This window comes from Rutidosis leptorrhynchoides, chromosome 8 (assembly GCF_046630445.1).
Source record: "Rutidosis leptorrhynchoides isolate AG116_Rl617_1_P2 chromosome 8, CSIRO_AGI_Rlap_v1, whole genome shotgun sequence".
Taxonomy (NCBI): Eukaryota; Viridiplantae; Streptophyta; class Magnoliopsida; order Asterales; family Asteraceae; genus Rutidosis; species Rutidosis leptorrhynchoides.
The window spans coordinates 59,343,931-59,416,019 of NC_092340.1; the positions used below are offsets into that span (position 1 = coordinate 59,343,931).

At 32.9% G+C, this 72,089-nt stretch overlaps 4 protein-coding genes across 4 annotated transcripts; 1 reads left to right on the plus strand and 3 right to left on the minus strand.

Moving 5' to 3' along the window:
• Positions 1 to 7,179: 7,179 nt before the first annotated feature.
• Positions 7,180 to 8,352, plus strand: LOC139863444 (uncharacterized mitochondrial protein AtMg00810-like). The gene has a single exon (XM_071852080.1). It carries the CDS (start codon positions 7,180 to 7,182, stop codon positions 8,350 to 8,352), a length of 1,173 nt encoding a protein of 390 aa, XP_071708181.1.
• A 4,112-nt stretch (positions 8,353 to 12,464) lies between these two features.
• Positions 12,465 to 15,323, minus strand: LOC139862446 (ADP,ATP carrier protein 1, mitochondrial-like). Its single transcript, XM_071851052.1, has 4 exons — positions 15,199 to 15,323; positions 13,629 to 14,119; positions 13,142 to 13,513; positions 12,465 to 13,033 (listed from the first exon to the last, which is right to left on the minus strand). Exons 2-4 carry the CDS (start codon positions 14,100 to 14,102, stop codon positions 12,737 to 12,739), a joined length of 1,143 nt encoding a protein of 380 aa, XP_071707153.1. The 5' UTR covers positions 14,103 to 14,119; positions 15,199 to 15,323; the 3' UTR covers positions 12,465 to 12,736.
• Positions 15,324 to 17,781: 2,458 nt separating this feature from the next.
• On the minus strand, positions 17,782 to 19,645 carry LOC139862956 (membrin-11-like). Its single transcript, XM_071851588.1, has 4 exons — positions 19,367 to 19,645; positions 18,817 to 18,937; positions 18,256 to 18,405; positions 17,782 to 18,021 (listed from the first exon to the last, which is right to left on the minus strand). Exons 1-4 carry the CDS (start codon positions 19,597 to 19,599, stop codon positions 17,860 to 17,862), a joined length of 666 nt encoding a protein of 221 aa, XP_071707689.1. The 5' UTR covers positions 19,600 to 19,645; the 3' UTR covers positions 17,782 to 17,859.
• Positions 19,646 to 20,349: 704 nt separating this feature from the next.
• LOC139861110 (protein RRP6-like 2) lies at positions 20,350 to 25,781 on the minus strand. The gene is made up of 14 exons (XM_071849411.1): positions 24,904 to 25,781; positions 24,214 to 24,369; positions 23,950 to 24,108; positions 23,787 to 23,870; positions 23,608 to 23,687; positions 23,473 to 23,523; positions 23,269 to 23,377; positions 23,081 to 23,163; positions 22,942 to 22,987; positions 22,758 to 22,845; positions 22,496 to 22,665; positions 22,175 to 22,333; positions 21,258 to 21,359; positions 20,350 to 21,158 (listed from the first exon to the last, which is right to left on the minus strand). Exons 1-14 carry the CDS (start codon positions 25,633 to 25,635, stop codon positions 20,466 to 20,468), a joined length of 2,712 nt encoding a protein of 903 aa, XP_071705512.1. The 5' UTR covers positions 25,636 to 25,781; the 3' UTR covers positions 20,350 to 20,465.
• Positions 25,782 to 72,089: the final 46,308 nt, after the last annotated feature.

The following is a 72,089-nucleotide window of genomic DNA, read 5'->3' on the forward strand; positions in this document are numbered from 1 at the left end:
CGCGGGATGTTACATTATCCACGCCTCAAAAGAAATTTCGTCCCGAAATTTAGTTGGAAGTAGTAGTTGTTGAATCTTCCTCGAGATCTTGCGTTGCCAATTCTACGAGTGAGGGAGAAGTACGTCCTAGGGTATTTCAACGAACCTGAAGGTCGGGGTCGTATGTTGTTTTAAGGTTTGGTTCCTTGATTTTATGGTTTCCGGTCCTCCTAGGAAGTGAGGTTTATCGTCGATAGTGAGTTCATCAAAGAAGATAACAAGTTCTCGTTTCGCAAAACACGTCTTTGAGTTGATACATCGAATGTAGGATAACGGAGACCCAAAATGAGTCGGAAAAGTCCAAACGGCTAGCGACGGGTCCAAAACGCCCCAAGAATTTAAAGGATCGAAATATAGCGGATTTAGCTTCCTACGTTTCCCGAAACGGATTGCACCTTTCCAAGGTGCGACTCTTAACGTGACGCGGTTTCCCATGTGGAATTTGAAATGTTTACGTCTAACATCGGCATAGCTCTTGGTGATTACGAGTCGCGTAGGGTTTTACCTGAATACGAATAAATTTTCTCGGTTGCTCATGAATAACCTCGGCCCCGGTGAATTGATCATCGTTTACTTGGTTCGACAAAGGAGAATGACGTTTCCAGTCACATGTGGTTTCAAAAGGAGTGACGTTAAAACTCGAATGAAAATCATTGTAGTACGAGGATTCGGTTAAAGGAAAATACTTTTCTCAAGTAAATTTGAAGTTGGTAATACAAATTCGTATTATGGTTTTCAAGACTTAAATCGTATGTTTGTTCGGTCCGTCGGGTTGTGGATGGTACGCGGTACTCATGTCTAAACGCGGTCCCGAGGCTTTTTGTAAGGTACTCCAAAATCTAGAAATGAAACGAGGATCTCGATCCGAAACGGGGTACATTTCCCTAAGGCATATTGAACAAGTTTGCTAGGAATTGAAAACGTTAGCTAGGACAAGTTTCTCAAGAAAATTCGCGTCGCGGAAGATTTATCGGTTTCCAAAAACGTTCGTCGGGGCAAGTTCTTATCGGGTTTTAAAAGAAAAACGTTCGTCGGAACTATTCACCCTCGAGGTGAATACTAGTATCACGTGGAGAGTCGCTCTCCATTGAGAATTTAGAATAAGGACCTCCTGAACCGGAAGTACGAGGGTGATGCAAGAGAAGTTTCCGCCCCGATGTGAGCATAACGAGTAAATTGTAGTTAGTCAATAAGACTGCGCGAGGACGAGCTAGTATACCCGTGTGACATACGGTTGAAGTCGAATGGAATCGGTAATTCATTCGGAAGCATAAATATAATTTGACAATAATTGAAGGTGTGTCCCCGGTATGGTTGTTATAAATATTCTCGGAGTTTTCGGATGTCCAAACCTGAAAAGATGAAGTCATGTACATGGCACATGGTGGTGTTTAGGTTGATCGAGTCTAACCACCATCACGCGTCACTAGAACTTTGGTATGTCTTACCGTAATATAACCACGTTGATCGAGTGTCGTTATATTACGCTAACTCATACCTCCATTCCCACATCACTCTATGGATTCAAGTTCGTGTAATCGTGAAGTTTAAAATAAACAAAGTGTAACAATGCCTCTAACGTGACTCGTATTGAATCGAAAGAATTAGTGCAACTATAAAGAAGCGTTCCCCGAGGGAAGTGTATAAATGATTGTTCACGGCAATGTGGTTCGAGTCAGACAATAAGGTATTCAGGTATGAAAAGAGTAACGAGTCATGATAACGAGTAGCACGCAACCGTAGTGATAAATGTTGATGACGATACTCACCTAGAGTAGTGATGGTAGTAACACCAAAAAGTAGATAGTAAGAAACACCAGTGGGAAACCGAGAGTAAGTTGAAACGGTGGCAAATAACAATCCGGGAGACAGAGTTCCCGAACAAGTGTGACTAATGAAGTCGTCGTCATCCATACGTGTATGAATCATGAATTTACGTGTGTTACCAAAAAGTGGCGGAATACGAGTTCGTATGATGAAGGTTGGGTACCATTAAAAAGTTCGCCTAAGAATGATTCAAGTATAATGCACAAGTAGTCAAGTAAGTGCTATCTATAACAAATGTATGTCAGAATGCAAATGCTAACTATCCGGTTGTAGTCTAGACTCACTAATGCGTCCTAACGACTCTGTTAGACACACTAATGCACGTCCTAGTTCCCTACAACCAACGCTCTGATACCACTTGTAACGACCCGACCAAAACCGTTATTGACGGCATCGTTAACTTAGGTCCCGTTGCGTGGTCGTAGTCCCTATATGAGACTCGTTTGACCAAAATTATGTCGCGTTCATTTGAAAGGTACAAAGTTTAGTTTAACAAATGGATCGACAATAAGTTTAAGTTTACAAAGTTATAAAGTATGAATGAAATAACTTGCGACATAATTAGTTTGAAACCACAGTTGCTATAAATAGCGTAAGTAAGTAGACAAAAGTTTGAATCCAAAAGTGCTATCCCTAGCGTATGCATGCATGGTTGACTCCAATCAAGTAATCAAAGAGTGCGGAAGCATGTATCAAGTAGCCGAGTATGAACCTGAGAAACATATAGAAAACTGTCAACGAAAAACGTTGGTGAAATCATAGATGTATTTGTAAACGTTGTTTTTGAACCACAAGATTTAGTATTCCCATTGTTGATTATCAAAATCGTTTGCATTCCAAAAGTATTGTTCGCGAGCACCCAATTATCAAGACTTAACGTTTCCTTCCATAGAACCCCATCACAATAGTGTTAGAACATACACTGTTTCTCGAAAATATATTTCATCCGTAGACGGTAGCGAACCGTCCGTAATGAGGGTTTGTCAAACCCGTATGGCCACACAATATAAGTTCTCGCTTACATCCTGCAAGTGTAACTAATGATAATCGAATTGAGGATTTTTGTTCTAACTCGCTGTGGAATGTTTGTTTTCCTTGTACTTGTGTTCAAAGTATAAAAGTAAGTAGTACAAAATGTAACAAAGTATATGTTTCTCAGCCCACAATTTAAAAGTATAAAAAGTTGTTGAAAAGGGTGGGACTATGATCTCACCTCGAGTGCACGAGTATAAAAGTACTTCACAAAGTAACGTATGCATGAAAGTTGCTTAGCCTTGACCTAAACAAGTAAGTTGTGTCAATTAACCGGTTACGACACAAGGTCGGGTGAAATGTGTTCAATTAGTCCTATGGCTCGTTACGACTCGATTAAGTATAGCATGTGAATCACGTTGTCAAGTTTCATACAAGAAACAAGTATAAAAGCATGTTAGAATGATTGTATAAAAGTTTGGTTAAGTTTGACTAAAAGTCAAACTTGGTCAAAGTCAACGAAAAAGTCAACGCGTTCGGGTCGGGTCCCGAACTATTTTTCTATGCTAGTTATTCATATACAAGTATATTAAAACAAGTTTCATGTGAATCGGAGGTCGATAGCTAGTCAAACATTTCGCGTGAAATGCGCCAAACAAAGCAGAATCTGGCCAGGCCAATCCGCGCGCCGCGCGGGGATGGGGCGCGCCGCGCCACCATCTGGGCAGAGATTTCTGGTCAGTTTTTCAAAGTATGCACGAACCAAACATCAAACATTCACCATTTATGATCCGCAAACAACCAAAACATGTATCTTATATCCTCGGAAAGGTATTTTGACGAGCAATACAACTAACCACATGTCATCAAACAAAAACATTATTTACAATAACCGAAAACTCGTCAATTGATCAAGAAAGGTTTATATTCAAAGTTTCAAGTTCGTAAAACGTATTTTATGATTCGGGAATCCAATTTACACATACGATATGCCGTTTCGAAGGTAATGAAGCATACATTACTACTAAACACTAACAATTAACATTTCATGGCATTCAAGCATCAAAAGTTCATGTCAAGAACTATCAAACCCTAGTCAAACATCACAAAATCATTAATCGGGTTTTTGAAGTTTTCTTAATCAACCTACACATCAAAATGTGGCTAATGATACTAGTAACACAATTAAAACATGCACTTTAACAATCTAACAACATTAACTCATCCAAAATCAAGGATTAAGCAAACCCATTTCAAAAACTCAAACTAGTTACTCCAAACCACAAATCGAGCAAACAAAACATATATTCATGTTACACACGAGCCATAGACACTAACTAACATAATTTCAAGTATATAAAACGAATTTAGAGAAATTTAGTGATTTTAGAAAGTTACCCAAAATGGATGAAATTGGTACCAAATCGAAGAGGATGATGAGAGGATCACGAATATGTAATTTGTTTTGAAGTTTGCTTCCCGATCCGAATTTAGATGATGAATTATGTTTGTGTTCTTGAGAGAAAAAAAGAAAGAAAGAGAGAGAGATGGAGGTGATTGAATGGTGGTGATTGGGGTGGACTAGTTGACCTAGTCAACTAGTTTGCCCCGTGTCAATTTTAGTCCCTCGAGTTTAGAAGCGGGTGCGGGAATTAACCAAACGAATATTTTTAAAACGCTCGAGTAAACGGGTGATGTCAAAATTAAATAGCGGGAATATAATGAACGTTACTCACGGAAACTATTAATTTAAATACGAAAGATTATGTTTTAAAAAAAAAAGACGGTGTTAAAATTAAATTTAACGGAAAAACGCGGGATGTTACACCAGCACCCCTACGAACACCTCTCAACAATCGGTGGTCAATTCCCCTAATCGCAGCAACAATCTTTGTGGTAGGGGTAATTTTAGAGGCAATAGGGGAAGGAATACATCTGTTCGTGGTAGGAACAGTACGGGAAGAAATTACCAGGGCAACTCACAAAATCAATTTGGGCCTCAACCTAAACAATGGCCCTATGGACCCTGGGCTTGGCAAAATTCAAACTGGGCCACACCACCACCCTGCCCCTATCCCACAGTTTCCTGGACCAGGCCCAATCAATCATCTACCCAGCCTGGCCTATTGGGACCTTGACACACTCAGGCATATGCACAATCTGTAGCAGGCTCTAGTACCCCCGACACCAACAGATATTGAAGCTGCCTTGCATACGATGAGCTTACATCCACCCGATGATAATTGGTATCTCGACACCGGTGCAACATCACACATGACGGGTTCTCAAGGTAACCTTACTTCTTATTATCCTTCAAATGTTTCTAAGCGTATTATTGTTGGAAATGGTCACGGCATTCCAATTAATGGTGTTGGTCACACCTCACTTCCTATAAATCCTAATCGACCTCTTATGCTATCTAACGTACTTCATGCACCTCAGTTAATTAAAAATTTAATCTATGTTCGTCGTTTGTCCATTGATAATTGTATCTCTATTGAATTTGATCCTTTTGGTTTTACTTTGAAGGAATTTCCGACGGGGACCCAAATACTGCGGTGTAATAGCACCAGTGATCTCTACCCTATTCAGTCATCCAAGCTACAACAATTTAAATTTTCCTCAGCATTTTCTGTTTCAATAAATGATTTGTGGCATCAACGCCTAGGACATCCGGGAGTTAATGTTATAAAATCTCTTAGAAATAAAGATTACGTTCCATGTAATTCAACGAATAAATTTTCTTTTTGTCAATCTTGTGTGTTTGGTAAACATATTTTCTTACCTTTTTATGCTTCTACATCAGATACTTATACTCCTTTTGATATAATACATAGTGACTTGTGGACCTCGCCCGTCGTTAGTACTAACGGGCACCGTTACTATATTTTATTTCTTGATGATTTTCTGAATTTCCTATGGACCGTCCCTCTAAGCCATAAATCACAAGTTTACAATATTTTTCTTAAATTCCAAACTATGATTAAAATGCAATTCGGGAGACAAATAAAAGCTTTCCAATGTGATAACGGAACCGAATATAATAATAAATCATTCCATCAATTTTGCGATCAAAATGGCATGGTGTTCCGTTTTTCGTGTCCATACACCTCGTCTCAAAACGGGAAAGCGGAAAGAAAAATTCGCGCGATTAACAATATTATGCGCACCATCATGACTCACTCGTCTGTACCTTCATCTTTTTGGCCACACGCACTTGAAATGGCCACTTATCTCTTAAATATGCTCCCAAGTAAACTCACTAAAAATTATTCTCCCACTCAAATGCTCTATCATCGTACACCGGAATACCAACACCTAAAGGTTTTCGGTTGCTCGTGCTTCCCTCTCATACCCTCCCCAACAATTCACAAACTTCAAGCACGTTTCACACCATGTGTATTTCTTGGTTATCCTCACAACCATAGGGGCTATAAATGTTATGATTTATCTACTAAAAAGATCATCATTTCCCGTCACGTTATCTTTGATGAACACTCCTTTCCTTTCTCCCTACACACAAAATCTCAAGATAACAACTATAAATTCCTCCATGAAAATATCCATCCCTTGTTTCTAATACATCCACATTCGACCTCATCTCCTTCGGTACCTACGAATTACAATTTTGGGCCATCACAAGCTTCTGAGCCCAATATTCCATTGAGCCCCAATATGTCTTCTATACCTACTGTACAAAACTCACCCATGCAAAATAAATCGACTAACACACCTTCTGATCAAAACCCTTCCATGCAAAATAATTCTACTCCTAATATATTAAATACATCACCATCACTAACTACTAATACTACAAGCCAAAATGCAACCTCTCAGTCTTCCAATACTTCTTCCACAGTCAACTCACCACCTCCTACTCGCTCTATGACTACTCGTGTAATGTCCGGTATCTTCAAACCAAAAATACCATTTAATCTATCTACATCTACATCTCATATCTCTCCGTTACCAACCAACCCAAAACTCGCTCTAGCCGACCATAATTGGCATCGTGCCATGACCGACGAATACCAAGCTTTGATTGATAATAAGACGTGGGAACTTGTACCCCGCAAACCACATATGCATATTATTCGGTCCATATGGATTTTTCGCCACAAGACCAAATCCGATGGCACATTTGAGCGTTATAAAGCTCTCCTAGTTGGTGATGGGCGTGCTCAATAGTCAGGGGTTGATTTTCACGAAACATTTAGTCCGGTTGTTAAACCGGCTACTATTCGGACCGTTCTTAGTATAGCGGTTTCTAAGTCGTGGCCTATTCACCAATTAGATGTCAAAAATGCTTTTTTACATGGACATCTAAATGAGACTGTATACATGCATCAACCCATTGGGTTTAAAGACTCATCTCGCCCGAATCATGTGTGTTTGCTTAAGCGTTCTCTCTACGGTTTAAAGCAAGCCCCACGTGCATGGTACCAACGTTTTGCGGACTATGTGCACACACTTGGCTTTCTACATAGTAAATGCGACCACTCGCTATTTGTATATAAAAAGGGCACGAACACGGCTTATCTGCTCTTATATGTTGACGACATAATACTTGTTACTTCATCTAATGACTTGCATGATTTTCTTATGTCCAGATTAGCAACCGAGTTTGCAATGAAAGACTTGGGACCCTTGAGCTCATTTCTTGGAATTTCTGTGGATAGATGTACTAATGGTTTATTTCTTAATCAAACTGAATATGCTCGTGATATTATTGAACGTGCAGGTATGACTTCATGTAACTCGGTCTCTACTCCGGTTGACACTAATGGAAAGCAAAGTGCATCGTTAGGTGCACCCTATCACGATCCCAGATATTACCGAAGACTTGCTGGAGCACTTCAATATCTCACCTTTACAAGACCAGATATATCATACGCTGTTCAACAAATCTGCTTGCACATGCATAATCCACACGAGACACATATGCTTGCACTAAAGCGCATCTTACGTTATCTTCAAGGAACTCTATCCCTCGGTTTGTTTATTTCTAAATCAACGTCAACTTCACTTGTCTCCTATACAGATGCCGATTGGGCAGGATGTCCCGACATTAGACGTTCTACATCCGGGTATTGTGTGTTTTTAGGTGAAAATCTCATTTCTTGGTCATCAAAATGTCAACCTACAGTTTCTAGATCAAGTGCCGAAGCCGAATATCGGGGAGTTGCCAATGTAGTTGCAGAATCATGTTGGTTGCGTAATCTCTTACTTGAACTCGCATGTCCCATCACTAAGGCAACTATGGTTTTTTGTGACAACCTAAGTGCTATATATTTATCCGGAAATCCAGTTCAACATCAACGAACTAAACACATCGAGCTTGACATTCATTTTGTCCGGGAGAAAGTTTCAAGAGGTGAAGTTCGGATTTTACATGTTCCGACACGATTTCAGATTGCTGACATCTTCACCAAAGGTTTACCACGCATTCTCTTTGAAGAATTTCGTTCCAGTCTTCGCATTCGAGAAACGATAGCTTCAATTGCGGGGGAGTAATAGTCAACAATATCTATCGGTCAACTATGTTATATTTAGGATATATTCTACTGAATAAATGTGTATTATTGTGATATGTATCCTCTCCATAAAATATGGAAGAGTTTGTTAGAGTTTACATAGATAGCATACTAATCCTCTGTATATATACACACATACGATGGAATGAAAGACACACAGAAATTAACCTCTTTTAGATTTCATCTAAACGGATATCTCTGAATTCTGGTAGAAAATTTGAAGTGATACGATCTTATCTAGTTTCTTTAGTTATCGAATAATTAGTTAGGAAACTAAATCATTAGATTTTGGGGGATTATACTTCCTAAAAACCCAAGTCTACAAATAGGAGATGTATGTTTACATTTCAGTCGTTCATCATTTCTCTGTAATCTTGACGATTCGTTCATCATTTCTCTGTAATCTTGACGATTGTGTATTTCTTTTATCGTGTATTATTCAATTATTTTCGCACTTGATATTGTCCATATATTGTTTAGTTGAATACTAAAGTTCTAGTTCGTTTAATTGGAATTAACAGAAATGATAGCTCAATGGTACTGGGTTCGAATCTCACCAAGGGATTTTCTCAGTCTGAAATATGCGGCCCGGATTCGAATAGGTATTGTTAATTTTTTCTTGGCAGGGGTTCCAGATATGATCATGTTGGTGGTTTCACATGTGCTGGACCTCCGTCACTGATTCCTAACATAACGTGGAAAGTAAAATGGAAAATTATAGTGTCATATGAGACATATCATATTATAAATCAATTTTATCGAAGAAGAGTGTGCACATGAACCCTGTGTGCTTAAGCATTAATCTACTGCTTATGTGACAAAGAAATAGGGCAAGGAACTCGTGAAAGAAAGTTGAAAATGAGCCAACCACATTATTATTATTATTATTATTATTATTATTATTATTATTATTATTATTATTATTATTATTATTATTATTATTATTATTATTATTAAAGATTTATAATTACTACTAATATTATTATTAAAGATTTATAATTATTACTACCATTATTATTAAAGATTTATAATTTAGAGTTGTCGTTAAACTACATAAGCACATACCAATATAGAGCTCTCGGGTTCAAATCTAACTATCAGCCTATCATGGAGTGATTGAAAAGTGGTCTAAAATAACGAAATAATCATATTAATTAAAATGCTTACATCCGAATAAAAATACAAATAACCTGAAGAAAAAAAACCACATCCAGTTACGTACATGCATGTCTCACTCTCACATGATTCACATTGCTTTATCGTACGGTTATCCCCACGACCAAACTCATCTGAAACTCTAGATATACACCCCATCTATAAGTTATCTCATTTTCAATCTAGACGCATTGTTCAAACTCGACGACTTAAATGATAGCGAAAGGATGATACAGTTGACGAGATCAGTAATCTCGTGATGTAATCTTGTTTGGGAAAAAATCACCATTGTACTAAATTTACCTTAATAATGAAGACCCTCAAAACAAAAGCAGCAAATAGTTGCTTCACACGAATCTGTTTGCATTTGCATAGAAGATTCTGCTACAAAAAACAAGAACATAAACAAATAAAGTTCCAAACCAGCAAAAAAAAACCTGCAGTTATCAGATAATAGATCTAACATATATATATATATATATATATATATATATATATATATATATATATATATATATATATATATATATATATATATATATATATATATATATATATATATATATATATATATATATAGCACACTCAGCTATATTATCAGTAGCATCATAAAATTCTAGTAGAAGAGTTTGTAATTTGCAAGTTCCAAATTATAGCTAGATATATAAAACTGCGTAAGTACTTTTAGTATTAAGGACTTAAGGTCAGCAAATTAGCTTGAGATAGTTTCAGTACTGATGTTGGATTCTTTCTTTGCAACACAAGTGAAAACTCATTATCTCGTAGTATCTGGTCTCATAGTGATGACACCCGCGGGTAACGGGCACGGATACTTCAGGATTTTTTCCTTACCCGCGGGTACCCGTTTACCCGCCAACAGGTAAAAATTTTTGCTCGTACCAGCGACCCGCGGGTTTATAAAATGCGCACCTCAACTAATATTTAATTGTGGATACCCACTACCCGCTGGTAAACCCGTGAATAATTATGAAAATACATTAAAAAATTATATTATATATTATATAATTAAGTATATGTATGCGGGTAAACGGGTATACCCGCGGGTAACTCAAACGGGCATCACGGATTGACGGGTCGGGTTTTACCAGTGATGGGTATTAAATACCTGCGACCCGCCCACGACCCGCCAACAAGTACAAAATTTTACCCGCCCCATGCCCACGGGTACATTTTTTTATAAATATCTGCCCGTCACGGAAGAAATTTGGAGAAGTCAGGCTTGCTTTATTAAAAAAAAAATATAATATATGAATAATATATATTATTCGTGAAACTTATATTACAATCCTAATCATATACTTAACCAAATGTGGTATTTGGCTTTCTTTTACTCCGGTACCTACACGATAATATTCTTCTCAATCACATTTATCACGGTCTATATATAGGTGTGACGGTTTTTGTAAAGCGTAGTTTGTTTTGAATAAGGATGTTTCAAGATGCATGTTTACTTAGCGATGTTAACCCGAGGTCAAGAAAGAAGGTGATCGAGGCTTCCACATCGGGTGCTTATAAGCTTAGAGATAACGTCGACGACTTGGATTACGAGGACGCAATTCAGACCTTGTTTATGGGCCCTCATGATGGAAGAGATGGTGGCTCATCAGCATTTGGGAGAGGAAATATGTTTGCATAGGCTTTTGTGGCATTCGATGTTATGATTACACTGTTGGCTGGGGAGAGCGCACCTGGTGATGGATCCGATAATGTGTTATCTTACAAGATTAAGAATCGGTCCAGAAAAAATTCTTTGAAAGAGATGGTCAATGTGAAATTAAAAATGGCGGGTCCCCGAGGTTAATTGTTATGGTCCACCTTGTGTTTCTTTAGTTATTTTCGTTTATTGTACTTTCGTCTATTATTCGGTTTCTTGCTTGGTTAATATGTTTGTAATATTTATTATCGGGATGTTAGAAAGACTCGCTTATAGATAGTTTTTGTTTTGTCGATTGCTTTCTAGGCGGGAGCTTCCCCGTTTCCCCCTTATCCTTTTGTATTTCCCGTGACTCCGTGAGTATTCATTTTTTTTTTAAGAAAAACAGAAAGTATAGATATACAGAAAAAAAATTTATATATACATACATATACAGAAATAACTAAATATATACATACTAAAACTTTATGGATTATTTCTCGGAGTTTTGCCTGGTGGTTTTTGCTTGGTGAGTGAGAATGTATAGAAAATTGGCTTCATCCAAAGATTTGTAACTTCTGAATTTTCAGTCATATATTTGTCCCAGTACGTGGTATATAATGGGTTTATAAAATGTTTAATTCACAACGAAACCAGTTCTTACATAAATCAAGTTCCTTAAGTTAAGAAAGGAATCAGTTCTGCAAAAAAAATAGGATCCAAATCAATGTCACTGTTTGCATTAGATTACCCTGGTGCCACCGTGACTCTTCAAATGCTTTCACGTCACATTTTTAACATCAATATCAACTAGTAACACCGTCCAATCATTAGAAATTTAGCATATCATCAAGTTAATTTTTCATGAGATTATGATGCTGAATCATAGGTGTGAATTTAGCCAATTTGTTTAATGTTTGAGATAAATCTTGTAACTCATGATAATCAAGTTAATATAGACTGACCTAATTACATAAGATGGGATTGGAATTGCTTGCTCAAATTCCATCTTTAGAAAAGTTACAAGTATAAACACAAAAGATTTTGAAAACTCTTTGTGGCAATAGGGTCGTTGTCTTAAACATATAAGCAAAATATGGTCAGATGTGAAATTTTGCACCAGCTGGTCTGTTTTTTGGTGAATAGTTTTTCAAGCATTAGAGAACACTTTGATTCCCTATCAGGTTTGCAACAAACAACACACACTCAACTACTCAGGAATTGTGTGCATAATAATAATGGATAATGGATTAAAACACATTATCAGGTTAGCAACAAATAAATAACAACAATATCAAACTTCTATTGAAGTATATTAAGCATCGTCTGGAAAATTAAGGCTTCCCAAAATGTATACCATGCAAAAACCACCAAATGAAGCAACGCACAAATAAAATTCAACAAGGTACTTGCAGGATACTTCAATCCTACTACAATTGTTTAGTCTCTCAAGAGATATTATCACCATCATCTATCATAAGTTGTTCAAAAAAAATCATCCAGAATAACTGTAAAAACTAGTGACCCAACTAGCCTCGCCTTTGGTTAGTTAGCCTTAGCCTCCACCAGAACCGTACTTCTTTCCAAAAACAATGACCTGAAGCTTATCGTAACCAGCAAGCACACCAGCACCAGCCACAGCTCTGAGGATGTTAGCACCACCACCCTTGAACAATGACTTGACACCTTCTTTCTTCACAATTTGGCTAAATGCATCCAAAGAGCTCTTGTACTTGACAGCCTCACCTGATGTCATCATCATTCTTCTTCTCACAGTGTCAATTGGGTACGACGCAAGCCCAGCACCGTTGGTAATGAGCCACCCAAGAGCAAAACTAGCAAAGAAACTATCCTGAAAATTCAAGAACCAACACTTGATTCAGTATATTAATAGTAATAATTTAAACAACCATCATCGTCATCATCATTTTAACGAAATGAAAAGCAGCAAACTACTAACCTCCAAGGATCCAGTAAGGAGGATTGGTTTCAGAGAATCATACAAACCAAAATACAAACCACGGTATACAAAGATACCAACAGCTGAAAGGTTGAACCCACGGTATAATCCAGCAATACCGTCTGATGCGTACGTCTTCTTGTACACGTCAATTAGACCATTAAACTGCCTCTCTCCACCCTTCTTTGCCGCCTTGGCATCATTAGCCAAACGAGTTCTGGCATAATCCAATGAAAATACGAACAGTAGAGACGATGTACCAGCAAAACCACCAGAGGCGATGTTACCACCAAACACTTTCCAGTAAGGATCTTTCCCTTTCTTAAAGCTGAACAAACTCTTAAAGTAATCCTTGAATGCAAAGTTAAGTGCCTAGGAAAAGGTTTAACAATAGCACAGCATCAGCCATCAGGAAACAAATATATATACATACATACATACATATAATGATTCATTAATATGTGCTGTATAAAGATAAATAACAAACCTGAGTAGGAAAGTAACGGATAACATTAGCTGTGTTTCCTCTCCACAAAGCAACAAATCCTTCATCAGCAATTGTTCTTTTAAAACAGTCACCAATACCCTTGTATGGCTGTTGAAGACGGCCACTCTTGAGCATCTCATCTTGGTTTTGGATCAAAAGCTTAATACGCTCAATTGGAGCAGCAGCAGTTTTTGAGACAGCAGCTGAAACACCGCCCATAAGAAAATCGATGGCAAACCCATAAGGTCCCTTCTCTGATGGTGCTTGAACAAACACGGGAGAAGCATTTGCAGTTACCAATGATCGTGTCATTGGATAGTTGAACCCTGCATTAGTGTAATTTCCATACGTGAATTGCCTCTGAGTTGGAGCGGGTCTGTTCAAAGCTCCATACTGTGCTTGAGAATATTGTGAAAGTTGTAGTTGACTGGCTACTCTCCTTGTAGCAGCTAAATGATGATTCTGATCAGCCATTGTTCCAGTAGATCTTCCTACATAATAGAAAATACAAGATAGTAAGGATATGACTTATCAGTTTCAGTAATTCATTAGAAAGTCACAAGTCAAAGTCAGTTAAAGCTAAAACTACAGATAAATGATTGTGCATAAGAATACTTAAACTACTAACATATATAATGTAATATAAAAGAACAAGGGATAACTAATACATACAAATGTAGCCGTGTGGATGTTTCTTATTTGATTAAAATAGGCTAGAAATTAAAGGTAAATAGTTATACACTCATATGATGCCTGGTGAACTGAATCATAATATTCGTAACTGCAATATGAAACCAAATGGAGCAAAACAAAAGACATTTTAGCGACACATCATTCGACACCTAACAAGAAGCCAGTTAAGATATGACTGATAATTGAACTTCTCGATACATACTCTGTACTATGTACTAACAAGCCAGATCTCAATTTAAACCTCAAACTCAACAAATTGACTTCTATGCAATAGCCTATTAATTTAACGATTTTTCAACGTTCTTCACCTACAAGTTCTAGTTAACCCAAACAGCATTGATAGACGATATTTTTATTTGCTTTTCAACCAATATTCTAGGGTTACCAATAATCATTTCCGCAAATTTATAGATGACGTGTAAATGTAAGCTAAATAAGTTTGACCAAATCATAACACAAACTAACAGATCTGAGGCTAATTAGCACAACAGATAACCAATTATTAAAATGAAAATAAGAAGCCGTAAACACAAACAGAAATGAAACCAAAATCCGATTTACAGTCAAATGAAACTAAAAAGAATAAATCACAGACATAAAAAATGTATCATAAAATCATCGATTTACAGTCAAACGGCTAAAGTTGAAGCGTCAAATGAAGGATCGGCAGAAAAAACGTTGAAATGATACGCTAAATTTTACAGATCTACAGACAAATTAAAAAAATCAGCAGTCTAACTTTAATAAAGTTGAATATGATTTTCTAGCTAAATGCAATAGATCTACACAGACAAATTACCATTTGCATCATACAAACATACAAAATTTTGAAACTAAAACAGTAGTTGAATTAAACTTTAAAGTGATAATACCTGACCGTTGTTAGCGGAGGAAAAAGTTGGATCTGGCAAAATTAGGGTTTCAGCCGAATAATAGTGCCTCTGCTATATACGAGGGACCTGTCCGAGAAATGTTCCTGTGCGTCGCGGGTGCACAGTATGGATCTACAACATTTTCATCTTATTGGACCATTGGATTCTTAATATATTCCATATTCCATAAATTTTAAAAAAGATAAAATAAATATGTAAATATAATCGGGTGATGATATGTACACAACCATTGTTTACACATACACAACCAAACATACTTTATAATGTTGTACTGTACAACACTGTAAAACATATTTAGTTGTGTATGTGTAAAAATTGGTTGTGTACATATCACTCCCCATATTTTAACACATACACGTATAATAATACAATAAAATTGGAATTAGAATAATATGCATACATTATATATACATTATATTGTATTATATTATATTTATAATAGAATTACGAGACAAGCCCATGTCAGAGAGATTTTAAGTTTTTAGACACAGCTATCGCCAAGTGAAGACAAACAAACAGCAATATCGAAGGAAGTACTATTAACCAATCAAAATGATACGCGTGCCCCATACTAACCGCTGCTAAAAACACTACCTATTGAGGTGAGGTGGACGTTGATCTAGTATTCCTGGTTGCCCAGATGTAGCGTTAGGCCTGGCCAAACATTTATTGAAAACGAACAGGGGGCGAAGAAGAATTCTGCCAAGCCCAAAGGCCATACGTCCATTATTGTTGTGATGATCCAGTTTATGTTGAATGATTTCCTTGGTAACCATGACCTCTACACGATTAGTGTTGCCACGTACACGAATGGAATTTACTCGGTAGTTGCCTTTGTCATCATTGTTATAGTTGCGGTAGTGATGAGGGTGATGCCAGGTTATTAGATGCTTGTTTTTGTTTTCGCGTTTCTTCAAGTATAAGCATTGATCGAGCCTCTTAAAACTTAAATTCAAAAGGTGTATGTTTGGCAGGGACACTCTAACCATGTGTTTCGTTTGAAAACCCACCAGATCCACCTCAAATAGTCGGATGCCGGAAAATTACCTCCACCGAATCCCCACACATGTGACGTTAACAACCATCATCCCACTACCACAAGAGTTGTAAATTCTTCACACGAGTGGGGATTGAACATGAACCTATTTTAAATTCAAAAATTTCACATGGCGGGTCCCAACTTCAAAGCTACCGGGTACCAATGAGCTACTGCTACATTGGTTCTTAGAACTTAGGTAGAGGTTTGATGTGTCGAAGAATTGTAGCCACACCATCATATGTGCGGTTGAGCCCAACATTTAAATACAAAATTAAGCGATCTTATCGAACAGTTGCCAGTATTGGTGAGTTGGTCAGCGTGCAGTTTAAGTTCATGACAATAGTGATGCTAGGATGAAATTTGGTTGATTATGCCATTAAAGAGATTGATAGGTGGATCGTAGAAGAAAGGGAGGTTATTTAGTCTGATATCATAAAAGAATATGATGCTTGATATTTTCCATTGCACATCATATCTATACAGGAGGGAATATCTCATAGTATAAAAAATATTAACTACACATGCACTATTTTAAGGTAGAGTTATGCACTCTAAATTTACAAAAGCTTGTTATGATTAGGTTGACTCTAGTAGGACGGTCTGCAGAAGTCTCCCATAAGTTTGGAAGCTTCCATGTCATTTTCAATGGATCCAGTGGATTTGGGTCAGCTTGTTACTACTCTTCTTGGATCAATTTACCTAACAAGCATTTCAAATCAAGCGAATTCCCTCTGCAAGGTCTTCATGAAACCGGTAACTACACGTGACCCAGTTGAGTCCAAGCTTTGTAGCCGCTACCTGCGATGACCCTTGGTGAAAGACACCTCTTAACACAACCGGAAAGCTTGGTAAAGTTGGTTTATCGTACTTCAGAACAAAATTAGAACAAAATTTCAGAAACCGGTTTGAACAATTGGCCCATTGTCAGTAGAAAATGGACCTCCAGCTGGAAAAATAACAGCAACGAATGCAGAAAAATGTCTAAAGTTTCTGAGCTCAAAACCACCATCCTCTAATTTATACATATCTTGCGGACACAAAACACAATCTCTTGTCCCAAATAATGGAACTTGCAAAACCATTCGATGAAAGCAACAAACTTTTATCTAACTAGTCCATCCCCCGTTAGGGTTAGACTTAAATGCCGAGTTCAGAGCAGAGGAATGGCTGCCGGACTCTTCAATATTAAAACAGAGGCTGACATAGAGGACTTCGTGTAGAAAATGTTCAAGCTCCATTGTTAAAGATGATTACAGAAGAACAGCACAATTATTAAGTTATAAGTTGATCAGTGATATACAGTTAAAACTTTATGTATGACTTGTATGTATGTATTGCAATAAGGTTATTATAAGTTTGGTTTTGAATTAGGTTCGGATGAGAGCCTGACTATTCCACAAGAATATGATAAAATAAAGAAAACTTCTCATGAGACTAAAGAGCATACACTAAAAAAGTTCCCAAGTTAACAGTACAATAAAAGCTATAATCCAAGTCCTAAATAATTTTCACTTTAACTATCAAAAAACCTTCTCATGAAGCAAGTATAAAAGTAGTAGTTAAGGGGGAGATACAACAAATAATCTTTCAACGTATAAAAGTGAGATCACCTAGCCCATCTGAAGAAAGCAATAACTACAATCAATGTAAGGATCATGCCTGCATACTTAATCCATTGATCAACTCGATTCCGCCTTTCGATGATCCTTAACACTGAATTGGATAGCCCCAATGTGTTGAGCACATCCAATGCTTTCCGTTGAGCTCCCTGCACATAAATTTTATCTTAGTGAACTGCTGATGTGCACAAGTCTACATCCGGATGAATTTATTCTAAATAGCAGAGCACATTAGTTATTCTGAAACTACTAGGGTTTGCTAATCCGCGCAGAAAACCTAAATTTCAGGAAGGATATACAAACTATTAAAGTTGGGAGGACTGAAGGCAAGTACTGATAGATAGATGTAAATGTAAATACAGAGAATGATAAACTCAACAAACCTTTAACCGCTCCCTTTGTTCAGAGTATTTAGCAAGAATAGCTGCTCCAGTTGCAGAAGCCTCTTCCAACATTCGAGAAGAGTTACGTGCAGACTCCATTGCTTGTGCTTCCGCATCAAAAATTCGCAAAACATGAGATGATTCACCATTCTGAACCAAAAATAAAAACAAAAACAAGTTTTTATTAAAAACGCCAACAATATATGATGGGGATTGATACACAACGTTCAAGCTTCCAAGAACACTAGAAAGAAACAATTTTATTTACCATTTCCATCTCTCAGTAGAATGTATGCAATTTATAATATAAATTAACAAAGAATAATTTACCATCGATTCACTATCCTATGAAAAACAAACGTGGAATTCAGTTGGAACTTAGGACTGAAAAATGTAAATGTGAATCCTAAATATATGCACGATAATGCTCTTTCAACTTGCATAGGAGATACATGGAGGTAGTGAGGACTTGGTCCTCGGGCACATATCAATCTAAAAAACACATTCTTAACAGGATGACACAATAATCTATATAAATTAATTAATTGAATATATACATACAGCTCTTCCAAGCAATTCTGCCCTCTCTTGTGCTTCTTGTATCCGCCTCTGTTGCCGCTGCATATACCGATCTAAACTTTCTCTCAACGAATCGGACTCTTCTGCTACTTGCTCAACTTTCCTGCCATATTTCACCAACTTATCAATGCTTCTATTAAATCTCATATGTATTTTATATGGATTTTCACATCTGTGTTTGATATGTATCTTCAGTACTGTGCAAGTTATCATTTCAAAGCTCTTTAAATTTACATTCAGAATACGAAATTTATGCACTATAGGTCACCGGATCACAACTTTTAATACTCCGTAACTAACAATTTTGCACAATTAGGTTAAAATGATGCCTACTAATTCAGCATCAAATTCGAAATCACATACCAAAACAATTCAGTAAACTAAAATTCAGATCACATATCATAGTTACCGTAATTAATTAATTATATAACTATATACAACTTGTTTAACGTCATTCCTGCTAATCAAATTTAATTTCAACAAATCGCACATCGTAATCACAAATAAAAACGAGAAGACCTAGAAAACGAACCTCTTCCATAGATCACGTTGAGGTTTCGATGCAACAGATCGCCAGAGGCCGTCCATATCGGAGCATAGGGTTTGAATTTGCGAAATATCTCGCCGGACGGAGACTGATAGTTCAGGTGAGTCGACGGAACCGGCGAGCCGTTCGATTTTCTCCAAATCATCTCTGGTTTTCAAAAGTAAGCGCCTGGATCTCTGATACAGCTCAGATAAAGTTCCTTTTCCTTCTACAGCCATAGTGAAATGACCAGAAGCAAATTGATTATGGAGAGCAACAAGAGAGACGGACCGATTTAAACATTTTATTTCAAATAATGACAACTTAAGTCCTCATACTTTTAGTTATTTTAGAGCGTGCGTCAGTTATAAATCGTTAAGTAAATACACTTCACGGGAGCGTTAGTCAAGACAAAGAAGGCGCCAAAGGCATCGCTCCTTCTTTGCAAGTCTTTCTATCACACGTGATTTTCTTCGTGCTTTTTCACGAAGTAGTCTTAGACGCGTGAATAAAATTTTTGTGGGCCAACAATAGATTGTATCTAACAAAAATTGTTAATTTGTTAAATTAGTAATACACTTCACTGAGTTTCAGAGAAGCATATCATGAATGACACGAATTCAATCTTTGTCTGTAAAAGTCAAAGATGGATCCGTACTAACTATTATATCTAACATCTAATGAAAGTTAGCTTGTTTTATAGTGTCAAAATTGATTTTTTTGTAAACTTAGTCATTAAGTAGGCTTATCTTTGCCATTAAGGCTACTTGTATAATAGAAAGCTTAGCTGTCATGAATACTTGAACTTAATACTAATAACATGAGTAAATAACGAACTTATCGACAAATATGTAATCTTTTGGTACCTGTCGACAGCATACGCTTAACCCGTTGATATGCTACAGCATACGCTTAACACGTTGATATGCTGGATCATTGTAGATTATGAAATCCTAATAGCAGGTTTATAAAATAAAGACAATCACGAAAACTATGTTATTTACCCATCAGAACTCAAGTAAATAACTTTGGATTCATATAGCAAGCAATTCTTAAATAAATCCTACATGAAAATAAAAACATAGATTCTGCATTTGCAAATCGTTCACCTAAAAGTTGCACTCCGGTTACCACTCGCCGGAAAAGCTTGACGTCTTCTACCCATCTGAAAATCTCCACTCCGTTCACCTGCAGCAGACTCCTTCCGACCACCCGACTTTTTCTTTTCGCGCTTTTTCTTATTAGCACCGTTACCATCTTCCCCACCCGAACCATCTGAACCGTCTTCCCCAAACCTCGCTTCTTTAATAGCCGCTGCATAATCGAACGGTATCACTTTCAGTAGCCCTCCAGAACCACCCTCAGCTGCCGGGTTTGACTTTGACTTTCTTTTCTCGTCGGCTGTCTGTACACACTTCTGGAAGCTTGTTGACAAATCCGATAGTGACATGGTCTCGTCTTGTTTGTTTCCCTCTACATTTTTTTCTTCTTCTTCAGAACAAGAATCGGAATCCAACAAAATTACATTACCTTCATCGTCTGATTTTTGTTCGATGCTTACGTTGGTTTCGTCTTCCGTTTTCTGCTCGCTGACATCATCGTTGGCGGGTATCTCCTCCACATCGGAATCGGATTCAAGTAAAATAATGTCTTTTTCTGGTTCAGAGCTCATTGTTTTCGGGATATTTTCTTGAGGTTTAGCGGTTTCGTTTACAATGGGCTTGGTTTTATCAGTGAAAGAACGAAACGGGAGAGACACAGAAGATTTTATCTGTTCGACCTTAATCTCCTCCGCTGCCTGTAATCAAAAGCATATCAAGATACAATATATAAGAAAGCAAAATGACTAAAATACCCTTCCAACAGTAACAAACTTCGACATATGTTTCATTGTCACCTTAGATTCAGGAACAAACTTTCTCTTTCCTGCTGCAGTTCCAAACATAGCTCCAAACGCACGACTTGGTTTCTTCTGTACCTCGATACTTACTCTCGAAGCCTGCATTCAGCAGTTTAAACGTCAACTTACTTAACAAAAAGGATGTCAATTTCGATCTTTTTACTAGCGAATGGGTCTGTTTGGGTCACACATAATCTCTAATGGGTCAATTTCGATCTTTTTACAAGCGAACAGGTCTGTTTGGGTCACAAATAATCCCTAATGGGTCAATTTCGATCTTTTTACAAGCGAATGGGTCGGTTTGAGTCGCACATAATCTCTAATGGGTCAAGCGGATAAAATGCAAAATTGGTACATAAAGGTTGCTTATGATAGGTAGTGTTGCATAACTCTGAATTACTCGTACTCGGTTTTTGCAACTCGGAGAGTACTCGGTCAAACTTGGTCAAACTATATCAGAATACGCCAAAACTCGGAATTACTCAGAAAATCGGTTAAATTTGGTCAAAACTCTGCCCAAACTTGGGATTACTCGAAAAATCAGTCAAAACTTGGTCAAAATCAGTCAAAGTAAAATTTGGTCAACATCTGAGTACTCCTCGAGTTGCCGAGTACTCTCTAAAAAGTCCCGACCGCGTACTTCTCGAGTTGCAATTTTTGCAACCTTGATGATAAGAGTCAAATGAATGAATAGTCTTGCCCAATATGAACCAAAAAAACAAAGGACTCAAATTTGACAACCTAGACATTAATACAATAATTTTACTACTTTGGACCAGATTTGTACCAAAAACTAATTCGACTTTGACGTTTCACCATGCCTGCCCAACAACCAACCCATTATGTCACCTCTAAAATAGATAAGATTTTAACAAATGCATGTTTAGAAACTAGGAAGAAAAAAAAAGACGTACAGAAGAAGATCCATCGAATTTGTTCTGATTCGCTCCAACAATAAAGTTTCCAACTTCCGTTTCAAACGTGTCGCCATCTACAGTCGTACTTTCGTTTCCAGCAACTTCTGCTGTTGCTGCTTCTTCACCATCAGCAAATTTAGCATTTCGTGCAGCCATCTGTACAATTTACCATCACAATTACTTGTTAATGAATACAAAATCCTACATCTTTAGCTCGATTTTCCTTCTCTTTTGTTTTTTATATAAATATATAATAAAGGGTTCTATAATAGATTCATTATATGAAAAAATATATACAAAAAAATCAAGAAACTTGACCATTTCGACGTGTTCTTCCTTGAGTTTCAAGGCAACAGGTTCAAATGCAGCAGCGTTCTGCATAGAATGTCGAATAACGCCGACAACAGAACTCAAGTTACGCTCAATATACGGATGCCTCGACTTCAATACGTGACGCAATTTTGCAGGTGTTACTGGAATCTGTTTTGCTGTAAAATGAGAATAGACGAGTAAAAATTAAGATGATAACGAAAGAAGAATATAATAATAATACTGGTCATAAATAACATAAAAAAACTACCAATTTCAATAAGAGATTTGTTTGGCAATATAAAACCGGTACTTTCATCTTCTGAACGAGCAATACCATCTCTCCACTCACAAAGTCCCTGCCATCAAATAAAAAAAGTTTAGTATTTATCATCACTTTTAGCAAATTATCAAAGGTGCGCGCACACAGAAAACATAAAAAAACAATGACTTACTGCAACAATGGCAAGTTGCTGACCATTAAGATCAGCGGCATGAAGCCTGAATTGAAGAAAAAAACATGAGTGCCCCTTCACAGTCAAGAATTAAATGTGAATAAAAATAAATTAATTTAAATAATAAATATGACTTTACCCGTATATGCTTAGATATGACTTCTCGGTCAATAGCTCTTTCTGATAGAGATGTATACATAGATCATAACTTCGTTGATATACCTGAAGCCATTAATTGCCCCCCAAAAAAACGTGAATACGAAATAACAAAGAGCTAATGCAGTATATCAATTATCAATTTATTTCATCATTCAAAGAAAACTTTACCTCTACAAGTGCTGCTTCAGGGCATTCGGGATCTGTAGATGCAGAAAGCAACAATCTTTTCATGAGATCGTATATGTACAGAAGATAATGTGTGTCTTCTCTAGCATATCTGTCAAAATGAAAACAAAAGGCACACATAAAAACAATGAAAAACGTATAAAGAAAGAAAAAAAGGGAAATTTTGTACTAATAAACTACTACTACCTGAGCATTTCATCCGTCAGTGGTCGTAAACGCCAGTCCGCATTTTGGTATCTACAATAATATTTAATTTAGGGAAAAAAAACATAAAATATGAACATAAGCCAAATTGAAATGATATGTTACGTTGATACATACTCTTTATTTGCAGCAACATCACAAAAATACTGCAACAGATACTCTAACGAATTTCTTTCCAATTTTAACACCCTTGAGGCCTATATGATGTAACACACTCAGATTAAGCAAAAACAATAAAAAATAAATAATATAACATAAGATAACAAATGAGATTGGTTGTGGAGATGAAAGATAACCTGTCCAGTATCAAACATATTGCAAACATATATACCGAAATCACGTTGCAGCCATACAATATCCTTATCGGCTCCATGCAAAACCTGATAGATTTGTAAAGTTATCAAGTGTTCAAAAAAATTAGCTTGCAGTAATATTTAATTGCATAAAGAAAAACATTACCTTTCTTTTAGTAGGATCTTTAAACACATCTCGCAGATACGGGCCAATTTGAACGCGTAGTTTCAATGTATCAACAATAAAATCTTCAGTTCGAGTTGATATTTGCATCAAGCAAGTCAACCCTTGAAAAGATCGATACTGATTGTGTTCCAAATCAACCTAAATAACACCAAAATGTTCATATGCCACTACTTATAAAAAGTATTCCATCACAACATTGGCCACAACAATCTAAAAAAAAAAAACTTAAAATAAAAAAAATACCGCGAATTCATCAGCACTGCGCAATTTAGCAGCTAGATCCTTCAAACCTTTTACATCTTGTACTAGATTGAACGATGTACTTTCAACTGGAAGCGGTTTTACAGGCTCTACATCACTTACTGTCTTATCGATAAAATCCATTACTGATAATTTCTCCTACAGATAGAGAAAGAAAACATATGCATAAGCAATCCTTAAAAGTTATGTTGTGGGGCCCATCTATATCTCTCCATATATTATAAACTATAATTATAGACCTATCATTGCTAACAGGGGGCGAAATTATGTTGGGGCACTAATTTTCAGTGCAAAAATTTTGGATTTTTCAATTTTGGCCCTAGTGGATTTTTTTCCCCAAAGCCTTCACATTTTGCCCCAAAACCTCCATATTTTGCCCCAAAACCTTCAAAATTTGCCCAAAAAGCTCCAAATTTTGCCCAAAAACCTCAAAATTTGGTCCCAAAACTTCCATATTTTGGCCAAAGAAAATTTTCGCCCCCGGTGAACAAAACTTCTGCCCTCCGCCACTGATTACTAACACAATATAATTATACCAATCACCATACATTTTCACAGGAATTTAAATGTCCAAAATCATGATCATACATAAAGTACTATTTTTTAACTGAGACACCTAAGATCGAAATTCGAAACTGAACTATATGTAACACATTAGTCAAGTAATTTTACCAGTGGATGTATGAACCTGGACCCATCTTCACTTCTTTCCAACCACACATGTTCAAATGGCAAATTAGAATTATTAACCAGTATCTTATACTCATCTTGTGGCCTCCGAATCGACGGATTATGAAACGGAACTTTCGCCTTTTGTGTCCCCATTGCATTATTATCCCTAGAAGAAACCTTCACAGCAGACGATTTACCCGAGCTGTTATCAGCACTTACACTTGTACCACCATTATTAACTAACAAATCTTTGTTTTTCCTTCCTTTTACTAACTTGAATCCATCATCATTATCGACTAAATTCATTAACCTAACACCAGTTTTCTCTTCTTGATTTCTAATATTTTTTAACTCATCAATAGAAGCATCAAATCTTTCAAAAAGCTCATCATTGATATTAACTAACCAATCATAACCTTCATTATCATCATCGTCAAGATCACTATTGGGAAACTTGATATTCTTTTTACCCCATAATTGCTCTGCTGATGACCCAATTGATTCAAGTAATGATTGTGTTTTTTTATCGATTTCTTGAATTGGGTTTTTGAATTCGTCAAAGTTGAAGTAGAAATGGAAATCTTTATTGCATGGTATGCCCCTTGAAGACCCGGAAAGCTTTGAAACTGATGTAGATAAAGGTGAGCTTTTTATTGAAGAAAATTGTTTTAATGATTCTAATTTTGGGGATGATTTATGGGTTTGGTTTTCTTGGGTGAGGGGTTGATCCATCTTGGAATCTTGATGAACAAATGTGTAGATTTGTGGATTAGGGTTTTATTTATTAGGGCATTGAAAGAAAAGGGGGTTAAGGGAGGAAGCGTTTGGCGATTTTAGGGTTTAGCGATTGCTTGCAAAATGTGTTCGAGGGTAGTGAACGAATGTATTTTTCTGGTCGCAAGATTCACTTTTTAGGGCTTGAGAGAGAAAAGTAGAAAAGTGATAAATGGAGTGTAATTTTGTGTTTTTGAGGTAAAAATGTATTCGATATTCAATATTCAACGTTTTTAAATTGATTGATTAATTTTATTGGTATACATAAATGCATAAAGATATTACTCTTAATTAATTAATGTTAATGCAAATTATGATTTACTCTCTAAATTTGTATATGAAAAAAATAACTTTATTAAATGTTGTTAATAATTAAGGTACATTTTATAAAACTGAATGATTTAATTCATAATCTGAATGATTCGAAGGCTCTGTTTGTTTCGGAATGAAAATAACGTTTTTGATAATAAATTTGAACGAATAATGTAAATGATGTAAAATTACTTTACTAACTTTTGACAAGAATAAAACTACAATATAGTTGTTTAATAAGTATTTTTGATATAATTTTTAAAAAATATTACATAAAAGTTAAGGTGCTTAATGGTTAAGACATAATTTCAGCTTTGAATAGTCTAGAATTGAATGTTGAATCATTATGCACCATCTGTTATTCGGAATTCATAAACAAAGGCGTTGAATGTTGTGACGACCCGAAAATTTCCGACCAAATTTAAACTTAAATCTTATATGATTTCGACACGATAAGCAAGGTCTGTAATGTTTTGAGTCTAAAAATTTTTGAACTGTTTTCATGAAATCATTGGACCTTTGACTATTCCCGACGATTCACGAACAATTGTTGTATATATATATATATATATATATATATATATATATATATATATATATATATATATATATATATATATATTAATGTAAGTATATATAATAATTTGAAATTTTAAAATATAAAAATTAAACATTAGATTCAAAAATGTAAAATAAGATACAAAATAATTAAGTGTAATTTAAAATGAATCTATGTATATGATTTCTATAATTATTATGATATGTATATTATAATAAAAAGTATAAATAATAAATATTTATATCATATATTATATGATTGTTAAATATTACATAAGTAATAATATATACATAGTTGTTATAATAATATTATTACATTCACTATATGTATAATAGCATGATATAAATATGAAATTTGATGTGTAGCAATTGTTATATTATTATTATTATTATCAATATTCTTATTATCATATTAATATTATTATAATTAGTATTATTATTAGTATCGTTAATAATATTATTATTATAAAAAAAATTTACTTCTATTCATAATATTATTGGTATAATTTTGATAAAATTTTTATTAATATTTTTATTAATATATTTTTATTAATGGTATTATAATTAGTATGGTTATTAATATTATAATGTTATTGTTATAAATTTTATAATTATTATTATCATTAATGATATTATTATTATTATTATTATTATTATTATTATTATTATTATTATTATTATTATTATTATTATTATTATTATTATTGTTATTATTACTATAACTACTGTATTATTCTTATTTTAATTATTGTTATTATTTATAGTAGTGAAAGTATTATTAAAATATTTATTAATATTAATTATAAAATATAACTACATATATATATATATACGCGTGATATTATCTGATTATTTCATTATCATCTTTTTCCCCTTTCTCTATTTCTATTCTGCTCGTGACCTTCAATCAGTCTCAACCTTCACTACAAGACCCGTCCTAATCCATCTGGACGAATACATTACATTTGGTTACATCGCGATGTACTTGACCTCTATATGATATATTTTACAAACAATGCATTCGTTTTTAAAAGACAAACTTTCATTTCATCGAAAGTTGACGGCATGCATACCATTTCATAATATATCCAACTATAATTGACTTAATAATAATATTGATGAACTCGACGACTCGAATGCAACGTCTTTTGAAATATGTCATGAATGACTCCAAGTAATATCTCTAAAATGAGCCAATGCACTGAAATGTCCCGTTCTTATTGATTAAAAACGTTCCATATTAATTGATTTCGTTGCGAGGTTTTGACCTCTATATGAGACGTTTTTCAAAGACTGCATTCATTTTTAAAACAAACCATAACCTTTATTTCATAAATAAAGGTTTAAAAAGCTTTACGTAGATTATCAAATAATGATAATCTAAAATATCATGTTTACACACGACCATTACATAATGGTTTACAATACAAATATGTTACATCGAAATCAGTTTCTTGAATGCAGTTTTTACACAATATCACACAAACATGGACTCCAAATCTTGTCCTTATTTTAGTATGCAACAGCGGAAGCTCTTAATATTCACCTGAGAATAAACATGCTTTAAACGTCAACAAAAATGTTGGTGAGTTATAGGTTTAACCTATATATATCAAATCGTAACAATAGAACACAAGATTTCATATTTCAATACACATCCCATACATAGAGATAAAAATCATTCATATGGTGAACACCTGGTAACCGACAATAACAAGATGCATATATAAGAATATCCCCATCATTCCGGGACACCCTTCGGATATGATATAAATTTCGAAGTACTAAAGCATCCGGTACTTTGGATGGGGTTTGTTAGGCCCAATAGATCTATCTTTAGGATTCGCGTCAATTAGGGTGTCTGTTCCCTAATTCTTAGATTACCAGACTTAATAAAAAGGGGCATATTCGATTTCGATAATTCAACCATAGAATGTAGTTTCACGTACTTGTGTCTATTTTGTAAATTATTTATAAAACCTGCATGTATTCTCATCCCAAAAATATTAGATTTTAAAAGTTGGACTATAACTCACTTTCACAGATTTTTACTTCGTCGGGAAGTAAGACTTGGCCACTGTTGATTCACGAACCTATAACAATATATACATATATATTAAAGTATGTTCAAAATATATTTACAACACTTTTAATATATTTTGATGTTTTAAGTTTATTAAGTCAGCTGTCCTCGTTAGTAACCTATAACTAGTTGTCCACAGTTAGATGTACAGAAATAAATTGATAAATATTATCTTGAATCAATCCACGACCCAGTGTATACGTATCTCAGTATTGATCACAACTCAAACTATATATATTTTGGAATCAACCTCAACCCTGTATAGCTAACTCCAACATTCACATATAGAGTGTCTATGGTTGTTCCGAAATATATATAGATGTGTCGACATGATAGGTCGAAACATTGTATACGTGTCTATGGTATCTCAAGATTACATAATATACAATACAAGTTGATTAAGTTATGGTTGGAATAGATTTGTTACCAATTTTCACGTAGCTAAAATGAGAAAAATTATTCAATCTTGTTTTACCCATAACTTCTTCATTTTAAATCCGTTTTGAGTGAATCAAATTGCTATGGTTTCATATTGAACTCTATTTTATGAATCTAAACAGAAAAAGTATAGGTTTATAGTCGGAAAAATAAGTTACAAGTCGTTTTTGTAAAGGTAGTCATTTCAGTCGAAAGAACGACGTCTAGATGACCATTTTAGAAAACATACTTCCACTTTGAGTTTAACCATAATTTTTGGATATAGTTTCATGTTCATAATAAAAATCATTTTCTTAGAATAACAACTTTTAAATCAAAGTTTATCATAGTTTTTAATTAACTAACCCAAAACAGCCCGCGGTGTTACTACGACGGCGTAAATCCGGTTTTACGGTGTTTTTCGTGTTTCCAGGTTTTAAATCATTAAGTTAGCATATCATATAGATATAGAACATGTGTTTAGTTGATTTTAAAAGTCAAGTTAGAAGGATTAACTTTTGTTTGCGAACAAGTTTAGAATTAACTAAACTATGTTCTAGTGATTACAAGTTTAAACCTTCGAATAAGATAGCTTTATATGTATGAATCGAATGATGTTATGAACATCATTACTACCTTAATTTCCTTGGATAAACCTACTGGAAAAGAGAAAAATGGATCTAGCTTCAATGGATCCTTGGATGGCTCGAAGTTCTTGAAGCAGAATCATGACACGAAAACAAGTTCAAGTAAGATCATCACTTGAAATAAGATTGTTATAGTTATAGAAATTGAACCAAAGTTTGAATATGATTATTACCTTGTATTAGAATGATAACCTACTGTAATAAACAAAGATTTCTTGAGATTGGATGATCACCTTACAAGATTGGAAGTGAGCTAGCAAACTTGAAAGTATTCTTGATTTTATGAAACTAGAACTTTTGGAATTTATGAAGAACACTTAGAACTTGAAGATAGAACTTGAGAGAGATCAATTAGATGAAGAAAATTGAAGAATGAAAGTGTTTGTAGGTGTTTTTGGTCGTTGGTGTATGGATTAGATATAAAGGATATGTAATTTTGTTTTCATGTAAATAAGTCATGAATGATTACTCATATTTTTGTAATTTTATGAGATATTTCATGCTAGTTGCCAAATGATGGTTCCCACATGTGTTAGGTGACTCACATGGGCTGCTAAGAGCTGATCATTGGAGTGTATATACCAATAGTACATACATCTAAAAGCTGTGTATTATACGAGTACGAATACGGGTGCATACGAGTAGAATTGTTGATGAAACTGAACGAGGATGTAATTGTAAGCATTTTTGTTAAGTAGAAGTATTTTGATAAGTGTATTGAAGTCTTTCAAAAGTGTATAAATACATATTAAAACACTACATGTATATACATTTTAACTGAGTCGTTAAGTCATCGTTAGTCGTTACATGTAAGTGTTGTTTTGAAACCTTTAGGTTAACGATCTTGTTAAATGTTGTTAACCCAATGTTTATAATATCAAATGAGATTTTAAATTATTATATTATCATGATATTATCATGTATGAATATCTCTTAATATGATATATATACATTAAATGTCTTTACAACGATAATAACATATATGTCTCGTTTAAAAATCATTAAGTTAGTAGTCTTGTTTTTACATATGTAGTTCATTGTTAATATACTTTATGATATGTTTTCTTATCATAGTATCATGTTAACTATATATATATATATATCCATATATATGTCATCATATAGTTTTTACAAGTTTTAACGTTCGTGAATCACCGATCAACTTGGGTGGTCAATTGTCTATATGAAACATATTTCAATTAATCAAGTCTTAACAAGTTTGATTACTTAACATGTTGGAAACATTTAATCATGTAAATATCAATCTCAATTAATATATATAAACATGGAAAAGTTCGGGTCACTACAGTACCTACCCGTTAAATAAATTTCGTCCCGAAATTTTAAGCTGTTGAAGGTGTTGACGAATCTTCTGGAAATAGATGCGGGTATTTCTTCTTCATCTGATCTTCACGCTCCCAGGTGAACTCGGGTCCTCTACAAGCATTCCATCGAACCTTAACAATTGGTATCTTGTTTTGCTTAAGTCTTTTAACCTCACGATCCATTATTTCGACGGGTTCTTCGATGAATTGAAGTTTTTCGTTGATTTGGATTTCATCTAATGGAATAGTGAGATCTTCTTTAGAAAAACATTTCTTTAAATTCGAGACGTGGAAAGTGTTATGTACAGCCGCGAGTTGTTGAGGTAACTCTAGTCGGTAAGCTACTGGTCCGACACGATCAATAATCTTGAATGGTCCAATATACCTTGGATTTAATTTCCCTCGTTTACCAAATCGAACAACGCCTTTCCAAGGTGCAACTTTAAGCATGACCATCTCTCCAATTTCAAATTCTATATCTTTTCTTTTAATGTCAGCGTAGCTCTTTTGTCGACTTTGGGCGGTTTTCAACCGTTGTTGAATTTGGATAATCTTCTCGGTAGTTTCTTGTATAATCTCCGGACCCGTAATCTGTCTATCCCCCACTTCACTCCAACAAATCGGAGACCTGCACTTTCTACCATAAAGTGCTTCAAACGGCGCCATCTCAATGCTTGAATGGTAGCTGTTGTTGTAGGAAAATTCTGCTAATGGTAGATGTCGATCCCAACTGTTTCCGAAATCAATAACACATGCTCGTAGCATGTCTTCAAGCGTTTGTATTGTCCTTTCGCTCTGCCCATCAGTTTGTGGATGATAGGCAGTACTCATGTCTAGACGAGTTCCTAATGCTTGCTGTAATGTCTGCCAGAATCTTGAAATAAATCTGCCATCCCTATCAGAGATAATAGAGATTGGTATTCCATGTCTGGAGACGACTTCCTTCAAATACAGTCGTGCTAACTTCTCCATCTTGTCATCTTCTCTTATTGGTAGGAAGTGTGCTGATTTGGTGAGACGATCAACTATTACCCAAATAGTATCAAAACCACTTGCAGTCCTTGGCAATTTAGTGATGAAATCCATGGTAATGTTTTCCCATTTCCATTCCGGGATTTCGGGTTGTTGAAGTAGACCTGATGGTTTCTGATGCTCAGCTTTGACCTTAGAACACGTCAAACATTCTCCTACGTATTTAGCAACATCGGCTTTCATACCCGGCCACCAAAAATGTTTCTTGAGATCCTTGTACATCTTCCCCGTTCCAGGATGTATTGAGTATCTGGTTTTATGAGCTTCTCTAAGTACCATTTCTCTCATATCTCCAAATTTTGGTACCCAAATCCTTTCAGCCCTATACCGGGTTCCGTCTTCCCGAATATTAAGATGCTTCTCCGATCCTTTGGGTATTTCATTCTTTAAATTTCCCTCTTTTAAAACTCCTTGTTGCGCCTCCTTTATTTGAGTAGTAATGTTATTATGAATCATTATATTCATAGATTTTACTCGAATGGGTTCTCTGTCCTTCCTGCTCAAGGCATCGGCTACCACATTTGCCTTCCCCGGGTGGTAACGAATCTCAAAGTCGTAATCATTCAATAATTCAATCCACCTACGCTGCCTCATATTCAGTTGTTTCTGATTTAATATGTGTTGAAGACTTTTGTGGTCGGTATATATAATACTTTTGACCCCATATAAGTAGTGCCTCCAAGTCTTTAATGCAAAAACAACCGCGCCTAATTCCAAATCATGCGTCGTATAATTTTGTTCGTGAATCTTCAATTGTCTAGACGCATAAGCAATCACCTTCGTTCGTTGCATTAATACACAACCGAGACCTTGCTTTGATGCATCACAATAAATCACAAAATCATCATTCCCTTCAGGCAATGACAATATAGGTGCCGTAGTTAGCTTTTTCTTCAATAACTGAAACGCTTTCTCTTGTTCATCATTCCATTCAAATTTCTTCCCTTTATGCATTAATGCAGTCAAGGGTTTTGCTATTCTGGAAAAGTCTTGGATGAACCTTCTGTAGTAACCAGCTAGTCCTAAAAACTGGCGTATGTGTTTCGGAGTTTTCGGGGTTTCCCACTTTTCAACAGTTTCTATCTTTGCCGGATCCACCTTAATACCTTCTTTGTTCACTATGTGACCGAGGAATTGAACTTCTTCCAACCAAAATGCACACTTTGAAAACTTAGCGTACAATTCTTCCTTCCTCAATACTTCTAACACCTTTCTCAAATGTTCCCCGTGTTCTTGGTCATTCTTTGAGTAAATAAGTATGTCATCAATGAAAACAATGACAAACTTGTCAAGGTATGGTCCACACACTCGGTTCATAAGGTCCATGAACACAGCTGGTGCATTAGTTAAACCAAACGGCATGACCATAAACTCGTAATGACCGTAACGTGTTCTGAAAGCAGTCTTTGGAATATCATCTTCTTTCACCCGCATTTGATGATACCCGGAACGTAAGTCAATCTTTGAATAAACAGACGAGCCTTGTAGTTGATCAAATAAGTCGTCGATTCTCGGTAGTGGGTAGCGGTTCTTGATGGTAAGTTTGTTCAACTCTCGGTAGTCGATACACAACCTGAATGTACCATCTTTCTTCTTGACAAACAAAACAGGAGCTCCCCACGGTGATGTGCTTGGTCGAATGAAACCACGCTCTAAAAGTTCTTGTAATTGGCTTTGCAGTTCTTTCATCTCGCTGGGTGCGAGTCTGTAAGGAGCACGAGCTATTGGTGCAGCTCCTGGTACAAGATCTATTTGAAATTCAACGGATCGATGTGGGGGTAATCCCGGTAATTCTTTCGGAAGTACATCGGGAAATTCTTTTGCAATGGGAACATCATTGATGCTCTTTTCTTCAGTTTGTACTTTCTCGACGTGTGCTAGAACAGCATAGCAACCTTTTCTTATTAGTTTTTGTGCCTTCAAATTACTAATAAGATGTAGCTTCGTGTTGCCCTTTTCTCCGTACACCATTAAGGGTTTTCCTTTTTCTCGTATAATGCGAATTGCATTTTTGTAACAAACGATCTCCGCTTTCACTTCTTTCAACCAGTCCATACCGATTATCACATCAAAACTCCCTAACTCTACTGGTATCAAATCAATCTTAAATGTTTCGCTAACCAGTTTAATTTCTCGATTCCGACATATATTATCTGCAGAAATTAATTTACCATTTGCTAATTCGAGTAAAAATTTACTATCCAAAGGCGTCAATGGACAACTTAATTTAGCACAAAAATCTCTACTCATATAGCTTCTATCCGCACCCGAATCAAATAAAACGTAAGCAGATTTATTGTCAATAAGAAACGTACCCGTAACAAGCTCCGGGTCTTCCTGTGCCTCTACCGCATTAATATTGAAAACTCTTCCACGGCCTTGTCCATTCGTGTTCTCCTGGTTCAGGCAATTTCTAATAATGTGGCCTGGTTTTCCACATTTATAACAAACTACATTGGCATAACTTGCTCCGACACTACTTGCTCCACCATTACTCGTTCCGACACCATTTGTTCCTTTCGTTCTATTAACCCCTGGTCCGTAGACCTCACACTTCGCCGCGCTATGACCATTTCCTTTACACTTGTTGCAAAATTTGGTGCAGAACCCCGAGTGATACTTTTCACACCTTTGGCATAGCTGCTTCGGATTGTTGTTGTTGTTGCGGTTATTATTGTTGTTGGGATGATTGTTGTAGTTGCTGTTGTTGTTGTTGTTGTTGTTGTTGGGCCGTTTGTTGTAGTTGCGATTGATGTTGCGATTGTTGGGATAATTGTTGCGATTATTGTTGTAATTGCTGTTGTTGTTGTATTGGTGATTCTTATCACCGTTTTCCTCCCACTTTCTTTTGACTTGCTTCACATTGGCCTCTTCAGCAGTCTGTTCTTTAATTCTTTCTTCAATCTGGTTCACTAGTTTGTGAGCCATTCTACATGCCTGTTGTATGGAGGCGGGCTCGTGTGAACTTATATCTTCTTGGATTCTTTCCGGTAATCCTTTCACAAACGCGTCGATCTTCTCTTCCTAATCTTCGAATGCTCCCGGACACAATAGGCACAATTCTGTGAATCGTCTTTCGTACGTGGTAATATCAAATCCTTGGGTTCGTAACCCTCTAAGTTCTGTCTTGAGCTTATTGACCTCGGTTCTGGGACGGTACTTCTCGTTCATCAAGTGCTTGAATGCTGACCACGGTAGTGCGTACGCATCATCTTATCCCACTTGCTCTAGATAGGTATTCCACCATGTTAACGCAGAACCTGTGAAGGTATGCGTAGCGTACTTCACTTTGTCCTCTTCGGTACACTTACTTATGGCAAACACCGATTCAACCTTCTCGGTCCACCGTTTCAATCCGATCGGTCCTTCGGTTCCATCAAATTCCAAAGGTTTGCAGGCAGTGAATTCTTTGTAGGTGCATCCTACACGATTTCCTGTACTGCTAGATCCAAGGTTATTGTTGGTATGTAGCGCAGCCTGTACTGCGGCTATGTTTGAAGCTAGAAAAGTACGGAATTCCTCTTCATTCATATTCACGGTGTGTCGAGTAGTCGGTGCCATTTCCTTCAAAATAGTTAAATGGAACAAGTTAATCATACAGAATATTAAGAGTAGTTAATAGTATTCCGTAGCATAATATGAACTCATTTATAAAAGCTTTTTCTTCATATTAGCGTTTTATAAGTTTAAATTCGGGTAGTACCTACCCGTTAAGTTCATACTTAGTAGCTAATATACAATTCAACTACTACAATTCTATATGAAAAACTGATTATAATAATATTTCGCGTTCAAACTTTTATACAATATTTTACAAACTTACAATACCGCTTATTTTACATAAAGCATGAAATATAGCACACAATAACTTTGATACAAGATAGTTGTGAAGACAATTCTAGCTAGTACACAAGTCGTTCAGCAAAGGCAATAAAGACACGTAATTCATACGTCCAGAAACAAGTCATGCATTCTGGTTTTACTAGGACTACTTCCCATCCTTGGTCTTGTGCAACATAACCGTTATGGCCGTTGATAAGACAGCGTGTTGTAACGTCATCAAAGGGACGAGGGTTACGTAATGTCCAACAGTCCCGTAATAATCTAAAAACCTCATTTCTTACCCCAATTACCGACTCCGTCACTTGTGGAAACGTTTTGTTTAATAGTTGTAGCCCGATGTTCTTGTTCTCACTTTGGTGAGAAGCGAACATTACTAATCCGTAAGCATAACATGCTTCTTTATGTTGCATGTTAGCCGCTTTTTCTAAATCACGAAGTCCAATATTCGGATATATTGAGTCAAAATAATTTCTTAACCCGTTGCGTAAAATAGCATTTGGGTTCCCCGCAATATATGCGTCAAAGTAAACACATCGTAACTTATGGGTTTCCCAATGTGATATCCCCCATCTTTCAAACGAAAGTCTCTTATAAACCAAGACATTCTTGGAACGTTCTTCGAATGTCTTACAAACTGATCTCGCCTTAAATAGTTGTGCCGAAGAATTCTGGCCGACTCTAGACAAGATTTCATCAATCATGTCTCCGGGTAGGTCTCTTAAAATATTGGGTTGTCTATCCATTTTGTATTTTTAAACTGTAAAATAGACAAGAGTTAGATTCATGAAAAAATACTTATTAATACAAGCAATTTTTACATATATCATAAAGCATAAGAACACTATATTACATATATTACACCACACGAATACAACTATCTTATTCCGACTCGCTCGTTTCTTCTTCTTCGGTTTTGGTTCGTTTTGCCAAGTTTCTAGGGATATATGATGTTCCCCTAATACGAGCCGTCGTTGTCCACATTGGTTTAGAAAAACCTGGTGGTTTAGAGGTTCCCGGGTCATTGTTACAACTTAAGGACTTCGGGGGTTGACGATACATATAAAGTTCATCGGGGTTGGAATTAGATTTCTCTATTTTTATGCCCTTTCCCTTATTATTTTCTTTTGCCTTTTTAAATTCAGTTGGGGTAATTTCTATAACATCATCGGAATTCTCGTCGGAATCCGATTCATCGGAAAATTGGTAATCCTCCCAATATTTTGCTTCCTTGGCGGAAACACCATTGACCATAATTAACTTTGGTCGGTTGGTTGAGGATTTTCTTTTACTTAACCGTTTTATTATTTCCCCCACCGGTTCTATTTCTTCATCCGGTTCCGATTCTTCTTCCGGTTCCGATTCTTCTTCCGGTTCCGACTCTTCTTCCGGTTCCTCTTCGGGAACTTGTGAATCAGTCCACAAATCATTCCAATTTACATTTGACTCTTCATTATTATTAGGTGAGTCAATGGGACTTGTTCTAGAGGTAGACATCTATCACATAATATCAAACACGTTAAGAGATTAATATATCACATAATATTCATATGTTAAAAATATATAGTTTCCAACAAAAATGTTAAGCAATCATTTTTAAAGAAAACACGGTCGAAGTCCAGACTCACTAATGCATCCTAACAAACTCGATAAGACACACTAATGCAAATTTTCTGGTTCTCTAAGACCAACGCTCTGATACCAACTGAAATGTCCCGTTCTTATTGATTAAAAACGTTCCATATTAATTGATTTCGTTGCGAGGTTTTGACCTCTATATGAGACGTTTTTCAAAGACTGCATTCATTTTTAAAACAAACCATAACCTTTATTTCATAAATAAAGGTTTAAAAAGCTTTACGTAGATTATCAAATAATGATAATCTAAAATATCATGTTTACACACGACCATTACATAATGGTTTACAATACAAATATGTTACATCGAAATCAGTTTCTTGAATGCAGTTTTTACACAATATCATACAAACATGGACTCCAAATCTTGTCCTTATTTTAGTATGCAACAGCGGAAGCTCTTAATATTCACCTGAGAATAAACATGCTTTAAACGTCAACAAAAATGTTGGTGAGTTATAGGTTTAACCTATATATATCAAATCGTAACAATAGACCACAAGATTTCATATTTCAATACACATCCCATACATAGAGATAAAAATCATTCATATGGTGAACACCTGGTAACCGACAATAACAAGATGCATATATAAGAATATCCCCATCATTCCGGGACACCCTTCGGATATGATATAAATTTCGAAGTACTAAAGCATCCGGTACTTTGGATGGGGTTTGTTAGGCCCAATAGATCTATCTTTAGGATTCGCGTCAATTAGGGTGTCTGTTCCCTAATTCTTAGATTACCAGACTTAATAAAAAGGGGCATATTCGATTTCGATAATTCAACCATAGAATGTAGTTTCACGTACTTGTGTCTATTTTGTAAATTATTTATAAAACCTGCATGTATTCTCATCCCAAAAATATTAGATTTTAAAAGTGGGACTATAACTCACTTTCACAGATTTTTACTTCGTCGGGAAGTAAGACTTGGCCACTGTTGATTCACGAACCTATAACAATATATACATATATATTAAAGTATGTTCAAAATATATTTACAACACTTTTAATATATTTTGATGTTTTAAGTTTATTAAGTCAGCTGTCCTCGTTAGTAACCTATAACTAGTTGTCCACAGTTAGATGTACAGAAATAAATTGATAAATATTATCTTGAATCAATCCACGACCCAGTGTATACGTATCTCAGTATTGATCACAACTCAAACTATATATATTTTGGAATCAACCTCAACCCTGTATAGCTAACTCCAACATTCACATATAGAGTGTCTATGGTTGTTCCGAAATATATATAGATGTGTCGACATGATAGGTCGAAACATTGTATACGTGTCTATGGTATCTCAAGATTACATAATATACAATACAAGTTGATTAAGTTATGGTTGGAATAGATTTGTTACCAATTTTCACGTAGCTAAAATGAGAAAAATTATCCAATCTTGTTTTACCCATAACTTCTTCATTTTAAATCCGTTTTGAGTGAATCAAATTGCTATGGTTTCATATTGAACTCTATTTTATGAATCTAAACAGAAAAAGTATAGGTTTATAGTCAGAAAAATAAGTTACAAGTCGTTTTTGTAAAGGTAGTCATTTCAGTCGAAAGAACGACGTCTAGATGACCATTTTAGAAAACATACTTCCACTTTGAGTTTAACCATAATTTTTGGATATAGTTTCATGTTCATAATAAAAATCATTTTCTTAGAATAACAACTTTTAAATCAAAGTTTATCATAGTTTTTAATTAACTAACCCAAAACAGCCCGCGGTGTTACTACGACGGCGTAAATCCGGTTTTACGGTGTTTTTCGTGTTTCCAGGTTTTAAATCATTAAGTTAGCATATCATATAGATATAGAACATGTGTTTAGTTGATTTTAAAAGTCAAGTTAGAAGGATTAACTTTTGTTTGCGAACAAGTTTAGAATTAACTAAACTATGTTCTAGTGATTACAAGTTTAAACCTTCGAATAAGATAGCTTTATATGTATGAATCGAATGATGTTATGAACATCATTACTACCTTAATTTCCTTGGATAAACCTACTGGAAAAGAGAAAAATGGATCTAGCTTCAATGGATCCTTGGATGGCTCGAAGTTCTTGAAGCAGAATCATGACACGAAAACAAGTTCAAGTAAGATCATCACTTGAAATAAGATTGTTATAGTTATAGAAATTGAACCAAAGTTTGAATATGATTATTACCTTGTATTAGAATGATAACCTACTGTAAGAAACAAAGATTTCTTGAGATTGGATGATCACCTTACAAGATTGGAAGTGAGCTAGCAAACTTGAAAGTATTCTTGATTTTATGAAACTAGAACTTTTGGAATTTATGAAGAACACTTAGAACTTGAAGATAGAACTTGAGAGAGATCAATTAGATGAAGAAAATTGAAGAATGAAAGTGTTTGTAGGTGTTTTTGGTCGTTGGTGTATGGATTAGATATAAAGGATATGTAATTTTGTTTTCATGTAAATAAGTCATGAATGATTACTCATATTTTTGTAATTTTATGAGATATTTCATGCTAGTTGCCAAATGATGGTTCCTACATGTGTTAGGTGACTCACATGGGCTGCTAAGAGCTGATCATTGGAGTGTATATACCAATAGTACATACATCTAAAAGCTGTGTATTGTACGAGTACGAATACGGGTGCATACGAGTAGAATTGTTGATGAAACTGAACGAGGATGTAATTGTAAGCATTTTTGTTAAGTAGAAGTATTTTGATAAGTGTATTGAAGTCTTTCAAAAGTGTATAAATACATATTAAAACACTACATGTATATACATTTTAACTGAGTCGTTAAGTCATCGTTAGTCGTTACATGTAAGTGTTGTTTTGAAACCTTTAGGTTAACGATCTTGTTAAATGTTGTTAACCCAATGTTTATAATATCAAATGAGATTTTAAATTATTATATTATCATGATATTATCATGTATGAATATCTCTTAATATGATATATATACATTAAATGTCTTTACAACGATAATAACATATATGTCTCGTTTAAAAATCATTAAGTTAGTAGTCTTGTTTTTACATATGTAGTTCATTGTTAATATACTTTATGATATGTTTTCTTATCATAGTATCATGTTAACTATATATATATATCCATATATATGTCATCATATAGTTTTTACAAGTTTTAACGTTCGTGAATCACCGATCAACTTGGGTGGTCAATTGTCTATATGAAACATATTTCAATTAATCAAGTCTTAACAAGTTTGATTACTTAACATGTTGGAAACATTTAATCATGTAAATATCAATCTCAATTAATATATATAAACATGGAAAAGTTCGGGTCACTACATGCACAGCGGAAGATTTCTTTCATACCTTAGAATAAACATGCTTTCAAGTGTCAACCAAAAGGTTAGTGAGTTCATTAGTTTATCATAAACAATCATTTTCAATAATATAATAGACCACAAGATTTCATATATTGTCACGCGTAACTCGCGAATTAAAATTCATTCATATGGTGAACACCTGGCAACCAACCTTAACAGGATGCATATAGAATATCCCCATCATTCCGGGACTCACATCGGACATGATAAATCGAAGTACTAAAGCAGTTCAAATTTTCTTACTGGGGCTTATTTGTGCCCATAGATCTATCTTTAGGATTCGCGTCAATTGGTGGCAATTATAATAAACACCAATTCTTAGGCTACCAAGCTAAAAAGGGGCATATTCGGTTTGATAATCCAACCATAGAATGTAGTTTCGATCACTTGTGTCTATTTCGTAAAGCATTTATAAAAGCAGTGCATGTATTCTCAGTTCCAAAAATATATATTGCAAGTGCATTTAAAAAGGGAGCAAATGAAACTCACTATACTGTATTTTGTAGTAAAAATACATATGACGACATTGAACAAGTGTAGGGTTGGCCTCGGATTCACGAACCTATATCATTCATATATATATTAACACACATAATCGTAATCGAATAAATCTATATATATTACTATTAGTGTTGTAATTTATATATGTATATATATTAATTTAATAAGTTTCATTATATAAATTTTTATTTCTATATATAGAAATATTTATATAGTAGATTATGTGTAGTAAATATATTTTTATATATTATCATGATAATAATACTATTACTTAGATTTAATAATGATGTTGAAAATAATTATATTAATAATATCATTAGTCACTTTGTTAGTAAAGATATTGATAATGATAATATTAATAATAATAATAATAATAAAAATGAAAATTTTTATAAAATGAAAATTTTTAAATTGATAGGTTTTTTAATAAAACTGATAATGATAATTCCTAATAAAAATGTTAATTTTAAAAACAATACTAATTATTAATGAAAAGTTTGATAATAACAATAATCTTAATACTAATTATAATAATACTTAAATAATAATTTGATCATAATGATATTATATTTTAACCTTAATGATAATACTAATAATGATACTGATAATAATAATAGTACTGATAATAATAATAACTAGCATAATAATTTTCCTGGTAGTGAAAGTTATGATAATAATGTTAGTAATAACAATAATAATAATAATCACAATTGTAATCATGATAATAATAATAATAATTGATAACTAATACTTATTTTAGTGATAATATTTATAATACTAGACGATATTACTGGTAATAATAATAATATTAATAATAACAATATTAACAATAATCATGCCTACTATAATCATAATAATAATAATAATAATAATAATAATAATAATAATAATAATAATAATAATAATAATAATAATAATAATAATAATAAGTGATAAATAATAATATTAATTATAATACAAATAAAAATAACAATAATAATGATAATAAAAGTTTTGTTATAAAACTACCTCAAAAAGAATTTGTTCCAAAAATAACAGCCCATGCCCGGGCTTGAACCCGAGACCTCTCGGTTAAACACCACACTCTCAAACCAGCTGTTCTATTATGTCTTTCTGATTAAACCTAAATTTAAATTTATATAACCCGTATATATTATCTTCCTTTTTCTTCATCATCATCACCAAATTTGAATCGACCAGGAATGAAACCAAACATAACATCAGGTAACGAATTGGTTTTAGGATTTATAAACACAACAGAAACGATTTATTTGTGTGATTGAAATTAATCAGTAACAGAAAAATAAAATAAATAACAATAGCAATCGCTGTTACTCATTTTCTAAAAAAAAAAAACTCAACTCGACCATGAATAATTTCATATCAGTGAATCAATTATAAAACAATTTTCGGTTCATCAAACAAATTAGAAAACATCAATGTTTAGTGGTTGTATTATTTAGAAAACGAAAATAAATAATTAAAAAAAATTTAGAAAGTACCTGCTGTATGTCGCGGTTCAAAACAAGAAAATTGATTATGAATTTGAGAACGTTTTAGCTCATGAATCCTACATGAAATATGTTGCAAATCTTTTATAGAAACTATTTGAATCATTAATTGATCCATAAACTCAAAATAAAATTCGAATTTTGTCAAGAACGATTCGTTTGACTTTTGAAATTTTAACTTTGACTCTATAATTAGAACTCGATAAAAGGATTTGGGAGCTGTGACTTTGCAGATAGTTTCACTAAATAATTCCCAACAAAACTGCACTTATAGATTTTGACTTTCGATTTGAATTCGAAATATGAGTAAAAAGTGAAAAGAACAGAGTTTCGAGCCTCAATATTTAATTTTCTGTTTAATCGCCCAATTAATAGAAATTAGAAAGGGTTGTAATTGATACTGAGAGTGTATGGTTGATCAAATTTGACACTGTTTTTGAGCAATACGTTTGGTTTCTTGCAATTGATGGTCGAGCTGTATTTTATCAGAAAACAATAAGAACAGACAAAACTAAGACTTTGATGTGTAACGGAATTTGGATTGGTCTAATAATTGATATCGACTTTTAAGCAATTAAGCATACAAAATAAACAGAAGGATAACGATATGAAGCAGAATTACGTATTTATCTTATATTTATTTATGCATATACCGTAGTTATATATATACTTATTTATATATAAACATAAATCTGTATTTTTTATTGTATATGTAATTATATATATCAGTTTATATATATTTGATTATATATAAATATATATAATTCATAAATTAAAATATTAATATTAATAATACTATAGAAATATTAATAATAATACTAGTAATAATAATAATATTAAAATAATAATAATACAACTCAAATTTTTATATATATATATATATATTTTATTTTAGAAGTAATAGTATTACCAATACAAATATTAATGTTAATATCAATAATAATAATGAAAGTAATGATAATAATATTAATATATCAATTATATTCAAGCTTGTAATTTAATATAATATCATTATTATTTATGTAATATTATATTATATGATCACATTTACTGATTATTTACATTACTATATTATATATATATATATATATATATATTTTATGACAACATATATATTTATATATAATAACAGTAAATTAATTATTCTAATTGTTATTTTACATTTTAATTCTAATGATTCATTTATATTTTATTATTTTCGGGTCGTCACACTTTACGTGATAGGAACTATAGATATAGATTACAAATTTAACAAGAAGTTTATGCTAAAACTTATTGTTACTAACACTGTTATTATTATTATCCTTATATAATTAAAGTAAAGTATTATTATATTTAAAAATTATCAAAGTTATTACTTTTATTAAAACTATCATTTTTATCAAAAATTAGTAAAGTTATTATCTTAATCATTATTAAAATTTACACTATTATTGTTATTAACATTACTGTCATTAGTATTATCATTCTTATCATGTTAGTATTATTACGAATAGATATTTTTATAAAAATATATTCCAATAATATTAATATTACATATCACTATATTTTTTATTAAAATGATATTAACTAAGCTATATATAAAATATATCAATTAATATATCAATATATATATATATATATATATATATATATATATATATATATATATATATATATATTGCTATTTATATATAAACCTTAATATAAATTAGAATTATCAATATGTTATAATGAATATTAGTGATTAGTGATATAAAATATATAAAGTAAATATATTAAATGTATTTATATAACACATAATATAACAAGTATGATTATTAATAATAATATATATAAACTTATTTGACTACGATTATGTGTATTAATATATATACAAATGATATAGGTTCGTGAATCCGAGGCCAACCCTGCATTGTTCAGTTTCGTCGTATGAATATTTTTACTACAAAATATTGGATCGTGAGTTTCATTACTCTCTTTTTAAATGCTTTTGCAATATATTTTTAGGACTGAGAATACATGCGCTTTTATAAATGTTTTATGAAATAGACACAAGTAATCGAAACTACATTCTATGGTTGGATTATCGAATCGAATATGCCCCTTTTAGTCTGGTAATCTAAGAATTAGGGAACAGACACCCTAATTGACACGAATCCTAAAGATAGATCTATCGAGCTCAACAAGCCCCATCCATGTCGCGAATGCTTTAGTACTTCGAATTTTATCATGTCCGAAGTTGTCCCAGAATGATGGGGATATTCTATATGCATCTTGTTAAGGTCGATTATCAGGTGTTCAATCCATATGAATGATTTTTATCTCTATGCAGTTTACGAAATGCCTGATATGAGAATGATGTTTATGAAAAATGAAATCTTGTGGTCTATTATATTATTGGAAATGATTGATTATCATAAACTAACTCACCAACCTTTTGGTTGACACTTGAAAGCATGTTTATTCTCAGGTATTAAAGAAATCTTCCGCTGTGCATTTGCTCATTTTAGAGATATTACTTGGAGTCAATCATGACATATTTCAAAAGACATTGCATTCGAGTCGTTTAGTTCATCAAGATTATTATTAAGTTAATTATAGTTGGATATATTATGAAATGATATGCATGCCGTCAACTTTCGGTGAAATGAAAGTTTGTCTTTTTAAAAAACGAATGCAATGTTTGTAAAATGTATCATATAGAGGTCAAGTACCTCGCGATGTAACCAAATGTAATGTATTCATCGAGATGGATTAGGACGGGTCCTTTCAGTTGGTATCAGAGCGGTGGTCTTAGCGAACCAGGTCTTGCATTCGTGTGTCTAACTGATAGTTGTTTAGATGCATTAGTGAGTCTGGACTTCGACCGTGTCTGCATGTCAAAAGTTTTGCTTATCATTTCGTGTCGAAAATTACCTGCTTATCATCTTTAGGAAATTACCTGCTTATCATTCTTAGTCTTGACACATGTTACTGCATTAATTGCATGAATAAGTGTATAGACAAAATTCATATCTTAGCGTATCTGCTAATTCACATCTTAACGTATCTGTTACTGTAAACTTTGCCTGACATATTCCGTAAACTCCTCTGTAATCTATGAAATCTTTTGTTCTATATATATAGATATTCTATGTAAATAGAATACCATCCGAAAGCCGAAAATCATTTCATATCGAAAAATCCTTTATTCAATCATACGAAATGGAACTCGCCACTAGTTCAAGTCCCTCAGATTCTGATATGGAGTTTCACTCAGGCTCTGAAAGCAGTGTAACCGGAATGGATCAATAAATCAGTCATCACCAATTCTGGATGAATTGGGGATGAGTTCATAGTCTACTTAATCATTGGAGACAAGAAGAAGGTGATCCCTTTCATCCACCACATTTTCCTCTTGGCTAAGAACCTGAAATACTTACCGGCGAACCTATCCGAAACACTATTTTTAACCTCATTTCCAGGGTATCTCGACACGATTATATACTATCTCAAATCTTAGATCTTATCCTCCGCTCGTTTCGACCGACAATCATCCCGGAATAATAGAAGAAGTCAACGAAATTCGCGCTCGAGTAATCAATTTGGAGAATAGGGTGCAAAACCTACCAGCTTCAGCAACATCACCAGCACCAACAGTACCACCAACATCAACACCAGTATCACCAACAACTCAAGTTTCAACATCACATGCCTCAACATCTCATTTTGTACCTCGAGTATAATCATTGTTCTACGTGACGTTCTATATCATTTATCTTCGTTCGACATGATGATTATGTAATCTCTAATGTTTTAGAGATTATGTACTCTAGTTCTAACCATAAATCAGATGAGTTCAATATCATATTAACTCATTAAATCCATGATTACATCTGAAGAAAATATATATGTATATATATTTTCATAAAGATTGTAATTAAAAATTCTTTCGTACAAACTGTTAATGGTGAAAATCTTTTAACGGGTAGGTAATACTCGAGGAATATTTAGATTTTACATTAATAAGTTACACTGTACATTCTTCCAATCTGATTCGACAGTCATTTACTATCCTACTTACATCCACAGATATATGTATCTATTCACCGCAAAATAACCAGTTTCATTCAATTTCATATTTGGATTTTGACCTATCAGAATCCAACAAGTGGCATAATGAAGAAAACAGTGGACAAAATAAAATTTGTTAGAAACAAACAAATTAACTATGAGAAATTTTGTTAAAAATCCACGCTACTAAAATCCTAGCTAACTATTCCTAGCTAACTGCTAATTCCTTATTACATTTTAATTATCGTAATTTATTTTATCGCACTTTAATTCTCGCAATTTTATTTATCGTCATTTAATTTCCGTTATTTATTTTACGCACTTTATTTATCGTCATTTAAATACTGTTATTTACGCATTTTAAATATCGGGACACGTATACAATGTTTTGACATATCATATCGACGTCATATATATATATATATATTATTTGGAATAACCATAGACACTCTATATGCGGTAATGATCGAGTTAGCTATACAGGGTTGAGGTTGATTCCAAAATAATATATATACTTTGAGTTGTGATCGAGTCTGAGACATGTATACAATGGGTTACGATACGTATTAATTAATTCGAATATTATATATTAAACTACATATGAATTATTGAATTACTAACTGTGGACTACTAACAGTAGACTATTGACATTGGACAATTAAAATGAATTAAAATATTGATTATAACATATGAAACTAAATATTTCTTCAAGTGTGCCACTTGATTTCATCTTAAACCTCGTTGTATTTTAACGATTAAAATCTGCGTTTAAACCTTTCATGATTCTTGAAACCACCTCAATCGAGAGGATGAACCAACCGCACTTCATCTACGAGAAAGAACAAAGATTTAAGCAATAATCATGCACCTGGAAAACTCTCGGAAAGTAAGTAAAAGTTTAACAAGAATCCGTATCAGATCCTGTAAGCATTATTATTACCCAAAATAACTTGGTAATCCCTTTCAAAGTAGCAAATTTTGTCACAGCTCCAACAAGACAACTTCGACTTTTTCTCCAGAGTAACTCTATTATAACCCTGATATATAGGATTACCCTTCTCATCATTATTACCGGGGAACCTTTTATATTCCGCCTCATTAGCAGTAAACTTACCAATAACTTCATTGATCTTTGACTTTTCAAAAAATCATTATATTCATTGAAACATATTCATATACTCATCCACGTCTTATAACGAGAATTACCACATCAATTACCGGGAATTAGCAATCAATATTTTAAAATCTCGCAGTATGTCTACATCAACAGTTATATGTATACGTATAACCTTTATCGCTTAGAATTATGACCTTCCATTCTGAAGTTCTGAAAAGCACCCTGCCTACGAATCAATACTCCAAATTTTGAAAATGCTGATAAAGCAGCAAAAACTGTAGACAACCTTAACAGTCAAAAGTTTGATGATAAAGAATGAAGTGTTGGAAACACTCACTAGAAAAAGAAAAAAAAATTTAGTACCAAAAAGCGGATTATGCGAAACTATGAAGAAGGCTGTAGACAATTCACAAAGACTAAACCTGCCTTCAAAGAATCCAAATGATTCAGTATCTGTTAAAGTCATTAACGAATACCTTGCTCATGACTCTTCACCTTTACGGACAAATCTTCGACATCATCCATCGATATTAGAAATTCTAAGATATCATCGTATCTTTCATTATAAATATTCTCGATATTTCTGAAGATATTTTCATAACTATTCTTATCTGAAATCATCTATCTCTTCGCGTTATCTGTATTACATCAGAAAGGAAACTATTTTAGTTTCTAAATTCTGAAAAATTCGAATTTAAAATATGAATGTTTTTTGAAGTAATGTTGGGAACTGAAACATGAGTTAGTATAATATAATGACAGTTGATCAACGTGATTATATTACAGTAAGTCTTGCTGAGTTTCTAATAGAACGTGATGATTCACAGACTATAACGTCATCATGTGCCATGTTACACGACTCTTACATTCTACCTAATTTCCAAACATATTAAGATCATATCTTCTTGATAAATCTATTTTTTTCAGGATATTCTGGTAATTTGACAAATCAAGATCGTGCTATTACAATCTCTCTCTTAGAACATTAGTCATGTTCATTCGAAACTTCATACCTACGTATTATGGAACATTATTCGCTTGACATAAAGTCGAGAAGAGAAAACAAAGGTATGAATTGAGAAAGAAAGAATAGAAAGTATGAGCTGTGAAAATAAGGAAACGAAGGGAGTGGATTTATAGTGAAATATCCGACAGAGCAATCAAAACAGATTATTGCATTTAACCAAAGAAGATCCTAATTTCTTTAATTACTGAAGAACCAAATCTTATTACAAAGATTTCCCCCAAATCCCTTGAACTCTAGAAATCAATCCTGTCTGCATCAAAGGATATGATGAATCTACACTTACTCATTTCGCTCCTTTGTGATAGCTTCACTCGTACTCTTCACATAAATGAATAGTTTATTCCACATTACTCATAATGATAAAATTCTATTTATCAACTCATATTCGTCATGAAAACATTCTTATTGTTATCCATGATGACCTCGATCAAATTTCGGGGACGAAATTTCTTTAACGGGTAGGTATTGTGAACTTTATCATATGAGTCCATTTTAAACGTATAAACTCATCATGATTACCCATTTATTCAATCTTAATGTGATACGAGCGAACTTTATTATTATTATTATTATTATTATTATTATTATTATTATTATTATTATTATTATTATCATTATCATTATTATTATTATTATTATTATTTACTTTTAATATAATAATTATAATTATAATTATAATTATTATATTATTAAAATTCAAATATGGATTCTTTTTACGAAGTTAATTACGTTACATATGTATGCGAAAATACTTGTCTCTATATATCTGTAAAAATAACAAGTTCCTTAGTCAAACGGGTCATTAAAATAAATGACTTTAACATTTATATTCACTTAATACCTAAAACTTGTCATTAAATTGTTTCGTTTAAACAAATCATGATTTCACGGGTCATTTCACTAGTTTATTCTATAACATATAATTTATATTTGTCAAAAGACAAATATCGTAAATAAAACCCCTCAAATGATCAAATGACAATTTTGACAAGTCAAAGTGTAGTATATGAAAATTGAGATTGAGTCTCCATTAGAGATTTTCAAATCCCCACGACCCAAAATCATATAATATAATATAATAGGAGTTATAATCACTTATATCCATTAATTTGCTTGAAATCAAAGAAACCAATGAGAGCACAATATGTGGCGCGAAAATCACATGTGATTGAAAAAAATAAAAAATTTAAAAAAAAAAAAAAGTTTTGGAATTTTTTTTTTCGAATTTTTTTTCGAATTTTTTTTACAATCACATGTGATTCTGCATGTTAATCACATGTGATTGTAAAACCAATCACATGTGATTATGCATGTCAAATCCAATCACATGTGATTGTACAATTTAATCACATGTGATTGTGCAGGTAAATACATGTGATTGTAAAGAAAAATTCGGAAAAAAAATTTCATAAAAAAAAATTTGAAATTTTTTTTTTAAAAAAAATTCGGGGAAAAAAATTTTGAATTTTTTTCCAATCACATGTGATTTTCGCGCCACATGTCGCGCTCTCAATGGTTCCTTGGATCTCAACTTAATTTATGGATTCAAATGAATATTCCTCAATATAATAGTCACTGATGTAAGACGATCAAGTGACATTAGTAATACATGTCATAAATGATCATATGGCATACTCTAAATATAATCGTCTTTTAACTTTATTTTCGTACTCAGTCTACGAAGTTTATTTTGTGCTTAACGATCACCGATTAACCTAAATTAAACAAAATAAGTCGTTTACAAATAAATAAATAAAAATGAAAGGACAAGTGTAATTTTTTTTTTTTTTTTTTTTGTGAAAAACTATAACATATATAAAAATGATTCGATGATAGGTAGAGTTAGAAATTTCAAAACCAACGATGTATGTAAAGTAGCCTGGTAGTTACAACTATAGAGACATGCCTTTATACATCATTACAGCAAACTAATACAATTTGCAATACATATACATCTAAATCCAAATAGATCAACAAGCGAACAAATTAAATGAGACAACTATTCAAGAGCGAGCCAACGTCCGATCCAACCAAGCAATGGGAGAAAACACCAAAGTGTTGTATAACAACCCTCACTTTTCGACTTCCGATTTTACTAAAATACCTAGAGTTGTTATATACGAATAAATTTAACGTTGACCGAATAAACGTACGCTTAAAATAAATAATATAATTATAAATATTATAAATAAGATTATGATATATAATATAACATAATTACATCAATGAATATATATATATATAATATTTATATTACTTTTGTTATTTAGTTAATAGAATATATAATTAACTAAATAATAAATAATACTATAACATTTATAAAACTAATAAAATATAAATTAATAATCATAAATTTTAATTTTTATAAAAACTAAATATAATAATAATTTTTATATAAAATTCGTATTTAATAATTAAAAAAATATAGAAATAAAATGTTTAGAGATATATTAAACAATTTTTTTTTAGAATTTTATACAAAATAAAAATAAAAACTATATCTACTTTTAATAAATAAATACAAAAATACAAACTACTTTTCTTTTAAGATTTACTTTTAATAAAAATACAAACTACTTTTTCTTATTTTAACTTTTAAGATTTTACTTTTAATAAAAATACAAAATACTTTTTCTTATTTTAACTTTTAAGATTTTACTTTTAATAAAAATACAAACTACTTTTTCTTATTTTAACTTTTAAGATTTACTTTTAATAAAAATACAAACTACTTTTTCTTATTTTAACTTTTAAGATTTTACTTTTAATAAAAATACAAACTACTTTTTCTTATTTTAACTTTTAGGATTTTACTTTTAATAAAAATACAAAATACTTTTTCTTATTTTAACTTTTAAGATTTACTTTTAATAAAAATACAAACTACTTTTTCTTATTTTAACTTTTAAGATTTACTTTTAATAAAAATACAAACTACTTTTTCTTATTTTAACTTTTAAGATTTTACTTTTAATAAAAATACAAACTACTTTTTCTTATTTTAACTTTTAAGATTTTACTTTTAATAAAAATACAAACTACTTTTTCTTATTTTAACTTTTAAGATTTACTTTTAATAAAAATACAAAATACTTTTTCTTATTTTAACTTTTAAGATTTTACTTTTAATAAAAATACAAACTACTTTTTCTTATTTTAACTTTTAAGATTTTACTTTTAATAAAAATACAAACTACTTTTTCTTATTTTAACTTTTAAGATTTACTTTTAATAAAAATACAAAATACTTTTTCTTATTTTAACTTTTAAGATTTACTTATTTTATTTTATTTTTTTTTTACCTAACATTTTCAACTATAAATACCACATACATTTCTCATTTCAAACTTACACCTTAATCTCTCATTTCTCTCTTAAGAACTACTTCTAGTTGATATCTCGGTCACTTACTTGCTTTACTTTCCTTTCTTGCGTGGAATACTTCAACTGCTATTTAAGGTGAGTTTCATTACTCCCTTTTTATATATATTTTTGGGCTGAGAATACATGCGTTGTTTTATAAATGTTTTACGAAATAGGCACAAGTACTAAAACTAATTCTATGTGGGTTTAAACCAGAAATATACCCTTAGCTTGGTAACATTAAACTACCTGTCTATGTACGGTAGGCGCGAATCCTAAAGATAGATCTATTGGGCCTGACAACCCTATCCTGACTATGGGATACTTTAGTACTTCGAGGTTTATATAACACACCTGATTCGGTGTACTTTCAGAGGGTAAAACATGAACGTTAAGGCTTGTTACCGGGTGCCTACAACTTATAGAATGCTTTTATACACTTGCTAGTGTACGGATATTTATGAAACTGAAATCTTGTGGCCTATTATTATAACGAAAATGATTGATTTTGATAAACTAATGAACTCACCAACCTTTTTGGTTGACACTTTAAGCATGTTTTGTCTCAGGTGACGAATAAGATGATTGCCATGATTGCTACCTGATGAATTGAATGCTGCTACATGGAGTCTTCATTTCATTACATTTACTTTGCATTAAGACTATTATTATTATTTCAGTTTAAATTTGATGTAAAACTTTTAATGCTTCCGCTGTTTTATTAATAAATGTTTTATTCAAAACGTCTCATATAGAGTCGTTCTCGTATATACAACTGTGATTTGATATAATTAGTCACAAATACCCTAGGCCCTATTTTGGGGGTGTGAGTTGGTATCAGAGCGTTGGTCTTAGCGAACCAGGCCTTGCATTAGTGTGTCTAACTGGTAGTTGTTAGGATACATTAGTGAGTCTGGACTTTGACCGTATCTACCTGCTAAAAAGTTTTGCTTATCATTTCTAGTCGGAAACCATCTGCTTATCATCCTTAGGGAGTTGCCTGCTTATCATTCTTTAGTCTAGACACGTCTTACTGCATCTAGTGCATCGATAGTGTATAGACAAAATTCATATCCTAGCGTATCTATTACTATAAACATTGCCCGACGAATTTCAAAGATTCTCCGTAATTCACGGGATTTCGGTATTATATATACATATGAAAATTATGTATTGAAGAGTACCAAACCCAACTCCTATAATCTATTCCAAACCAAAAAAAATTCATTTCTCCAACTATACAAGATGAATTCTTCATCCAGTTCGAATTCCTCCGACTTCGATAGCTACGCCGATATGGATTTCCATTCGAGCTCCGAGAACAGCGTCACCGGAATGGATCAACCAATTTCCCATCATCTATTCTGGATGAACTAGGGATGGGTTCGTAATATACTAAATTTCTGGAGGCAAGAAGAAGGTGATCCATTTCATCCACCAAATTGCCCTCTTAACGATGAACCTGAAGCACTTACCGGCGAACCCATTCGAAACACCATTTTCTCGCTCATTTCTAGAGTATCTCGTCATGATTACATACTATCCCATATTTCAAATCTTGTTCATTTACTCGTTCCAACCGTCAATCATCCCGGTATAATAGAAGAAGTCAACGAACTCCGTGCTCGGGTAGTGGTTTTGGAGAATATGGTGCGAAGGTTACAAACACCAACAGCAACACCAGCAGCATAATCCGTACTACCATCGTCAACGCCGACAGTACCTTTATCACCCCAATCACAATCTCAACATCACAATCTGTATCTCGAATATCAACATCACACGACTCAATATCTGTACTTCGAGTATGATCTTCGTTCTATATATCGTTCTACATCGATTATCTTCGCTTTACGTATCGTATGACGATTATGTAATTTCTAAAGTCTTAGAGATTATGTAATCTAGAATTAACGATAAATCAAATGAGTTTAATATCTTATTGACTCATTAAATCTATGATTATCTCTGAAGAAAATATATATGCAAGTATATTTTCATAAAGATAGTAATTAAAAATTCCTTCGTACAAACTATTAATGATGAAAATAATTTAACGGGTGGGTAGTACCCGAGGAATATTTAGAATTCACATTAATAAGTTATATTGTACATTCTTGAATCTGATTCAACGGTTATCTATTATCTTACTTACAACCACCGATATTCGTATCCGCTCACCCCAGAATAACCATTTTCAATCAAATTTCATATTCGGATTTTGACCTACCAGAATCCAACAAGTGGCATAAAGAAGAAAACATTGGACAATTAAAATGAATTAAAATGTTGATTGTAACATATGAAACTAAACAATTCTTCAAGTTTGCCACTTGATTTTATCTTAAACCTCATTCGTAACTTGACGATTACAATTCGCATTCAAATCCTTTCATGATTTCTGAAAACACCCTGAACTATGAAGTAGCTCTTGAAATGCTGATGAAGCAGCAAAAACTGTAAACGACTTTAACAATCAAAAGATTGATGATAAAGAATGGTATGGTGGTAAAGCTGAGAAAAAGAGAAGGTTTGGAACTGGAAAACGGATTGAGCAAAGTATGAAGGAGGCCGTGAACAAATCATGAAAACAGAACCTGCCTTCAAAGGATCCAAATGATCCAGTGCCTGCTGAAACCGTTAGTAAGAACACTGCTCCTTATTCTAAACTTTTCAAGATGATATTCTTCACCATCATTTTATCTTAGATATTATAAGATATCTTCATTCGTTATACATATTTTTCATATTTCTGGAGATATTTTTACAACTATTCCTATCTGCGATCATTTAACTCTCCGTAACATCTGCGCTACAATATAAAAGAAACTGTGTTAGTTTCTAAATTCTGAAATCTCTAAGTTTAAAAATATGAATGTTTTGAAGTAGTGTTGGGAACTGATACATGAATTAGTATAATATAATGAAACTTGATCAACTTCATTATATTACAGTAAGTCATGTTAAGTTTCTAATGGAATGTGATGATTCACAGTACCGTCATCATGTGCCATGTTACACGGCTCTTACATTCTATCAAGTCTTCAAACATATTAGAACGTATCACCTTGATAGTTCTATTTTTTTTCGGAATATTCGAGTAATTTAACGAATCAAGATCGTGCCATTACAATTTCATTCTAAAACCAATAGCAAGGTTCATTCCAAATTTCCTACCTACGAATTTCGGACCATTGTTCGCTTGGCTCGAGGACGGGAAGAAGAAATGAAGGGACAAAACTTCAGAATAGAAATAGGAACATAAACCACAGCAAATAAGAGAGAGCATTAACTGTGGATGACAATGATTTTAAGGGACGGGAGTAGGAACATCAAAATATAAGGGAAGGTATAAAACCTAACAACAACCCTGAAACTACAAACCGTGCATATCAATACGTATTGCAACGTAAAGGCACGGGAGAATTAAAAACATTATAATTCCAAGGAAAGGATAAAAGAGAATAGATTCTTCTGGTGATAGATGAAAAAGAAGAATGAAAGATATGAAAGTTAGAAATATAACAAGGGTTAGAATGGGATGGAGCATATTAGCGAATGTCTTAAAGTAGGAACTAAAGAGAAAGAATAGAAGATGTGGGAAGAAAAAAAGGGAAGGAGGTAAATTTATAGTGAAATATTCGACAAAGAAATCAAAACAGATTGCCGCGTTAAATCAAAAAAGATCCTGATCGCCGCAAAACTAAATCTTATTACATAAGATTTTCTTTAAAACCCTTAAATCCCGGAAATCGATCATAATCACGTCATCGGTTACAACAATTCTATATTTACTCATTTCACTCTTTTGTGATAGCTTCGCTCGTGCATCTCACATAACCAAATCGTTTTATCTAAATCTTTCAATAATGATAAAATTTCATTATTACCTCATATTCGTCATGAAAACATTCCTATTGTTGTTTATGACAACCTCTACCAAATTTCGAGGACGAAATTTCTTTAACGGATGGGTACTGTAACGACCCGGAAATTTCCGACCAAATTTAAACTCTAATCTCTATATGGTTCCGACACGATAAGCAAAAACCCTAAAGTTGACCCGCACTTTTTCGATCATTCTATACTTATAAGATTAATATTTACATAAATTAAACCTTACCAACATGATAAGCAATCCAAATTGTTGAGATTTATGTTTCCGAAAAGAGTTTTACACAACGTTTGACCGTCTAGTTTGACCGATGATATCACGAACTATACAATATATGATAATTATACGTTTGTGTATATATATGTATATATACATATTTAACATGATTAATGAATGTTTTAATATCTCATTTTGTATTAATAACAATAAGTTATAAGTATATTTTGAAACTACTAACTTAAGTTTTCAAAACGATAACTATACGTAACGTTATTTGACATAAATACTTAAGACTTATAATGTTTATACATATATCGTATAAGTAATGTATTTAATCACTTTTAAAGACTTAAATACATAAAATCATATAAGTGTATTCACAAAAGATAGCTATATTTGAATCCTCATTCCATTTTTCACAAAATTTCTATACGTATATCTAGAGTATTTGTACTCGTATCATACCTAGCTTCTATACGTATTTACTATTGGTATATACACATCAAATCACCACCTAACCAGCCCTTGTTCATGCCTTATGTATAAGGTAATTACTTTTGAATGATTGTAAGACTAATTACAAAAATACAAACTAAAAATTTGTCCATGTCTACTACATAAACATTTTTTTAGGAGTATATATGTATCCTCATTTTGTTTCATTTTTACTTCCATTCTCTAGCTAAAAACACCCACACTCTCAAGAACATTAAACTCCATAAACATTCAGCAAAGTTCCATGAAGATCTAGCTTCAAAAACCTTACTTAAACACCATAAGAAAACCATACAAAAACACTTCAAGAAATCCTTCCAAGAACACAAACTTACTTCCAATCTTTCATCCACTTCCATCACCCTTTTGATTCTAGCTTCTTACTCCTCTTTTACAGCAACCTTGTCCAAGGAACTTGAGGTAGTATCTATGTTCATAACCTTATTCGATTCATATATATATAGCTATCTTATTTTGTGGTATAAAAGTTTAACAACAAGAACATAGTTTGAATGTTTTCAAACTTGTTTGCAAACTAAATAGATCCTTCTAACTTAACTTTTAAAATACTTCAAGACCTGTAATATAACTTAAATATATGCTAATTTAACAAGGTATAATTTGGTTTTTCAAAGAATATCTTAAAAACTGTTTTTACGACGTCGGAGTGCCACCGGGGACTGTTTTGGGTTGGATAATTAAAAACTATCTTAAACTTTGAGTTGGAGGTTTATGTTCTGGAAAAATGATTTTTACTATGAATATGATAACACATAAAAATTTCATGATTTAATTCAAAGTATAAGTATTTTTAGAAAAATAATCATTTAAGGTTGTTTAAATAAAGGAAAATGTTTAACTTCATAAGTTTCACTAAAGTTTCACCTATGCCGTGTGATTTTGAATACAAACCAAGGTATTTTCAGTTCATAGTCTTAAAGAGGGACTCGATCCAAGGAGATGGCAAGTTGAATCAACAAAAACGGATTTGTAACGAAGAAACTATGACCGAAACAAAATTGGTTATCCAAGACTTGTTTAACTTCGGGATTAATTGGGAAAAATTAAATAAAATCACATCTTTCTAAAATAACATGATATTTTATATATATGTACTCATAATTCAATTTTATATGGTTCAGGATCACCCGTAAACAATACGAGAAGATTAATCATAAGATCCCATGATTGTACGCAACACGTCATTTGACAACACCGGTACTTTATGTACGCAACACGTCATTTGACAACACCGGTACCGTGGGTCAAGATTAATCTCGACCAATACATATACGATGAGGGTTTTATTTATTTCATTGGGGGTTTATTAAACATCTAAATATGAACCATTAAAATTGAATTACTAACAACGAACTGCTAACTACGGACTAAGGAATTATTCAAAGTATTAAAAGTATAACAAGTATATATATGTGACGTTTGTTTAAAAAAGAAAAGGTATTGATATATTATATATGGATAGGTTCGTGATATCAACTGGAGACCAAGTCAAATTATATATATATCTTCAAGACGAAAGTGAGTATATAGTCCCACTTTTAAACTCTAAATATTTCGGGATGAGAATACATGTATTTTATGTTTTACGTTATGGACACAAGTAACTGAAAAATATATTCTACGTTGAGTTGTACCACTGGCATACTTCCCTGTAGCTTGGTAACTGTTATTTACAGCGGTATTGTAAACGCGAATCCTGTTGATAGATCTATCGGGCCTGACAACCCCAACCGGACTGGACGACCAGTATTCAACGGTTGCACAGTACTTCGTTTCGTGACTACACTTGGTACAGTGTAGTAAGATTTCATATTAAAGGGAATATGCGACGTGATTAATTGTTAAGTATGGTTACCAAGTGCTCAACCACTTAGAATATTTTTATTAAAATGTTTATATATGAAATCTTGTGGTCCATCGTTATATCGCTGCTAGCATCAAACCTATATATCTCACCATAAGAACTGCATAACCCGTCATAAAGCATTAGTGAACCATCGTTGGTCTTATAGTGACCTTGTGGTCCATCGTTATCTAACACGTTCTATACAACACGTCTTGTGGTCTTAGTGAACCAGGTCTTGCATTAGTGTGTCTGACCAGTAGTTGTTAGGATACATTAATGAGTCTGGACTTTGACCGTGCCTACATGTCAAAAGTTTTGCTTATCATTTCTAGTCGGAAACCATCTGCTTATCATCCTTAGGGAATTACCTGCTTATCATTCTTAAGTCTAGACACGTCTTACTGCATTTAGTGCATCGATAGTGTATAGACAAAATTCATATCTTAGCTCATCTGTAGACTTGCCTGACCTATGCCGTAGGTTCCTCTGTAGTCTACGAAATCTTTAGTATTATATATATAGATATTCTATATAGCTAGAATATCATCCGATATCCGAAAATCATTTCACATCAACGATCCCTTCCATCCACCAAACTGCTCGTTTGACGATGAACCTGAAAGCACTTACCGGCGAACCTGTTCGAGAAACCATTTAACCTCTCATTTCTAGAAATATCCCGTTACGATTATATATTATCCTACATGTCGAATCTTACTCACCCGCTCGTTTTAATCGTCAATCATCCCGACATAATATAAGAAGTTAACGAACTACGTGATCGAGTGATGGCTTTGGAGAATCTGGTGTGGAGACACCAGCAGCAGCACCAGCAGCATAATCCGTACCACCATCATCAACGCCGACAATACTCTTATCACCTCAACCACAATCACGTCATAAATCTCAACGTTACGATCTGTATCTTGGATACCAACATCACACGCCTCAATATTTCCATCTGTACATCGAGTATGATCTTCGTTCTACATATTGTTCTACATCAATTAATTTCGTTCTACGTATTGTTATACCTCATTTACCTTCGTTCGACATGGCAATTATGTAATCTTTAACGTTTTAGAGCTCATATAATCAATTGCTAACAATAAATCCAATGAGTATAAAATTTTATTGACTCATTAAATCCATAATTACATCTGAAGAAAATATATATGCAAGTATATTTTCATAAAGATCGTAATTAAAAATTCTTTCGTACAAACTGTTAATGATGAAAATATTTTAACGGGTGGGTAGTACCCAAGGAATATTTAAAATTCACATTAACAAGTTACACTGTACATTCTTCAAATCTGATTCAACGGTCATTTACTATCCTACTTACAATCATCGATATACGTATTCATTCTCCACAAAGTAACCATTTCCATTCAAAATTTCATATTGGGTTTTGACCTATCAGAATCCAACAAGTGGCATAATGAAGAAAACATTGGACAGAATAAAATTTGTTAGAAACAAATGAATTAATTAATTGAAATTGTGATAGGATTACACGTTAACTGTTCCGGCTAACTGTTCCCAGCTAACTGATTAACATTTATATTATCGCAATTTACATTCTCGCAATTTTATTTATCGTCATTTAATTTCTGTTATTTACTTTTACGCACTATAAATAACGGGACACGTATGCAAGGTTTCGACTTATCATATCGACTCATCTATATATATATTTCGGAACAACCATAGACACTCTATATGTGAAGGTGGGAGTTGGCTATACAGGGTCGGAGTTGATTCCAAAATATATATATACTTTGAGTTGTGATCGACACCGAGACCGGTACACGGGTCACGATACGTATTAAGTAATTCGAATATTATATATATCTAATTTATATATGAATCTATTGAACCATTGGACAATCAGACTATTAGACTGCTAGCTTTGGACATGTAAATGAATTAAAATATTGATAATAACATATGAAACTAAACAATTCTTCAAGTTTGCCACTTGATTTCATCTTAAACCTCATTTGTACCTCGACAATTATAATCCTCGTTCAATTTTTCATGATTCTTAAAAACACCTCGATCGAGAAATTGAACCAGCCGCACTTTGTCTACGAAAGAAAGATTTATGCATACATATATGCACCTGAAAAACTTTCGAAACCGAAGTTATAGTTAAATCACATCCGCGTCAAATTCCTTATCATCCATTAGCAAAAGTAGTCACATAATTTCTTTTCCAGAAGCTAATTTTGTCACAGCTCCACTTCGACTTCTCAGTGAGACTACTCCTATTATAATTTTGATATTTATACCTTGTCCTTTCGTCGTCGTTACGAGAGAACCTTTTATATTCCACCATACTACCGTAAGCGTTTAATCATCTAAAAACACAATTCGCCCGAAAACACCTCAGATTGATAACTGATGATTCAGATATGGCTGCATTGAATGCAGAGGAAACAGTAAAATTGTTGATGGCCTAAATGGCCAAAAGTTTAATGATAAAGCAGGGAGTGTTAGGAACGCTCGATAGAAAATTTGGTACTGAAAAACGGATTGAGCTAACCGTTAAGGAAACAAAGAACAAATACAAGGGCTGAACCTGCCCTCAAAGAATCCAAATGATTCAGTACCTGCTGAAACCGTTAGTAAGAACCCTACCCCTTATTCTAGATTTTCTCAAAAGATATTCTTCATCATCATCTTATCTTAGATATTATAAGATATCTTCAAATCTTCCGTTATACATATTCTCCATATTTCTGGAGATATTTTCACAACTATTCTTATCTGGGATCCTTTATCTCTCCGTAATATCTGCGTTACAACCTAAAAGAAACTGTGTTAGTTTCTATATTCTGAAATCTCCAAATTTAAAATATGAATGTTTTGAAGTAGTGTTGGGAACTGATACATGAATTAGTATAATATAATGAAACTTGATCAACTTCATTATATTACAATAAGTCATGTTAAGTTTCTAATGGAATGTGATAATTCACAGTACCATCATCATGTGCCATGTTACACGGCTCATACATTCTATCTAATCTCTAAACATATCAAGAAAGTATTCTCTTGATGATTCAATCTTTTCAGGATATTCTGATAATTTGACAAGTCTAAATCGTGCCATGACTATTTCTTTCTAAGAGCATTAGCTATGTTCATTTTGAATTTCATACCTACGAATTCCGAACCATTATTCGCTTGACTCAAGTCGGGAAGAGAAAACGAAAACATAAAACTTTGAAAAATAATGAAGAATACAAAGGCCGAAGACCACCCAGGATTTACAAACCGTGTATATCAATACGTATTGCAACGTAAAGACACGGGAGAATTAAAAACATTATAATTCCGAGAAAATAATAGAAGTAAATAGATTCTTCTAGCGGCAGATGAAAGAGAAGAATGAAAGATATGGAGGTTAGAAGAATAATAAAAATCAGAACGGGATGGAGTATTTTGAAAGGTATGAATTGGAGAAGGAAGAATAGAAGATGTGAGGTATGGAAGTAAGGAAGGGAAAGAGGTGAATTTATAGTGAAATATCCGACAAAGAAATCGAAACAGATTGCCGCATTAAATCTAAGAAGATCCCGATCGCCGAAGAACCAAATCTTAATACGTAAGATTTTCTTTGAATCCCATAAATTCCGGAAATTAATCATAACTACGTCAACGGGTAAAACGATTTCATATTTACTCATTTCACTCTCCCGCAATAGCTTCACTCATACTCTTCGCATAATCGAATTATATTACTTAAATATGATAAAACTCCATATTTACCTCATAATTGTCATGAAAATATTCCTAGTGTTATTTATGACAACCTCTACTAAATTTCGGGGACGAAATTTCTTTAACGGGTGGGTACTGTAACGACCCGGAAATTTCCGACCAAATTTAAACCCTAATCTCTATATGTTTCCGACACGATAAGCAAAAACCTTAATGTTGAGTCTAGAAAGTCTGAAATCTATATCTGGATGATTAGTTACCCATTTGACCATGCCCGACGATTCACGAACAACCGTTTGTAAATAAATATATGTTTATATATATAAATAAATATATTTATGTTAGTAAGCATTTATATGTAATTATTTTTATAAATAAATATGTAGAATAATATATAGAATAGTTAAATTGTGAATTGAATAAAAATATATGTGTGACTTCTATAATATATGTAGTATTATATATAAAACATATAAATATTAAATACTAATAGGGGCATTATTATTGTTATTATTATTAGATTATTGTTATTAGGAATATAATATAATTATTATTATTATTATCATTATTTTTATCATTATATATATTATTATTACTCATTATTAGTATTAGATATTATTATCAATATTATTATTGTTTTCAAAAAAAAAAAAAAAAAAATGAAATAACCTATTATTATTATTAAGGATTATTATTATCATTTTTATTATTAGTATTACCATTATCAATAAAGTTATTATTATTATCATTAGTATTAATGTTATTATTATTATTATCACTTATAATATTATTATTTGTCATTTATTGTTATTAGACGTTATTAAAAATATTATTATCATTAATGATGTTATTATTATTATTTTTTTTATTATGATGACTAATACTGTATATCATTAACACTTAATAATATTGGTTATTAATTTAGTAAATTCATTAATTATGGATTAAGTAATATTATCTTAAAACATTTTTATTAATAATATTAACATATTATTTAATATATTTATTAATTAAAATTAAAACATAATTTATAAGGTATCAATTATCATGCGTGATTTAAGGATATCATAATTTGTCTTTTTTTTTTTTTTTTCTGTTGCCATGTGATTTTGTTGTCGATACTATGCATCCATTAAACCAGGTTATAAATTAACCAATCAATCCTTGAGACCCATGTCGTTATTTCCCTAATACCACTAAATATCAATTTTATCTGTATATTTTTTTTTATATCGACAATAAACAGAAATTATAGGAATTAAAAACAGAAAGTTTAAAAAAAAAACTGGACAGGCGAGCAAGCATATTTTTTTTTTCTGTTCGTATAACCATTTTTGTTCAGAATTCGAAATCGAGTTTTTTTAAAAAAATCTAAATATGCAGAAGCGTCTTAAATTATATCATGAATGTTTCCTCAGATTTACAGGTTCCAAATCGTAAAATCGAATGCGAATTTGAGAAGTCAAACTTGAAAATTCAAAAAGTTAACTAATTGGTATATCGCAAAATTTGAATTTGTTTTGATATTTAAAGTTCAAATGACGATGCTAAGAGTTTCTATATACGAATTACAAACTATTTCATGTTATAATCTTAGTCTATTTCACATTCAAAGCTAAAAATCATTCTTCTTTTGTTCATAATATGCGACGGCAGCAGCAACAGGGATTCGTCCCTTTTTTTTTTTTTTTAAAAACCCAATTGGTCACAAACGAGTATTTATATACTGGATGTTAAGTCTTAATCGATGTGGTGAATATTTGAAAAGGGTTTGGGTCGATGGTTCTGTGGGAAGAAGAAGAAGAAAATTAAAGAAAATAGAAACGGGTTATAAACTATATTATCGAGTATAAAAACAGAAAGACAAGCCAGCGTAGCTGGTTTGATGTGTTAGCGGTTATCTGAGAGGTCGGGAGTTCGAACCTGGGCGTTGGCGTCCATTTATTTTTAAAGCTCATTAGATTGAGGTAGTTTCTTTTTCTTTTTAATATTATTATGATTATTATTACTATTATTATTATTATTATTATTATTAATATTATTATTATTATGTTATTGATTTAGACTTAACCATTTCTTAAAAGTAATAAAAGATGATATGGTTAGATTTATGAGGAAAGTTATAATTATATTAACACATGTACGATAAAGATTATAATTATAAATTAGAACTGTTAAGCTTATAATTTTAAGATACAATTTAAACATGACGATAATTGTGACTATTAATACTATTGTTAGTAATCTTATTATTATTAAAAAATATCATTATTTCTAAAATTATCTTGATTAGTAAAAATTATTTTTTTTTAAAAACTATCATTTTATTATTACTAATATTACTAAAATTATCATTTTCATTATTATTATTATTACAACAAAAATTATTTATATTTATACTTTTCAAGACTATATTAATATTTTTGATACTAACTATATATCTAAATAATATATATATATATTTATATTTAACGAAGCCTATAAATTATTAGGTATAACAGTTATACCACTAATAATAATATATAAACTTGTTCGGTTATTATATGTGTTAATATAGTTACAAATAATATAGGTTCGTGAATCCGAGGCCAACCTTATACGTGTTCAATGATGTTGTATGTATTTTTACTACAAAATACATTAGGTGAGTATATAGTCCCTTTTTAACTTTAAATATTTTGGGCTGAGAATACATGCGCTGTTTTTATAAATGTTTTACATTATGGACACAAGTAACTGAAAAATATATTCTACGTTGAGTTGTACCACTGGCATACTTCCCTGTAGCTTGGTAACTAATATTTACAGCGGTATTGTAAACGCGAATCCTGTTGATAGATCTATCGGGCCTGACAACCCCAACCGGACTGGACGACCAGTATTCAACGGTTGCACAGTACTTCGTTTCGTGACTACACTTGGTACGGTGTAGTAAGATTTCATAATAAAGGGAATATGCGACGTGATTAAATGTTAAGTATGGTTACCAAGTGCTCAACCACTTAGAATATTTTTATTAAAATGTTTACATATGAAATCTTATGGTCCATAGTTATAACGCTGCTAGCATCAAACCTATATATCTCACCAACTTTATGTTGACCTTTTAAAGCATGTTATTCTCAGGTACGAATTATGTCTTCCGCTGTGCAATAGCTCATATTAAAGACCTTACTTGAAGTCGATCATCGCAATGGGACCAACTGTTGAAGACGTCGTCCGGGAGGATTAGTTTCGGATTCTTACATAAAAGTAAAAATAAAGTTGTTACTAGAAAGTCTGATTAGTTAAATAAATTTTTAGTTAAATTTATTCGTATATGTATCATATAGTTGTATTCGTCCCTATGGATTGGGTCGGGTCGTCTCATGTGGTATCAGAGCGTTGGTCTTAGCGAACCAGGCCTTGCATTAGTGTGTCTAACTGGTAGTTGTTAGGATGCATTAGTGAGTCTGGACTTTGACCGTGTCTACATGTCAAAAGTTTTGCTTATCATATCTAGTCGAAAGTCATCTGCTTATCATCCTTAAGAATTGCCTGCTTAGTATTCTTAAGTCTAGACACGCCTTACTGCATTTGGTGCATCGATAGTGTATAGACAAAATTCGTATCCTAGCGTATCTGTTGCTATAGACATTGCCTGACGAATTTCAAAGATTCTCCGTAATTCACGGGATTTTGAGTATTATAAATACATATGTAAATTATGTATTGAAGAATACCAAACCCAACTCCTATAATCTATTCCAAACCAAAAATTCATTTCCCCGACTGTACAAGATGAACTCCGCGTCCAGTTCGAATTCCTCCGACTCCGACAGCTACGCTGATATGGATTTCCATTCGGGCTCCGAAGGCAGCGTCACTGGAATGGATCAACCAATTTCTCATCATCTATTCTGGATGAATTGGGGATGGGTTCGTAGTATACTAAATTATTGGAGACAAGAAGAAGGTGATCCCTTTCACCCACCGAATTGCCCCATTGGCGACGAACCTGAAGCACTTACCGGCTAACCTGTTCGAGAAACCATTTTCTCTCTCATTTCTCGAGTATCTCGTCATGATTATATCCTATCCCATATTTCGGATCTTGTTCATTCGCTCACTCCAACCGCCAATCATCCTGGTGTACTAGCAGAAATTAACGAACTTCGCGCTCGTGTGACGGCTTTGGAGAACACGGTGCGAAGGTTACAAACACCAGCAGCAGCACCAGCAGCATAACCAGTACCGTTAACAACATCAACCTCGCAATCTTCAGTACCAGTAGCATCATCGACGTCAACGACATCATCAGCATCAACACCAACCGTATCATTACCACCACCAACAATCACATCCGCACCACGTACCTCAACATCATCATCTGAACTTCGAATATGATCTTTGTTCTACATATCATTCTACACCGATTACCTCTTCTTTACGTATCGTTCTTCGTTCGACATGACGATTATGTAATCTCTAATGTTTTGGAGATTATGTAATCTAGAATTAACGATAAATCAAATGAGTTTAATATCTTATTGACTCATTAAATCTATGATTATCTCTGAAGAAAATATATATGCAAGTATATTTTCATAAAGATAGTAATTAAAAATTCCTTCGTACAAACTATTAATGATGAAAATAATTTAACGGGTGGGTAGTACCCGAGGAATATTTAGAATTCACATTAATAAGTTATATTGTACATTCTTGAATCTGATTCAACGGTTATCTATTATCTTACTTACAACCACCGATATTCGTATCCGCTCACCCCAGAATAACCATTTTCAATCAAATTTCATATTCGGATTTTGACCTACCAGAATCCAACAAGTGGCATAAAGAAGAAAACATTGGACAATTAAAATGAATTAAAATGTTGATTGTAACATATGAAACTAAACAATTCTTCAAGTTTGCCACTTGATTTTATCTTAAACCTCATTCGTAACTTGACGATTACAATTCGCATTCAAATCCTTTCATGATTTCTGAAAACACCCTGAACTATGAAGTAGCTCTTGAAATGCTGATGAAGCAGCAAAAACTGTAAACGACTTTAACAATCAAAAGATTGATGATAAAGAATGGTATGGTGGTAAAGCTGAGAAAAAGAGAAGGTTTGGAACTGGAAAACGGATTGAGCAAAGTATGAAGGAGGCCGTGAACAAATCATGAAAACAGAACCTGCCTTCAAAGGATCCAAATGATCCAGTGCCTGCTGAAACCGTTAGTAAGAACACTGCTCCTTATTCTAAACTTTTCAAGATGATATTCTTCACCATCATTTTATCTTAGATATTATAAGATATCTTCATTCGTTATACATATTTTTCATATTTCTGGAGATATTTTTACAACTATTCCTATCTGCGATCATTTAACTCTCCGTAACATCTGCGCTACAATATAAAAGAAACTGTGTTAGTTTCTAAATTCTGAAATCTCTAAGTTTAAAAATATGAATGTTTTGAAGTAGTGTTGGGAACTGATACATGAATTAGTATAATATAATGAAACTTGATCAACTTCATTATATTACAGTAAGTCATGTTAAGTTTCTAATGGAATGTGATGATTCACAGTACCGTCATCATGTGCCATGTTACACGGCTCTTACATTCTATCAAGTCTTCAAACATATTAGAACGTATCACCTTGATAGTTCTATTTTTTTTCGGAATATTCGAGTAATTTAACGAATCAAGATCGTGCCATTACAATTTCATTCTAAAACCAATAGCAAGGTTCATTCCAAATTTCCTACCTACGAATTTCGGACCATTGTTCGCTTGGCTCGAGGACGGGAAGAAGAAATGAAGGGACAAAACTTCAGAATAGAAATAGGAACATAAACCACAGCAAATAAGAGAGAGCATTAACTGTGGATGACAATGATTTTAAGGGACGGGAGTAGGAACATCAAAATATAAGGGAAGGTATAAAACCTAACAACAACCCTGAAACTACAAACCGTGCATATCAATACGTATTGCAACGTAAAGGCACGGGAGAATTAAAAACATTATAATTCCAAGGAAAGGATAAAAGAGAATAGATTCTTCTGGTGATAGATGAAAAAGAAGAATGAAAGATATGAAAGTTAGAAATATAACAAGGGTTAGAATGGGATGGAGCATATTAGCGAATGTCTTAAAGTAGGAACTAAAGAGAAAGAATAGAAGATGTGGGAAGAAAGAAAGGGAAGGAGGTAAATTTATAGTGAAATATTCGACAAAGAAATCAAAACAGATTGCCGCGTTAAATCAAAAAAGATCCTGATCGCCGCAAAACTAAATCTTATTACATAAGATTTTCTTTAAAACCCTTAAATCCCGGAAATCGATCATAATCACGTCATCGGTTACAACAATTCTATATTTACTCATTTCACTCTTTTGTGATAGCTTCGCTCGTGCGTCTCACATAACCAAATCGTTTTATCTAAATCTTTCAATAATGATAAAATTTCATTATTACCTCATATTCGTCATGAAAACATTCCTATTGTTGTTTATGACAACCTCTACCAAATTTCGAGGACGAAATTTCTTTAACGGATGGGTACTGTAACGACCCGGAAATTTCCGACCAAATTTAAACTCTAATCTCTATATGGTTCCGACACGATAAGCAAAAACCCTAAAGTTGACCCGCACTTTTTCGATCATTCTATACTTATAAGATTAATATTTACATAAATTAAACCTTACCAACATGATAAGCAATCCAAATTGTTGAGATTTATGTTTCCGAAAAGAGTTTTACACAACGTTTGACCGTCTAGTTTGACCGATGATATCACGAACTATACAATATATGATAATTATACGTTTGTGTATATATATGTATATATACATATTTAACATGATTAATGAATGTTTTAATATCTCATTTTGTATTAATAACAATAAGTTATAAGTATATTTTGAAACTACTAACTTAAGTTTTCAAAACGATAACTATACGTAACGTTATTTGACATAAATACTTAAGACTTATAATGTTTATACATATATCGTATAAGTAATGTATTTAATCACTTTTAAAGACTTAAATACATAAAATCATATAAGTGTATTCACAAAAGATAGCTATATTTGAATCCTCATTCCATTTTTCACAAAATTTCTATACGTATATCTAGAGTATTTGTACTCGTATCATACCTAGCTTCTATACGTATTTACTATTGGTATATACACATCAAATCACCACCTAACCAGCCCTTGTTCATGCCTTATGTATAAGGTAATTACTTTTGAATGATTGTAAGACTAATTACAAAAATACAAACTAAAAATTTGTCCATGTCTACTACATAAACATTTTTTTAGGAGTATATATGTATCCTCATTTTGTTTCATTTTTACTTCCATTCTCTAGCTAAAAACACCCACACTCTCAAGAACATTAAACTCCATAAACATTCAGCAAAGTTCCATGAAGATCTAGCTTCAAAAACCTTACTTAAACACCATAAGAAAACCATACAAAAACACTTCAAGAAATCCTTCCAAGAACACAAACTTACTTCCAATCTTTCATCCACTTCCATCACCCTTTTGATTCTAGCTTCTTACTCCTCTTTTACAGCAACCTTGTCCAAGGAACTTGAGGTAGTATCTATGTTCATAACCTTATTCGATTCATATATATATAGCTATCTTATTTTGTGGTATAAAAGTTTAACAACAAGAACATAGTTTGAATGTTTTCAAACTTGTTTGCAAACTAAATAGATCCTTCTAACTTAACTTTTAAAATACTTCAAGACCTGTAATATAACTTAAATATATGCTAATTTAACAAGGTATAATTTGGTTTTTCAAAGAATATCTTAAAAACTGTTTTTACGACGTCGGAGTGCCACCGGGGACTGTTTTGGGTTGGATAATTAAAAACTATCTTAAACTTTGAGTTGGAGGTTTATGTTCTGGAAAAATGATTTTTACTATGAATATGATAACACATAAAAATTTCATGATTTAATTCAAAGTATAAGTATTTTTAGAAAAATAATCATTTAAGGTTGTTTAAATAAAGGAAAATGTTTAACTTCATAAGTTTCACTAAAGTTTCACCTATGCCGTGTGATTTTGAATACAAACCAAGGTATTTTCAGTTCATAGTCTTAAAGAGGGACTCGATCCAAGGAGATGGCAAGTTGAATCAACAAAAACGGATTTGTAACGAAGAAACTATGACCGAAACAAAATTGGTTATCCAAGACTTGTTTAACTTCGGGATTAATTGGGAAAAATTAAATAAAATCACATCTTTCTAAAATAACATGATATTTTATATATATGTACTCATAATTCAATTTTATATGGTTCAGGATCACCCGTAAACAATACGAGAAGATTAATCATAAGATCCCATGATTGTACGCAACACGTCATTTGACAACACCGGTACTTTATGTACGCAACACGTCATTTGACAACACCGGTACCATGGGTCAAGATTAATCTCGACCAATACATATACGATGGGGGTTTTATTTATTTCATTGGGGGTTTATTAAACAACTAAATATGAACCATTAAAATTGAATTACTAACATCGGACTGCTAACTACGGACTAAGGAATTATTAAAAGTATTAAAAGTATTATAAGTATATATATGTGACGATTGTTTAAAAAGAAAAGGTATTGATATATTATATATGGATAGGTTCGTGATATCAATCGGAGACCAAGTCGAAATTACATATCTTCAAGACAAAAGTGAGTATATAGTCCCACTTTTAAACTCTAAATATTTCGGGATGAGAATACATGTATTTTATGTTTTACATTATGGACACAAGTAACTGAAAAATATATTCTACGTTGAGTTGTACCACTGGCATACTTCCCTGTAGCTTGGTAACTAATATTTACAGCGGTATTGTAAACGCGAATCCTGTTGATAGATCTATCGGGCCTGACAACCCCAACCGGACTGGACGACCAGTATTCAACGGTTGCACAGTACTTCGTTTCGTGACTACACTTGGTACAGTGTAGTAAGATTTCATATTAAAGGGAATATGCGACGTGATTAATTGTTAAGTATGGTTACCAAGTGCTCAACCACTTAGAATATTTTTATTAAAATGTTTATATATGAAATCTTGTGGTCCATCGTTATATCGCTGCTAGCATCAAACCTATATATCTCACCAACTTTATGTTGACGTTTTAAAGCATGTTATTCTCAGGTATGAATTAAGACTTCCGCTGTGCGTTAGCTCATATTAAGGATACTAGTTGGGACCATTTAAGCCATGATACAAGAACGTTGCATTCGAGTCATTGAAGATCATTAAAGACATTTATTAAGTAAATGACAGTTTAGGTCATTTGGATATCGAGAAATGTTTGACGAGTTTATTAATTTTTTTTATGTAAAGATAGATTGCCTTTTAAGAATAAATGCAACGTTTGTAAAATGT

Coding starts and splice junctions, on each gene's coding strand:
- LOC139863444 (XM_071852080.1), top strand. CDS start 7,180: ATGCATCAACCCATTGGGTTTAAAGACTCATCTCGCCCGAATCATGTG.
- LOC139862446 (XM_071851052.1), bottom strand. CDS start 14,102: ATGGCTGATCAGAATCATCATTTAGCTGCTACAAGGAGAGTAGCCAGT. Junction 13,514..13,628: donor TCCGTTACTTTCCTACTCAG/GTTTGTTATTTA, acceptor ACCTTTTCCTAG/GCACTTAACTTTGCATTCAA. Junction 13,034..13,141: donor TCCTTACTGGATCCTTGGAG/GTTAGTAGTTTG, acceptor TTGAATTTTCAG/GATAGTTTCTTTGCTAGTTT.
- LOC139862956 (XM_071851588.1), bottom strand. CDS start 19,599: ATGGCTGTAGAAGGAAAAGGAACTTTATCTGAGCTGTATCAGAGATCC. Junction 18,938..19,366: donor CAACGTGATCTATGGAAGAG/GTTCGTTTTCTA, acceptor GAAATATGGCAG/GAAAGTTGAGCAAGTAGCAG. Junction 18,022..18,255: donor AACAAAGGGAGCGGTTAAAG/GTTTGTTGAGTT, acceptor ATTTATGTGCAG/GGAGCTCAACGGAAAGCATT.
- LOC139861110 (XM_071849411.1), bottom strand. CDS start 25,635: ATGGATCAACCCCTCACCCAAGAAAACCAAACCCATAAATCATCCCCA. Junction 22,334..22,495: donor AGGAAGAACACGTCGAAATG/GTCAAGTTTCTT, acceptor TAAATTGTACAG/ATGGCTGCACGAAATGCTAA. Junction 21,159..21,257: donor AGTTTGTTCCTGAATCTAAG/GTGACAATGAAA, acceptor TTTTGATTACAG/GCAGCGGAGGAGATTAAGGT.